At 43.2% G+C, this 59,355-nt stretch overlaps 2 protein-coding genes across 8 annotated transcripts; one reads left to right on the top strand and one right to left on the bottom strand.

The window, feature by feature from the left end:
* Positions 1-4,800: 4,800 nt before the first annotated feature.
* Positions 4,801-40,498, bottom strand: LOC124879135 (MAP7 domain-containing protein 1-like). Of its 6 annotated transcripts, none has more exons than XM_047383475.1 (18): positions 40,147-40,498; positions 27,899-28,111; positions 24,493-24,561; positions 24,321-24,341; positions 22,176-22,339; positions 20,816-20,924; positions 20,008-20,112; positions 12,652-12,771; positions 12,242-12,387; positions 11,434-11,579; positions 11,005-11,249; positions 10,341-10,626; positions 9,782-9,962; positions 7,002-7,106; positions 6,875-6,925; positions 6,734-6,782; positions 5,352-5,600; positions 4,801-5,265 (listed from the first exon to the last, which is right to left on the bottom strand). In XM_047383475.1, the coding sequence occupies exons 1-18, from the start codon at positions 40,202-40,204 to the stop codon at positions 5,255-5,257; spliced, it is 2,328 nt and encodes a 775-aa protein (XP_047239431.1). In that variant the 5' UTR covers positions 40,205-40,498; the 3' UTR covers positions 4,801-5,254. The 6 variants fall into 6 exon arrangements, with proteins under 6 accessions (XP_047239431.1, XP_047239433.1, XP_047239434.1 ...); XM_047383477.1 differs by having other exon boundaries at positions 12,242-12,363; positions 40,147-40,497; XM_047383478.1 differs by lacking the exon at positions 20,008-20,112.
* A 10,093-nt stretch (positions 40,499-50,591) lies between these two features.
* On the top strand, positions 50,592-56,127 carry meaf6 (MYST/Esa1-associated factor 6). 2 transcript variants are annotated; one of them, XM_047382750.1, is made up of 8 exons: positions 50,592-50,781; positions 52,235-52,350; positions 52,573-52,660; positions 52,746-52,791; positions 52,875-53,067; positions 55,319-55,348; positions 55,693-55,726; positions 55,812-56,127. In XM_047382750.1, the coding sequence occupies exons 1-8, from the start codon at positions 50,692-50,694 to the stop codon at positions 55,824-55,826; spliced, it is 612 nt and encodes a 203-aa protein (XP_047238706.1). In that variant the 5' UTR covers positions 50,592-50,691; the 3' UTR covers positions 55,827-56,127. The 2 variants fall into 2 exon arrangements, with proteins under 2 accessions (XP_047238706.1, XP_047238707.1); XM_047382751.1 differs by lacking the exon at positions 55,319-55,348 and having other exon boundaries at positions 50,596-50,781.
* Positions 56,128-59,355: the final 3,228 nt, after the last annotated feature.

Here is a 59,355-nt window from a genome sequence, read left to right as displayed (position 1 = left end):
AGGAATTTAAGGTTATTATTTAGTCAGACAAATAATAAAATTATTTAATTTGTTTTAGAATTCAGAGATTCTGAAGCCTTCGTTTTGGGAACCATCAGCTGCTGCCAATACCTTCATGTTCTGTTTCTTTGGACCAGGGTTCTGCAGCTCCGAACTAAACAAAGAGCCATCCCTTCCTTCAGACCAGCTAAATAAAATTTGTTTGAGCTGTTAATGTTACTTGACCTTTTAAAATAAGACAACATAATGTTTTTAATAAATATCTACTGTATGAAATTTGTTCTTTTATTTCTAGTTTTAGGTATTAAAATAAAGAAAACCATAAAACGTCTTACTTCTATGGGATGTTGAAATGATGTAAAAATAAGTAAAGCACATCATTTCCAACCTATTGAAAAAAACAGATCTAAAAGAATATTACTGATACTTTTATGCAATTATTCCATGAACATCTGCTAGAACAAGCATTTATTATATCTAGATTTAAAAACATTAGTTGGTTCTTTATCATTTTTAGCCAAAGTTAGTCAGAGCCACTGTGGAAGGTCCAAAGAGACGTGGCTCCAGAGCCGCAGGTTACAGAACCTTGCTGTGGATGATCCACGTGTCTCTCTGCTGGACAGAGCAATTAAAGGAGCTACCTCTGCCACTAACTGTGTGTGCTCCATCCCATACAGGTCCTTCTCAAAATATTAGCATATTGTGATAAAGTTCATTATTTTCCATAATGTCATGATGAAAATTTAACATTCATATATTTTAGATTCATTGCACACTAACTGAAATATTTCAGGTCTTTTATTGTCTTAATATGGATGATTTTGGCATACAGCTCATGAAAACCCAAAATTCCTATCTCACAAAATTAGCATATCATTAAAAGGGTCTCTAAACGAGCTATGAACCTAATCATCTGAATCAACGAGTTAACTCTAAACACCTGCAAAAGATTCCTGAGGCCTTTAAAACTCCCAGCCTGGTTTCAAATAATCTCCCTAAATTTCCATTGTCTTAGGCTCTCTATTATGTCAACAAACAACACGTTTTTATTTTACAGGATTTAGGCCTTGAGGCCACATGGCCACAAAAGATTTTTGTATTTATGTCTGGTGATCTATTTCAGAGTTAATTTGGCTATTTATGTCAGGATATAGCTGGCCCGTTTTCCATTCACTGGTAGAAGCAACCAGATTTCAGTTCAAAATCTCCGGGCCCTGGCCCATTGCATCACAGATCATCTACCATAGATTAGGGGAGGAGCTTTTCCATTTCTTCATCCTCATTTTTTAGCCCTGGTCCATCTAGATTATTGACAAAATGCAAAAACTTACTCCAAGGACGCCGTTTCAGTTAAAGTGCCATTCATTTTAAGCAAAGTTCATATGTTTAGGTTTCTGTGGAAGTAAAACAAAATCAAAATAGTCATGAATTTTTTTAAAAATTGTTTCTCATAGCTCTCTGAAATCTGAGCTTTATTTCTAGAAAATATGAAATTTACTAATGTTTTGTCCAGGTTCCATGAACTAATGTCAGCAAGTAAAGACCGCATAACTGGTGTTTTTAAAAAACAATAAAAATCTGATCAGTAGTATTAAAAACATTGTCTCTTTTTGAAAAAAAAAAGTTTTGTGTGCTCAGATAAAAGGATCCAAAAGAATCTAGACCTCAAATTAAGTAAGATTTCACTCTGTATCAATATCTGAGTCATAGCACTTTTTACTAAGCAAAACAATGTGAATGAGAATATTCAATTAGGGATAAAAAACACAAGTTAATACTAGCCCAAAGGAAATCCAATTCAGAAAATGTAAAAACTGCAGATTAGAATAAAGTTAGTAGGGGGATAGAACCTTTTGCTGTATTACTGAAAAGCAATACTGAATAAAGATGCACTGATCAGTATTTGTTGCCGATTTTGGATCTTCTGCCTGATGTCAGTCTGTCTTCAACATTCTCTCACCTCTAAGAGGCGCTGGAGCTGCAGATCGGAGGTTTTGACAGGTGCACATCATTGCCTCATCAGCTGGAGGACTACAGGTCCTTCTCAAAAAATTAGCATATTGTGATAAAGTTGATGAAAATTTAACATTCATATATTTTAGATTCATTGCACACTAACTGAAATATTTCAGGTCTTTTATTGTCTTAATACAGATGATTTTGGCATACAGCTCATAAAAACCCAAAATTCCTATCTCACAAAATTAGCATATCATTAAAAGGGTCTCTAAACGAGCTATGAACCTCATCATCTGAATCAACGAGTTAACTCTAAACACCTGCAAAAGATTCCTGAGGCCTTTAAAACTCCCAGCCTGGTTCATCACTCAAAACCCCAATCATGGGTAAGACTGCTGACCTGACTGCTGTCCAGAAGGCCACTATTGACACCCTCAAGCAAGAGGGTAAGACACAGAAAGAAATTTCTGAACGAATAGGCTGTTCCCAGAGTGCTGTATCAAGGCACCTCAGTGGGAAGTCTGTGGGAAGGAAAAAGTGTGGCAGAAAACGCTGCACAACGAGAAGAGGTGACCGGACCCTGAGGAAGATTGTGGAGAAGGGCCGATTCCAGACCTTGGGGGACCTGCGGAAGCAGTGGACTGAGTCTGGAGTAGAAACATCCAGAGCCACCGTGCACAGGCGTGTGCAGGAAATGGGCTACAGGTGCCGCATTCCCCAGACCTGGGCTACAGAGAAGCAGCACTGGACTGTTGCTCAGTGGTCCAAAGTACTTTTTTCGGATGAAAGCAAATTCTGCATGTCATTCGGAAATCAAGGTGCCAGAGTCTGGAGGAAGACTGGGGAGAAGGAAATGCCAGAAGTCCAGTGTCAAGTACCCACAGTCAGTGATGGTCTGGGGTGCCGTGTCAGCTGCTGGTGTTGGTCCACTGTGTTTTATCAAGGGCAGGGTCAATGCAGCTAGCTATCAGGAGATTTTGGAGCACTTCATGCTTCCATCTGCTGAAAAGCTTTATGGAGATGAAGATTTCATTTTTCAGCACGACCTGGCACCTGCTCACAGTGCCAAAACCACTGGTAGATGGTTTACTGACCATGGTATCACTGTGCTCAATTGGCCTGCCAACTCTCCTGACCTGAACCCCATAGAGAATCTGTGGGATATTGTGAAGAGAACGTTGAGAGACTCAAGACCCAACACTCTGGATGAGCTAAAGGCCGCTATCGAAGCATCCTGGGCCTCCATAAGACCTCAGCAGTGCCACAGGCTGATTGCCTCCATGCCACGCCGCATTGAAGCAGTCATTTCTGCCAAAGGATTCCCGACCAAGTATTGAGTGCATAACTGTACATGATTATTTGAAGGTTGACGTTTTTTGTATTAAAAACACTTTTCTTTTATTGGTCGGATGAAATATGCTAATTTTGTGAGATAGGAATTTTGGGTTTTCATGAGCTGTATGCCACAATCATCCGTATTAAGACAATAAAAGACCTGAAATATTTCAGTTAGTGTGCAATGAATCTAAAATATATGAATGTTAAATTTTCATCATGACATTATGGAAAATAATGAACTTTATCACAATATGCTAATATTTTGAGAAGGACCTGTAGATGTTCCTCTTGGCTCAGTTCAATTTATTCATAAAGCAAATTTTAAAATGAACAACGGTTGACCAAAGTGCTGTACGTAGAAGAATAAGTGAAAGATATAACAGATATACCATGTTAGACAACACAACATCTTACACAAAATAACTAACAGCTCATGCTGTGTTGAACACAAGGTCCTCAAATAGGATTTAATGAAGACAGTGAAGGAGCCAGCCTCGTCTATAGAACAGCTGGTCAGCTGACCTTAGAGACCATGAATGAGAGATAGGGTGGAGCAAGGCCATCATTTAAAAACAAATAAAATAATTTAAAAATAAATTTTGTAGCACACAGGGAGCCAATGAAGAGCAATGTTTCCTCGGCCGAGCGATGTAGTGAGAAGACGAACAGCTGAAGGTGAGAGAGGGCATCCTGTCTGACCTCCAAATACATCTTTTCCAAATCCTCCCTGGACAAAACTGTCTTGATTTTACAACAGAGCTGACTCGTTTGTCCAGTCTAAGCTCATCATTTAATTTCCTCTCCAGAATGGTGGCAGTGGAGTTCACACATGGACTCAAAGAGCCAAGATTCACTCAGAGCTCATTTGTTTAGCTGCGTTTCTCTCCCAGATGAAGCCCCTAATGGACCTACTGCTGCTATTAACTCTATCGTCCCTCTAATATAGAAAGTACTCCTGGATCAGTGCTTCTGTTTGCTCGGTCTTCTAAAAGCCCCAGCAGGTTGGGCAGATGACCGCTCATACTGAGCCAGGTTCTAGGTGTGGTTCTGCTCAAGGTTTCTTCCTGTTAAAGGAGAGTTGTTCTTCCCACTGTCGCCACATGCATGCTCAGTATGTGGGATTGCTGGAAATTTGGCTACACATGCAACTAGCTGGGTTTCCTTAGAAAGAAAACTTTTAACCAATCAGAATAATAAACGGAACTTCGCTGCATTGTTTTAGAACTGGGATAGAGCCGGTATGGGTGTAACTGGATCTGTCTGTATCATTTAATTATTAATGTTGAAGTGACTGTGAATATAAACTGGATGTTCTTAGTAAACTGCCTCGAGATATTTGTTGTGAATCGGCGCCACATAAATAAAATGAGATGAGCCCTTGCTTGAAGAAAAAAAAAAGGAGCTTTTATATCCGGATCCATAAAGCTTTAGGATAAAATCAGAGTGGGCCTCAGGTCGAGACCAACTGTGAGCTTCAGCTGAACACAAACACGCAGCGACCTGTCCCTTTTCCTCAAAGCTTTATTTATTCACAGGTTTCCTGTAACAGGAAGCAGCCGCCCATTTTTACATTTACACCTGCGGCCGGCCCATACGGCGATGCTGACGTTAAATAACTCAACAATTCAGGACAAAAAACAGCAAACACACACACAAAGTTCAACTGAAGGTCACAGGAACAACACCATAACAACGGTCAGAATAATAGGAGCCACTGTCAGCTGTTCTAAGCTCAGTTACAGTCAGTCGGTCATCTCCAAGGTGCACCATCCACTCAGCTGTGACAGGTCAGTAAAACTCTACAGATGCTGCACTGGAACACGCAGTGACGACAGAGAAAACTTTAGGTTTAATGTTTCAGCTCCTTGTTTGGCACTCTGTTGCAGAAGCCGCCGTGGTCTGTGAGGCGTGCATCTCCAAGCTCCAGCAGAGAGACGGGGCGTGTCTCCATAACGGCTTACAGCACCTCTGCAGAAAGAGAATAGAGAGAGGAACATGAAGCAGAACCCCGAAGGTGTTCTTTGTGATGTCTCTCAGCCTGGATGGAGCTGTACCTGCGACATGCTGAGGCTTCATGGCGCCCGTCTTCATCAGGTAAGGCTCCGCCCCCTCAAAGGCCAGCAGCGGCTCGGCGACCAGCGGCCCCTGCTGCTGTTGTGGGCCGCTGGTCATCATCTTCTCCAGCTCACCGTTGGCTGAGACGCCGTTCTGATGCGTGCTGGGCTGGACTCCGTTTACAACCAGGGGGCCAGTCTGAAGAGGGCCAGGGGCCACTGGGGAGGGGCCCTGCAGGTTACCAGGAGCTGCAGAGACATCAGGGGATGTGCATCAGTTTCCTGCTTGGTTCCTCATGTTTACTGTAGAGTTTTTAAATAAGCTTTGCTTGTATTCGTGCCCCAAAAATCTAATTTGTATTCTTTGCTAATGATCTTAGTTCTGTTTGGTTAATTTTGTCTTGCTTTTATTAATTCAGAATATTTTTATGATTATGTTTTGCTCTTGTAATTTTTAGGAAATGAACATAGCTGAAAGTAAACAGCTTTATCAATATTTACTTGTTCCAAAATAAAACAAAATCTTTAAAGAACAATCAACTTAATTTGCTTAAAAAAACCCAACAGATTTGTAAAAACTTAATATTTTACAACACGTAGACAACCTTCATTGAAGGTATTTTTAAACCATTTCAAGACTAAAGGAAGAAAGCTTTACATAGTTCTGTAGCAGAAACATATTGAGCCGCTTTTCTATTGACAAACGAGTTTAAATGAGGTTTAATATTTTTTAACTTGGGTTTTTATGCGGTTTATTTCTAACTGTAAGTCCTACAGCAGGTGTCACTCCTCACATCCTCTGTTCATCTCTTCTTGGACCTTCGTTTACATTTCACTATTATTCTCTTGCTAAACTATACAATTATTCTTTTAATGTGATTTTCTCTATCTTCTGTATAGGGTTTTGAACGGTGCTATAAAAATAAACTTGTCTTGCAATAGCTCACATGCAGAGCATGTAATATAGACAAATGCTAGAGACACGGTGGCCCCCAGGGGGGGCCACACACTCAGGACAAAATTCTCCATTTTTAATTATATTAAAACTAGTTATTACTTTTAGGAACGTTTGTTTCTGTATGATAATATTATTTAAGAGTTTTTATACATACATATATATTTTTTGTTTTGAGTTATTTATCTTTTTCTGAATTTGTGCCTTTTTAGGGATTATTTAATTTCGTGCAGTTTGAAAACATTTATTTCGTTTCACTTCAACTATATTGTTGTATGACAAACTCCAGACATGGTCCATCTGCTGATCACAGCCACTCTTTCACATGTTAAAGGTGATAAATCTGAAACTTTGATTTGCTGTGTTCAGAGGAATCCTGAAGGGGTGTCTCTGTTTCCTAAAATCCAACATCATGAAGTGACCTTACCCTGACTGAGCTGGGAGCCGTTGACCTGCTGGGGCGCTCTGACGTCCTTCTGAGAATCGAACAACAAACATGACTGTGTTACGGCTCAACAACAAGCAGAGACTTCATGTCTTCAGGCCAGTTTCCTCAGATCACACCAACCTTCTCTCCTGCATCGCTCTTCCGAGTCCTCTTCATGATCTCCTCGAGGCGCTGAGCAAATTAGATCAGATCAGTTTATCTGATGAGAGCTCCACTCTGTGACTCTGAACTTTTGAACTGTCCTTACCTTCTTCCTCTCCAGCCGCTCTTGCTCCTCTTTCTGGAAGTGTTTCTCCCTCTCAATGCGCTGACGCTCTGCCTCCTCTCGGGTTTTGGCCTCCGCTTCCTCCCTCTGAAGGGAGAAGACACAAATGAGACCAGAAGATCAATCATCCGCAGGTCGCAGAATCAGCAGAAAATGAGCCGTAACTCCACAGTTTGTAGTGCATCAAAGTACCAGCAGGGGGCAACAGATGGTCGGTGTGTCTGCAGTGTTTTTACGCTCAGACCATTCCACACTTCCCACTCTGCAGGTCTGTGCACACGGTTTAAGGTGAGAAAATAAAACCCAGAATCCAACTGGAGGAGTTCTGCTTCTAGCAGAGATCTGAAGCCCTCAGTGTCTGGGTGGGTACAGGTCAATATGATCTGCTGCATCTCTCAGGTTCTGCAGCTTTACAGATGTTTGAAGGCTTTAAAGCCTCTCATTGGTTCAAACTCTTATAGAAAACCTTTAACTAAACTTTCAAGCTGAAACTAGGCGTTTTAACGTTTCATGCTGTTGGTAGACAATAGTTGTCTTAGGGACAGCAGCATTAAGCTTACAGTTCACCATATCTGACCCAGTCCTGGTCCACATCTGGAAATGAGAGCTCAGAAACTGAAAAGTAATGGACTCTAGAATGTCTCCATGAAAACGAGACTCATTAATGGGAATATGGGGACAATTAGAAACATCTGCTGAATCAATGAAAATGATTTAACAGTAATCCTCAGGAATACGTGGAAGAAATGGTTGTCTGGGCCTGAAGGTTTTCTGAATTGGTTCAAGTAAATGTTGCTTGGAAAACATGAAACAATAGAAATGACCCTTAAGGTCAAAGGTCAATGTCTGCTTTAGGTGCAACAGTTCCAGTATCCTGGACCTTAGAGATTGGTTGAGAAGTTCTATCATCCAAGGGAAGCTTGGAATAAAGCTGCTGCTTTTTCACATCTAAAGGAGTCAGATGAGATGGTTCATCTGATCTAGATGACCCTTTCACAGTTTTCCACACTGTCCTACTGGGTGAAGACCAAAAATAGAGCCAGAACTCCCAGGAGTTGCTATATATCCTTATGGCAAGTTAACAGGAATGGATTGATGGATGGACGGACGGACAAACCATTGGTTTATAGCACCGTAAACCCACTCCCGACTCTTAAAACCATCAAACGGTTTTTCTCCAACATCAGACATGTCCAGACAGAAATATGGAGGTTTGAGTTTGGAGATGTGAAGGAAGCTGAGGGGTTTGTTGTGACTCTGAAACTGAATGCTGACTCTCCACAGCAGAGAAAGAGAAGTGAGGGAACCCCTCAGAGACACATTAATTTAAAAGCATCAGAAATAAGCCGGAATAATCCTTTAACAGCGTTCCAGTAATCTAGTGGGAATCAAACCAACAACCCTGAAGCCCTGCTGGTTAATTGTAAGTAATCTGTGGAGAGCCCTCAGTTTTCATGAGCTACATCAGTCGCTGTGAAGCAGTAAGCTCATTAAGCATCTGTGCAGATCCAAGAGGAGGGAGATGCTCTGGTACAGAAGAACCCTGACTCCCTCTGAGTCAAATACCCCAACAGATTAAACCAGGAGACCCTGGTCTGTCTGCCCATGGGCCAGCTGGTGACCTCCATAGGAGGAGGAGGGGAGTGGCAGGGTTGGGCTTCAGTGTGTGAACATTTGACAAACTGTTCAAAGCTCAAATTTATGGTCATTTTTGTCTAAAGTACTTCATGAAACAGCAGGTCCAAATTAACACAAAAACAATCAGAACTAAAACAACAGAAATCCTCCTCATAATCAATTTGTTTCAGGTCATCCACCTGTCCGGACGTCTGTTTGTCTTCCATTTAATGGACTTCAGCTCATAGCGGTACCAGGACCAGGATGGAAACCCGGACATCTCGCTCCTTAGCAACACTCTCCAAACTCCTCCCGGAGGATCCGGGATGGCTTTACTAGGCAAGAAGGGAGGCGTCCAGGATCATCCAGATCAGATAAACCTCCTTAGCTGACTCCTTTAGATGTGGATGAGCAGCAGCTCCACTCTAAACTCCTCCTGGATGATGGAGCTCCTCTCCTTATCTCCACCATACAGAGGAAGCTCCTTTCAGCTGCTTGGATCCAGGATCTGGTTCTTTCAGCCATGATCCATATCTCAGGACCACAGGTGAGGGTTGGAGTGTAGACCAAGCAGTAGATCCAGAGCTTCATCGTTCAGCTCAGCTGAAACTGGAGCAACGTCCTCATTACTGCAGACAAAGCTCTGATCCATCTATCCATGACCCACAGCCTACTGGAACTCCTCCACTCTAAGCAGAGAATTTCAACCTTTTCCAGTTAAGAAACATGATCTCAGACTGAGGGCATCTGACTTTCATCTCATCCACAAACCACTTCAGCTGGTCCTGATGGTCAAGGATTGCAACAGAACCATATCTTCTGCAAAAAACAAGATGAGACCCAAAGCAGGAACCCTCCTTTCTATGACTGCGACTTAAGGTCCCGCTCATAAACACCATAAACAGGAACAGAGACCAGGAGCAACCCTGCAGGGCCAACAGGAACTGGGAGCTAACAGAGGATGAAGACACAGGTCTTGGTTAGACAGAGGTCAGCAGTTAAAGTCATCAACATGGACGAATAAAACCAGAGAAACGGGACCGAAGCGCCTCAAACATGTCAGGTCTCTGCTACTCCATTTCTTCTTCTCTCCTTCAGGTTCACGTCTAGCTCCTCCAGCTCCATGAGGAGTGTGACTGACTCACCTGCCTCTGCAGCCTCTCGTTCTCCTCTTGCTCTTCTTTGGCCCTCCTCTGCGCCTCCATCTCCTCCTCGGCCCGCTGGGCTTCATCTCTCAGACGCTGCTGCTCCGCCATAAAACGGGCCTCCTCCTTCCTGTGCTTCCTCTCCTCGGCCTCGCGGGCCATCGCCTCCTCCCGCAGGACCCTGAGGGAGGATTTAGAGAGCAGCTCAAGCTACAGATTCATCCTGCAGGGTCATACTGACTAAGACCTGCAGGTTTAAGGCTGGGATGCTGTTTTCCAAATGAAAGTGGGAATAAAACCAAATTTCAAATGTGTGACGTGTTTAAATGTGCTCTGATACGTTGGATTTTAAGTCAAATCAACACATAAACAACCTGTAAAAACAGGTTTATCAGGTAAGTTAGGTTTTCTTCTTCTACATCACAGATTCCAGAGTCCCAAATAAAACCAGCTGGCACCATAAAGACATGAAACATGAAGGAAGTTGTGTCTTCATCGATCATTGTTCATACCTCAGTCCAGCTACTTATCACTTTCCATCAGTTGATTTCATTCCCACCTGTTCCGTTGTTCCTGCTCCAGACGTTCCTGCTCCTCCCTCTCCCGCTGTTCTCTGGCCTGTCTTCGTTTCTCTGCCAGGACGCGAGCCGCCTCCTCTGGGTCGTTGGTGCCGGCCGACGGTTTGTTGGCTGGTGTGGATGTGGCGCTGACGGAGGCAACTGCAGGAGCTGCAGCGGGCTGAGCGCTCGGCGCAGATGGAGGTGCTGATGCTACGATCGGAGCACTGAGAGATGGAGGTGTGAGCGGAGCTGTGGAGACCACTATGGCAGGAACGTTGCTGCAGGCTGTCAGACAGACAGAGACAATCCTCTGTGAACACAGACCCAAAAGCTTTCCTGTTCATGTCCTACTAAGGAAAGTACCTCATTCAGCTCTCATTCCTTTAGATTTGTTTTCTCTGTGATCCAGATTTTCCTATAACCTCTCCATCTAGTCTGGATCACCAGCTTTATGGTCTTTCTGAGTTGCTTTCTGGGAATCATCTAGCTGAAGCTAAATCCTACTTTCTGTCATCCTGTGTTAATTTAAAACCTGTAGCCTCAAAGTGAAAAATAACAGTTCTCTGATTGGTTAATTCAGCACACCTTCTGGTCTCAGGTACATCACTGAGCATGCTCACACTGAACTGTACCTTCATTTTTATTGTCACCATGGTAACTTACTCTTTTTCTCCTCTGAAACATCGGCCTGCTGCGTCTCATCTCTGGTTTCCACGGTTACTGCAGAGATGGTCTGGGCCTGCACTCTGGCAGGTGTCTGGGCCCGTTTGGGTCGGCTCTTGGTGACAGCTGAAGGTGGAGCTGTCTTTTTGCCTGTGGGGGTCTTGGAGGTTGGTGCTGGCACCAGAGGGGACAGTGGCCGGCATTTGGGAGCAGGTGAAGGAGGTCTGTTCCTGGGCCTCGGAGCACTGAGGAGCACAGAGGAGCACAGAGGAGGACAACCATGAGGAGGCTCCAGGTGCTTCACATAACCAACTCATCCATGACAAGGAAGCAGAGGAGATGTTAGCTCTGGTGGAGTTACATCTTCCTCCTCCTCACTTCAGGATGAAGTGAATTATGTTCTAGCTTGTACAAGGGTCATTTCAGTACCTGCCCTGAGGTCTGGATCTGGAGATGGTGGCGTTCGGTGATGATGTCGTCTGTCTCTTCTTCTGCACTCTCTCTTTGGTGAGAGCATTTTTCTCTTTCTCGTTCTCTCTCTCCTTGTCCTTTTTCTCCTTCTTCTTCTTGTCCATCTGGAGGTGATACCAACAACAGGATGTCAGCATCTGAATTGGAACGTGAAGCCGATGACTTTGGCAACATTTTAAACTGCATCGAAAACACACCAACAACTAAATCCAAACATCTGAAAAAATCTAAACCATTTTTTCAACAATCACAGTTACAATTTAAGGATTTTCCTCAGATTTTCACACAGAATATTCAACTTAGAATGTAAAGTTGGTTCTGACCCAGTGAAATATTCTGAGCGTTTTGGATTTAACCTCCTTTCATGACCACAGCTTCATCTCCACATGTTCACCAGAAGGTTCTGACTCGTTTTACCCCGACTAGTGGTTTCCACAGAGTGACTGTGTTTCTGTCTGCCTGTCTGAGAAGAAGAGTGATGCTGTGGGCTCCACCTGCTCCTCAGAAAATGAGGGAATTGCCATAGTAACAGCTGACTTAACATTTTCTGAATCTCTGATTCTTACACCCTTAGAAAGTTTCAGCTGCTTATTTTTCTAGCTGTATCAACGTCTTTGAAAACTTCAGAAATGTTCTAACTGCTTTTACAGATTCATCCTGTTTCAAATACAGTCAGTGATACTGAAGGAACTTAGGAATCCAAACTCTGCATCATCTGATGGCTTTGGGAATAAACCCCCCATTGGATCATCGTGTTGCTGCTCACCGGTGTGGAGTTGCGTCGGCGCTGCCTCTGCGTGATGTCTGGCGTGCTGGCAGAGGAAACTCTCCAGCGCTCGGCTGTGCTCTTGTGCTGATGCGAGCAGGTGTTGAAGGGGCTGGCCGAGGCTGAACGGGAGCAACGGTGAGAGTCTGAGTAACACACACACACACACACACATGCAGAAACACACTCACACCATGCAGCTTGACAACAACACAACTGAGCTCCCAGCAAATATTGATTAGAGCCATTGTTCTAAGCAAATCAAACACAAACAGAAGGTTTTGTGTAAGGGTCGATAGAAAGAAATAAAACGGGACAGTGGAAACACAGTGAATGTGGACAGAGACTGAAACGCTCTGGTGTCCCACTGTGACAGCGAACCAGCTTTTCACTTGGAGCGTCACACTCACGGGAGTCGCTGCTGTTCAGGAGCGTGGCGGCACTGCGGCTTCGGGCGAGGAAGGACAGCGTCGGCGTCATGAGCCGCTCTACGATGCGGCTCTCCCATGGGCTGAGGCGCAAGCTGCGGGCTGACACAAGAGGACGCCGTCAGTGACTGGTTACTGTTACATCACACACACACTCACACACACTCACACTGCCTCTAATGCGTTTTCTGAGACCTTCATGTGTTATAAATGAAACAACAGAGAGCAGGATGATGAGGCTGGATGATGAATCTCTGCCGTCAGTCTGCAGCTTCCACACAGAGACGAGTCAAACAGATAGACTCACATCCATTTACACACCCTCCAACAATTCAGTTCAGGAAAACTTGTTTCTTCAGTATAATCCCAGATTTCTGTTCCATCATTCCTAATCGTTTCCATATTCTCTTTGATCAGATCTTTAACGTCTGAGGAAGACCTCACTGAGCCTAAAAGAGCCTCAATGCGGTGTCTGACCCAGTTCTATGGCTCCTTTAGGAAACGTTCAGAAAAACCTTCAGTTTCTGTTATTCTTAGCATAGAACCAGAATTGGGTCAGATATCAGGCTGTGGCTTGACTGGGTCCAGTCTTCTACAGACATCTGTTTCCAGAAACCATTTATGGTGTTGAAACATCTAGAACCCATTCCCCAGAACAGTCATTCTGACTACTTGATGAAAACTTTGAGAATTAGCTTTCAGAAGAGACCAGAACCACAACATTTCAGTTGGTTCTGGGACAAATCTGGAGTGCACACACACATTAAGTTTGACCTTTTACCTCCAAGAACTGCCTTTCTCGAGTTTCCTTGAACATATCCTCATTGAACCATGGATCCAGTCAAAACAAACTTATTAGCGGCTCAGGATCTCCAGTTTTGTGTAACTGTGTTAGTGCATGTTGATGTCCTTGTTATGAATTATCTTAAGCTATAAAATACTCCCCGATCACTTATGACTTTAAATACTGATCATTGGTGTCTTGTGGTGTTTTGTTATTGAATTGATTAGACAAACTGAATGTGAAAATAACTACTATAGCTACAGTGAGACTGCAGCCATTTCTAGAACTTGAAGAGGTCTCTTCTAGCCCAGAGAAGGTGATTTAGAAAAAACTAGCAGAATCAATTATTCATTGGCTGTCTAACGCAAAGCTGTTCTAAGTCCACTTCTGATTGGCCAAACAGTCCTGCATGATGTCTCCTCCTCTGGAAGTATAGGCTCTCAAACAGCTAAATTCAGACTCAAGAGAGAATCCTGGACTTTATGAAGAATGTTTGACCAGCCAAATCAGACCTCATAAACTTCTTGAGATGTGATCTAAAGAGTCTTTATGTTTGTGGCTCTGTTTGGATCGTACTCCACATTACAATTGTTGTCACCCTAACCCAGTAGTGTCAAACCTTTTGTCTTGAGGGCCAAAAATAATTTCAGCAAAATTTCACCACCCAAGCTGGCTTTAAGTAAAAGTTGCTGGATGTTTGTGGTTAACATTAAGGGTGCACCGATAGCAGTTTTCTGACCGATCATCGATCTTTAAAAAAACCTGACTTGCTGATTCTGATGCTGGTCAATACCGATTTTCTTTATGATGGACACTGTCAGGTGTCATAAAATCCTGTGATAGGCATTACATTTTTCAATAACGAGCTAACAACTACAACGCCGTTTCCATTACCGACAATTAAATGGGGCGCGTTATAAAATAAAGCTACTCGTTGAAGCTCTTGTCATCTGTCGAGGCTCAAAGCCACCAGAGCTTAGCTTTTCATCTTTGGTGAAGGGAGGAGTGAGGGGCGAGACAAGTGATGATGATTGGCTAAGGCAGAGTAAGCTTTCATACAGGCACTGTTCAGTTTACACACAAACCACATACACACACATCAGCCCTGCTCAGGCAAACTAGCAGATGTAAGCTGGAACAATGGCACGTCTGAAATTAAAGGTTGCGTTATCAAAGTGGAAGTACAGACACTACTTTATTCTCCTTGAGGTAAAAGGCAAGAATGTACATGTGAAGTAAATATTAAAAGTTCGTTGTAAGTAGGCTATTTGTCTATGTAATTCCACTTTATTCAACTGGTAACGCAATAGTTACTTTCCCTGTTAACTAGTTACTTTTATAGTGGAGTAGCTCAGTTACTAACTCAGTTACTTTTGGGGAGAGGTAACTATAACTAATAACTTTTTTAAAGTAACATGCCCAACACTGATAAAATCACAACACACCTTCAGTGTTCCAATTGCATGTCAACAGTTGTGAACAGCACACGTGCAGATGTGACTTATTGGGTGGGTCTATCAGTTAGCCCTCTCTCACGGCAGAGCAAAGGGGGATAGTGGGTGATTTTCAGACCTTTGCGGAGGTACATAAGATCGTTGGATAAGATTAGTTTCAGGTGCAAGTATTGGCCGAACACCAACCACCCAAAATTAAGTAATTAAATCGGGGGCAGATTGATTGTCCGGCCGACCAATCAGTGGACCCCTAGTTATCATTATTTCCAGTTTTTCCTCTACACACCTCTGACATGGTTAAACATCATTCAGTAATTTTCTTTATACCCATTTCCCTTCATATTCAAAGTGGGGAACCTTCAAACATTAAAAGGATGACATTTAAATTGGACTTTGGTATACTGAACCACTGTTGGAACAGAAGTCAGACTATCTCTCAAACCGAGAGAAATGGAGATGGGAACCACATGAGCAGAGACTGGTTCAGTGTGGGTTAAAGTGCTCATATGTGATCCCAGTAAGGTACTCTTTTCAGTTCTATTGTGGTGGTTCTGGTGCCTAAAGCTGATGAACCAAGGCTGGTCCCGTGTCTTTGTTCCATCTGTTTTTCTTTAGGCTTCTGAACAACTGACAAACTATTGGCTTTAGAATGGAGGAACTTCATAAGCTCCTGGTAATTATTAGATTTTACGCAGTTTAATTAGTATTTTGAACATTTATTCCCAAATCATAAAAGTTCCTTTATTGGTTAGGATGTTTTTTGTTTGTCTTTACTTGTCAGTATTTATACTTGCTGCAGCTGAGGTAATCATTACTGAGCAGATATTAGACTGATTAACATACATTTATTATTAGCTCTTCTGATTTTAGTTGAAGTTGAAGTTTTAGTTTTCATTCTAAATAAACTTTACATTTTAAGAAATATACAGAAATCTTATGAATCTTCTTCCAATGTGTAATCAAGATAACACAGGTGAGATGGGTTTTTGGGTAGCTTTTGATTGATTATGAGACTGACTAATTTTTTAACATTAATATAATTTAGTTAAATATGCTACAGGTCTGAGAGTATTTTGAACACAACATAACCAGGACTCAGAGATTACCCTAAGGAACTAGTTATGGTGTCTTCCTTCAGCTTCAGCTGATAACTGTATATATTTTACCAGCATCTCACAAACATCATCTAGTTTTTATTCTGTTAATGTTTCTTCAGAGTCCAGTGAAGCAGCAGAAAAGCCACGACACCACAGGAGACAGAACAACGCTGATGGACACACCGTGAACATTCAAGGAGAAGAAGGGCAACAGCTGATTTAATCTCTGTGGTGTTCCTGTCTCTGAAAACAGAAACATGTACAGGTTTTTTCATAGTGAGATGATTTTCTTCATTGCTCTGTTGTAGCCTCTGTACGCCGACACACCGGCTCGGCACCTTTAAACTGACAACTCACACTCAACCGGACAGTATGACCCAGGATCAAGAGACAGCTTCAACATGATGACAGTCAGCTCCTCTCAACATGTTTTATAACTGATAACCTCACTTCCTCCTGTTGCTAGGCTACAGTGGTTTCTCTCCTACTCTTCCTTTCACGATGCAGCAGAATGAGGATGAGCTGCTGATCAACTGTTTACCTATTATCCATCTATCTATCCACATCCACCTTCATCCATCTATCCACATCCACCTTCATCCATCTATCCACATCCTCCTTCATCCACCCATCTGTCCACATCCTCTTTCATCCATCCATCTATCCACATCCTCCTTCATCCATCCATATATCTACATCCTCCTTCATCCATTAATCTACATCCTCCTTCATCCATTAATCTACATCCTCCTTCATCCATTAATCTACATCCTCCTTCATCCATCTATCTACATCCTCCTTCATCCATCAATCTATCCGCATCCTCCTGCATCCATCCATCTATCTACATCTTCCTTCATCCATCTATCCACATCCTCCATCTATCTACATCCTCCATCATCCATCTATCCGCATCCTCCTTCATCCATTTATCTATCTACATCCTTCTTCATCCATCTATCTACATCCTCCATCATCCATCTATCCGTATCCTCCTTCATCCATCCATCTAACTACATCCACCTTCATTCATCTATCCACATCCTCCTTCATCCACCCATCTGTCCACATCCTCTTTCATCCACCCATCTGTCCACATCCTCTTTCATCCATCCATCTATCCACATCCTCCTTCATCCTTCTATCTATCCACATCCTCCTTCATCCTTCCATCTATCCACATCCACCTTCATCCATCTATCCACATCCTCCGTCATCCATCCATCTATCCACGTCCTTCATCCATTCATTTATCCACATCCTCATGTCTGGAATGAACAAAATGCTGCTAGTGTATAAATGTAACAACTCAGGTGTTGAATTAAATTAACCTAATGGACAGTTTAACAGCTTTCAGACACAGAGCAGTTGGTGACAAGAAATAGTTGCATCCATGTAGACGTACGGTTTAAATGGCTCTCAATTCTCAAACTATGCATGGATCAATTGTCTTCACTGAAACAGAACCAGAACTGTCAGGACAATTTCACATCTCCAGATGGTTTTACTAACAGTCCAAATGTGTCTAAATGAGACAAATCTGAGTCTAAACCGGTAATAACGCGCAGCTATTGCTGAACTGGAGCAGGCTCATTAAAACTGACACAGCTAAGTGACTGATTATTACTGAGGCTACTTAAGGTACATACCAGGTTTGGTTTGGGTCATTCAGTAGATGGGACTTTTTACCTTTAGCAATAATATTTCACACTGTTTAACCATAATTCAGGGGTTATTACTTATTATATTTTTCATTCTTGCATTGTAAAGTACATGTTTTAAATAAATCTCATAAAGTTTTGAGTTGAATTAAAATCAGATCAAAAACAAACCTGCAGAAGCCCAAACTAAAGCTTTAATGGTAAATTCACAGGCTTTTATAAGATGACAAATGATAAAGTAAGTTTTTATTCTGAACACTTTTGCAGACAATATTATTTTCCAGAATTGCTAAAGCCAAGCTACAGCTCAAGTTTCGTATTTTGGGCATTTCGAATCTGTTTAAATATGTAATTGATAAAGTGTCAAGTATCTACCTTTAACAGTTGTTGAACTAATAACTCAAAACGAGTGATGGGTCCTTCTGTGTCAGGAAAGTTTTTGTGAAGCGCGTATTGAGGCTTGTGTTGATGACACATGTGGTAATGTTCGAAGCATCGCGAGCCGGACATACCATGTGACTGATTCTACTGGGTACCTGGGTTTGTTTTGAATCTGCGTTAGCAATCTAAGCATCTTTTCTGTGATGGACCCCTAACCCTGCCCTGGGAAAGCAGGCAAAATCATCTCAAAAGGAAGAGAAACTGCCTGAGGATCTGCAGAGTGGAAAGGTTATTTTAAAATAAAAATAAATAAAATGTTACCCCTAGTAACATAAATATAGTTACGAGGTAACAAGCACATTCACATCACAACCCTCTCCCCTGTTTGTTTCCACTTTGCCTTTTTATCCAGTTATTGTATCATAGAGGCAGATTAATATCATTTTCAGTCCATATTCAGAATTCAGGTATTGGCACAAATACCATTTAATTATTTATTCAATTTAAAGCTTCACACACCGGCCATGTTATTATAGTGAGGCGGTCTGGTTTACATATATTGTCCTCTTGATGGCACTGTAGAGCAAATGAAGCGTCATAAAGCTTCAGCAAATGGAAAGCTTCAGTGCCTCACAAAGCTTCATCTTGCCATCCCTCCTTTAAAATATAAAAATTAAACTGCAATAACATATAGATATTTTTTTAAGAGTAACTGCAGATTACCCAGTCAGCTTGCTACAGCTCCACTACAACTGAACATTTATTACTACATAGATATTTACCTTAAATTTTGTTGTACTTAGTTGTAAGCTCAGCTCAGGGAAATAAAATCATGTTAACATCTAAAGCTAAGATGAAGCGCATGCTTTACTTTAACATGTTAGCTTTTTTTTAAACTAGCCTGCTAGCATGCTAAAGTAGCACAAAGAATTGTTCCTTCTAGTTAACAGAACTAGCAGGAACTTACAAAAGGCAGGTTTAGTGTTTTAATCCCAAATTATATCATGTTTGTGTTATAAAAATAGCAACTTAAATGAGAAACATTTCCTATATTAGCTATTTTTTACTTTGTTCCACACAACAGGGGTTTGCGTTAAAGGATAACATGTTCCCATGCCCAAGATAACTTTTGGTTTAAAGCACTCCAGTGTGTAACACAACCATAAAAAACAACAAAAACAGGAAACAACAAGTTTCTTATTTTTAAAGTCATTCACAAACTGTTTCAAGCTCTTCAAAGTTCAAAACTTTGCTATGAGCTAAAGGCTAAATGATATATCTACATTGGCACTGCTAGCCTGTTAGCATGATAGTTAGCCTTTAGCTCAAAGCAATATTGTAAGTATATGTGTTATTAACATTAATATAAAAGAAAGGTTTCTTGTTTCAAACACATAATATTTTGTTTTGAAACATGTGATGCCCTGTTATATCATCTTAAACAGAAAATCAACACAGGTGTGAACTTAACAGGCTAGCTGCTTAAATACAAAACATAAATACAGTAGATGTGACTATAATAGTTACACTATGCTTGATTCTCTACAAACATTCACTGTATAATATCCACCACCATCACCACAGACCACTCACAGTGAAGTGGAGGGGGACAACCAAAAAGCAGGTGGTGAGACGGGATGTAAGCCCATGAAACATATGCACCAAAAAAGATGTTGAGGTGAGGCTGATCAAAAATGCAAAGGACTCAAATCAAAGACAAACCACCAACTAAAATTAAAACCCATGATGCAAACGAGACCGAGAGCGTGACAGTAGGAGGGAGCAGGTGGTAAATGACCAATAACCAAGCACAGGCAGGCAGGCAGGCCACCACAGACGACAGTTATAAGAATAACCAAAGACAACCAGATTAGGGTGAGGGGAGGGGGGGATGAAGAGGAGGGGAGAGGGAGGAAGAGGAGGAGGAGGCCTGGTGGACACTGACATCGGCTCGTCCTTACTTCTGTTGGGGGAGTTCCAGAGCGTAGCAGAGGACTTGGACAGCCTGTTGTTAATGACAGGGTCCACCTGTCTGGGCAAGTTGACCGTGGAGGCCGAGCATCTGCCTGCACCAGAGAGAACGCAACAGACAACTGTTCACATGGGGCCGAGGTGTGGGTGGTGGGCCCGCTGAGGGCCGGACTGTGGGTGGCGGCCCCCACTGAGGGGCCAGGGTGCGGCTGGCGTCCCCAGCTGAGGGCTGTGAGGAGACGGGAATGCCCAGTCCACCCCCAGTCCAGATCACACAGCTGTCATCAGGTACTCAATAACTCCCTAAGCTCAAGCTCTGTTTCAGCTAGTCTTGACTCAGACTCTGGGAGGCAGGGAAGGAAGTTTGAGGAACGTTTGGGAACAAGGTGGGGTTAGAAAGCACATTTCTGTTGCAACAGCTGATAATAAAAACCAAATTTCACACAAATTCAGGATCTCTCTTGTTTGCCGCACATCTGACTCTAATAACAGGACAGTTGGAGAAGGAAAATTACTCTTTACTCCTTGGCAATAATGGCTACCTGGCAGTAAAAGAAACAATCACAACCAGCTGATGACCAAAACACTAAGAGATTTTAAGTGTTAGCAGGAGAAACAATTGTGTAGCTCATCAGTCCCTGGTACCCCGCCCTCATGACGAGCTATTTCCTGGCATTGCATCAGCTGCAGCAGCGAGCCACAGTCTGTGCAACACAAAGTATCAAGTTACAGACAGGATGTCGTATATTTGACCGTGTTTCACAGTTTGCACCTCTGACCAGTTCATCTGAAACTCACTTTCTCTGCGGGAAGTCTGGTTGAGTCCGCCAGCCCAGGACCACCTCTGCTGGCGGATCTCAGCCCACGTCTTCTTCGTTGACCTCTTGATGGCCGCTTCGTATCGTTCCTGTGGAAACAAACAGCCGAGTTTAAAAGTGTCTGACAATTTTTATGAATTAAAGATAAATCATGTGATTTGTTTCCTTCCAAAATGCAGGTTTGGATCAGTTTTATTACAAGTTCCCAAATATTAAGTTCCGAATATAAATGTATCCTTTTTTTTCAAATCTCATAATTTTAAGTTTGGACATTGTATTTTTTTTTTTAAGTAAAAATGTAATAAAGTAAACCTTAACAAAATGAAGTAAAATAAAACAAATCCAATCGAAGAATATAAAACACAATACAATTCAGGATAAAAATGCCTGAAAATAAATAAATGGAAAATAAAAGTGGAAAATACTATAAAAATTTTTAAATAAATTATAAAATGTGAAATAAAGGCCAATAATAAAACTTGAATTAATCAAATACATTTAACAAAATTAAAATAAAAAAATTAAATAAAGTTGAATTAAATAAACAGCTGGAAGAAGAAATCCTCGCTGTTATGTTTCTGTTTTATCATCATATTGAGTTTCAGTAGACCGCTTTATGATAAGTGCATAAAAAGAAAATATAATTATTACTTACAGTTTCTGTGCTGAAAGGTTTAGATTTTACTGCCCAAAGTGACTTTTTTACACATTTCACTTTGAGAATTAACCGGCAAATTAAGGTACACATGCACCCAGTCTGGTTGAACTGGACCAGTCCACAGTCCACTCCTGATCCAGCTCCTATTTTAGACTTTCCTCTAATGTGGACTGGATCAGCAGCTCTCCTGGTGGCTTTTCCCCCAGTCTAAGTCCAGTTTAAGAGTTAAAGCAGATAACACAATGTAAAGACACACCATTTGTTCCCATTTTTCTTTCTGAATGTACAAACATACCAAAGACTAGCGGCAGAGTAAAGAATTGTTGCATTTGGTGCGTTTTGTGGTTAAAGATCTGAGGACAAAAGAGGCTTCAGGCCTGAAAACTCTCTCCAGCTAGATGATCAGTCTCTGAAAGTCACCTCCATCAAAGATCTGACCCAACATCTCAGAGATGCTACATCCTTCAGCTGATCATCAACCTCAGGCTACGTTTTCAGCTGAAATCACTTTGTTGGAGCTAAAATCACATTTTGTCTGTTGTGGAATGAATAAAGGTTTTAAAATGCATAAACCATTAGAAGAAAGGATTTATAAGATGAAAATAAATTTATATTCTGTATCGAGACTTGTTGTTCATCCAAGTGTTGATAAAGAAGATCTGTGTAAAACTGAGCTTCTCACCTTGTTCTTCTCCAGTTTCTGTCTCTGCTTCTCTTCCAGAATCGCTCTGCGTTTCTCCGCCTTCAGCCTCTGCTCCTCCAGTTTCCTCCTGCGGTCCTCCAGCTGGCTCTCCCTCAGCTGCCGGGCCTTCTCCTCCTTCTCCAGCCACTGGGCCTTCTTCACGGCTGCAGCGGCGGCACAAAAACACAGAAGCTTATGAGAAACAGGAAGCAGGGTCTGGCTGAAAGCGTCACTTAGCTGCTGTTTGTCAGCCTTACTGGAAAAGCTCTGCTTCGAGACAGAAACTCCCAGTAGGTTAGAACTTTCTTTAACCATCTGGGAGTTTCCATAAGGCTAGATTAGAAGTCACCTGTTGGGTTGGATCTTAACTAACGTTACCAGAGTAATTCAGGTTAAGTCTAAGATCAACTTATTCTAGTTTGTTTTCTCAATTTTTTCTCAGTAGGAGTTCTATTTCTCAGACTTCAACTGGAGTTTGACCTGAAAAAGAACCATAATTCCCCCTGTGACGACCATCAGCCTAAAAACACAAAGTAGCCAGTGTGTGCAGCAGGAAGTACCTTTTAAATGTGCATTTTTTTAGAATAAAGCAATGATTAATCATCCAGAGCTCCAAACACCATCAGCAGCAACAAACAGAGAACCAGATGGAAGACTCTGTGTTCATTTCACTATAATCCTGCAGACAGTAAATATGCTGCAGCTTCCTGCTGCGTCTTACGTCTGTTTGTCTTCACACACTCTGCTGCTGACAATTAAACTGCAATAAATCCTTTTCAATTTAAGCTGCTGCGAGATGCTCCTTCTTTTGGAGACACTTCTGGACCATTCAACTCCACATCCACAAAAACAATCTTCTTCCATTTCCTCTCAGTGTGAGGTTAAGATGGTTTCTGTTTTCTCTTATCAGCTTCACACTCCTAAAATCTAAGAATCCATCCATTCCTAAACTTCAAGCCAAAACACCAAAAACAATATTCCCATTCCTTCTCACAACATTTAAACTTGTTGGTGCAGGTGTCCCGTTCTCCCTGCAAACATGTCTGAAGCTGTCCAACAGTACGGGGTTGTCACCAGCAGCTGTACCCTCCTCTTCCTCAGCCAAGCCTTTGGAATATGGTTAACATTGTCATTTTGCAAAATGATGGACATCCGTCGAGAAGATGTGGTCCTGAAAGCAGCTGTGAATGTAACTCCGTTGTAGAGCTGGACAAAGGTTCTTGAAAGTAATCCCTGCCCTATGAGGTTCTATCAGCTGGTGATGAAGAACCATCTAAGGATTATCATCATTACTATCCCAGAGTTGTCATGTTTTCTGGAATGTGTTGCAGGCTGAACTGAACGGATGGAAACAAAGCTGAACAGACAGATCAAGCTCCATTCTGTCCAAAACGTTCCTGTTATGGATAATTAAAGATGTTAATATTACATCTGAACGCTGTGAGATGGACAGATTAATTAACATTTATACATTAATAAATACATTAATAAACATTATTAAACAGCTTCTGTTCTGTTACAGCGATGTTAGGGGTTCGGGGTTTAATTTCATTTTCTGCAGCTTCAGCTAAAAGAGCAGAAACAACAAACATCTGAGCTTCACCAGTGAAAGGGCCTCCTCCTTCTCCATCAATCACCTTAACGCCCCACACTGATCTTTGCAAACACTATTCAACATAAACTATTCAGAGCACAGCAACAAGGTGTGATAATTCTCCACAGTCTGTAAGACATCATGTGTGCATTTGCACAAAATTTAAACTGCACAGTCAGACTGTGCCTGCTGTCTGATCCCAGAGCAGCTGCAGATTTCTTCTTTATCTGCTGCAGTTGGACCACAGCTCTGCAGCTAATGACTGAATAATTCAATCTAATCTCTCTGTGACGCCTTTTCTGACTTCACGGTAATGATGCCTCATTTTTCACGCACAGCTCCGTAAGCTTGGATCTGATTGGCTGCTAATATTCAGACCTCCAGTAGAATCAGAACCAAGGGGGGAACATTCAGAAACCACAAAGTCAGAATAAATCTGAAGCAGAAACATGTAAAACAGGTAGTTAAAGGAGTTTATGTTTCCATGAGAGGATGAGGAAAGAAAATTAACTCGATGGATGGATGGATGGATGGTTAGTGAAGCAACGTACCTTGCAGCTGAGTTTGTTGTTCTGACAGCCGTGCAGCAAGACACAATAGGAGACATCAGAGCAGAAACATACAGGGAACATCCTCACACTGAGCGGGTTTTAAGAATCCTTCTCCATGCATTCGGACAGTCGGAAGTTACAGGAGTGTTCAGACGGGAGTGGGGGTTCTTACCGATATAACGAGCACGCTCCTCTCTGCGTTCCTTCGCGAGTTTCTGTCGCTGCTCTGAGCTCATCGAGTCTGAAAGAAAAAGCATAAACATTTCAATTAAAGTTGTATTTATTGTCAGATAATTCAACTGCTGAATGAGTGACCCCTTTGATGGGTGGAGCACACCCTCTGGTCCAGTCTCCTCTCACACAGGCAGAACCCTAAGGTTAAATATTGCTGCAAAGTCAATGCCAGTGACTGTCCACTGTCTCTACATGCTCATCCAGGAGGAGGGAATGCTGCAAGTCACTGACTGGATGCAATCTGCTGGGTTTCCTTAGATAGAAAAACTTTTTATCCAATTTGAATAAATAACTGAATCTGACTGCACTGTTCAATGGTTAGGATTAATTGGAATGTATGTACCTGACTTTTGTGAAGTACCTTGAGACAACATGTGTTGTGAATTTCGCTATATAAATAAACTGAATTGAAACTGAAATTGAATTAAATAATCTGCATGTTTCCTCCACTAATCACAGTAGAAAATGAGTTAAAAACTAGTGAAAAAACTTAATGTGTTCACATGTCTCTGCATCCTGCACTGCATCTAAATAAAAACTGATGAAACTGAACATGTGGAGGACAACAGAAGCAGAGTCATCTCCAGCAGAGGAACAATGTCTGATACAAACACATCATCCCTCAGATGATCATCTGCTCTATGCTGCTCAAACTAAAAGACCTGAAAAAAGAAAAGTCTGGATCCTTGGATGGGAAACATGAAGAAAATTGATCAGGAGTTTCTCTTCAAGACATCAACCAACAGGTCTGCAGTAGTTCAGGTCAGACATGTTTGTTTCAGTCACTGTGTGGGTCGCCTGGGGGTTCTGATGGATCAACAGAAGCAGTGACGTGTCAGAAACCTTCACCTCTCTTTTCTCCTTCTTGTCCTGAAAATGTGTGCTAACATTATCGACCAATCAGAGCTTCCCCTGCAGCACTTTTCTGCTCCGTCTCCATAGCAACCTGCATCCCTCCCTCCTTCCACCTTGCAGAGAGCTTCCCACACAGTTGATCTGCAGATCACTTCACCTCCTCCTCTCCACATCCATACATCTGGCCTTAAAGGAACGACTCCCATCAGGACCCCGAGGAGAAAAACTGGTGTCTAAGTGGTTCGCTGAGAAAACCAGTGACCCCCACAGCCTGATGCAGGCACAAAAAACCAACAGGCACTGGGAGGGAGTGCTGAGTCCAGGAATCCATCCTTATCTGCAACAATAAAAACCCAGATAGATCTGCAGAGGGTTGCTGCAGCAATGAAGAGGTTAGAGAACACTCCAACTGCCGGTTCAGGTTCAACCCAATAAAGCAGGCTTGGCCTTGCAGGGTTACTGAAGTCATCGTAATCTACTGCTTTTGCAGTACTTTTGCACGTAGCTCGTTTTAACCCAGATGTTGGCTGAACGATCCGTGTTTAATCCAGTGTCCGCAGTGTAACGTCTTCGTGAACTGGGACAAAAACGTCTCATAACTCTGCATCAGCAGATGAACACGTTTCCATGGTAACACACCCACGCCGCATGGCTGAGGAGCTTCTCAACAAACAGCTCAGCGGGTTTGGATTTTTAAACGCTTTTGTGAGTCAAAGATTCAGCACAGAGTTCTGGTTCTGCTCCACAGAGTCCATGTTGGAGGGATGTCAGTAAATCCAGTTTTTATTCCGGTCAAATCTGGTAAAATATCAACATCAGCGATCACTGTCATGTCTAGCACAATGAGAAGAAATATGTTTAAAAGGCTTTTGGACCTAACAACACTGTACCAACTACAGCATCATGCTGTGGCGCTGTTTCACTCTCAGTGGTACCGGTGCACAAAGTGGATAAAATAATGAAGGAGGAGGACTACCTCCAAATTCTTCAACTCCATCTCAACCCAACAGTTAGATGGTTGAGAACTGGACCTAGTTTTGTGTTTCAACGAGACAAACCTTTTCTGGAATGGATAAAGCGGGATAACATTAGGCTTCTGGAAAAGACCTCCCAAAACTCTGACCTCAACTCTGCTAAGTAATTAAGGGTCTATTTCAGGAAACCGGTTCTGGTCAACATCACCCAGAATGATGACAGAAAGAGTTGATGGCTGCATAGAGTCTTAATGGTGAGTAGATCCATTTGAGCCTGCCTGTATGTATAAATTTGACCCTGAGGGGAAAAAATACATGTCAGCTTGTTAGTTGTGTTTCTAATGATTCCACTGCTGTAGAAGTTCTAATGAACAGGTTCTGTGAAGGATTCATGTCATCTGGTCGGTTCTGTGGCAGTAAGATGTTCAGTGAGGCTCTGTGCGTCAGACAGCAGCCTGGTGGAGCTTCTCAGGGTTTCAGCCCGTAAGCATGCAGGCTTTGATGAGTAAAGTGTGTGGAGTTCCTCTCTGTGAGGCACGCAACGTCTTATATTCAACTCTGTGTCCAATGGGAACAAAGCAGCGCTCTGTTTGCACCTGAACAACCACCGGATCGCTGGTCTCTTTTACTCCACCTTCAGCAGCTTCAGTCAGTCATTCGGCCCACTTCGTGCTCTGGCATCCTGGATTCTGTTGCTCCGGTCCAGATGAAACAGATCTGCACCTCAGGCTTGATTCAAGTGTTCAACATGTCTGCCAACAGTCAGAGTTTTATTGAACATCCTTAACTCTATAATTAACCCCAGTGACCTTCATCCTACGGGGGTTTCTGTTGTGCTCTTTGAGGATGTTTTAAAAATCCCCTGATGAAGTTTCTGATTTAAAGTCTTCACACATTCCTTCTGCTATTCATCCGCCTCCATCCTTTAACTCCTGGGCTGTTTTTCAGCCGTTTCAGTCATCCTAGATCCCCTCCCCTCTCGTCTCTTAAAGGAAACCGTCACATTTTTGGACCCACCATTTTACATCAGCTGATAGCTTCCTTGTCACCTGTACCAGCTGCAGTTTTACAGCCTGTTATCAACCAGAGAAATCCTAATCGGAATATTCTCCCTAACTAAAAGGCTCGTATTCAAACTGCCTTCATGATCTTCTTTTACCTGTAAACTCTGGATGTTCTGTTGTTGTAGATCTGCCTGCAGCCTTTGACACAGTTGATCACAGCATTCTTTTGTCCAGACTTGAACATGTTGACCTAGAAGTCTCAGTCCTGGCTGGGTTTCAGTCTTTTACTGTTTGAAATGTGCTATATAAACAAAGCTTTGAACCCAAAGTTGGACAGGCATCTCAAGGTTTAAACCTCTACATATTCCCCCATTCATTCACTAAAACACCTGGTTGACAGTTCTTCTCCTATAGCTTTAGCAGATCAACTTAAAATGGTTTGACTGTGCTTCAAACTGATCTGCGTCTGTCTCGTTTCAAAGAACCCAGAACCCTGCACACCTCAGCGTACCTTTCTTGGGTTGGGGACTGCTGCTGCTGGAGCCAGGGGTCGACGGTCTGGCTTCGGTCTTTAAGGAGGCATCTGTCTTGGTGAGGGTCTCTGATTTGGAGTCTGTTTTAGGAGAGAGATCCGAGACAGCCGAGTCATCCGGTGTCAGAAGTTCATTCCCTGGCTTCTTGTCACCGTTCTGGAGGGATGGAGATTCTGACGGCAGAGGCAGAGCTGCAGGAAAAAGACAAATCAGATTTTATACCGGATACACGGTGTGCTGGAGCATAAAAGCAGTGAAGGACAATATGGACCTTAAAGATTGTAAGAGTTCTGAGAACCCTTTATTCTACATTTTACTTTTGACTCAACTACAATCAGTTTCTGCAGCAGATAATAGAGAAATCAGAATCCAAACATGATCCTGACTGTGTGCAGACATTAGGTTCTGGTCCGTCGCTGTTCATTCATGCTTAACGCATGAAGTCTTGTTGTGGTGTCAGCCTCAGTTAAACCCGTTTCTCCTCACCTTCACCATGAACCTGACTCCGTTAACGCTCCAACTTCGTTAGGAATCATAAACATGCTGGATTCTTCCCGTCCCCTCAATAAAACACACATGTTGCAAACACACAGCATTCATTCACATACAGCCCAGACTGACTGAGTTTAAATTATAAGGAACATAATTACTGCTCCTAATTAACCCCCAGAGGAACTAAAACACATAGAAACCCCCAGAGGTTACAGCTGAGGGGGGTCTGATGTGTATCTGGGACACATCTCAATATGGCTCACTTTAATATTAATTTAACTCTGTCATGAGGTTGTCGCTGTGAGAGCAACCTCTGCCTTAGCTGCTGGCCTTATACACAGCTCTTATTTCTGCACGTTTTAATAAGTAAGTAAAGGAAATAATTTGATGCTGCATCATAATACAGCAAAATGAGATCTAGGTGCCCGAGGCAGCTCTGCAGCAGCCCTTCCTGTCTGTTACAGTCTGAACGAGAAGACCCATTCAGGATGAATTCTGTTCATGACTGAGATGTTAGGAGAACATGACACTGAGATGATTAACCCACATTTTGCTCCCTGGTCTCTGCTCTTCACAAGATCTAAGTCACTCAGATCCACTAGCCGTGGATATGAGGTAAAGTAAAATTCCTTCCAAGTGGACAAATATACTGTTGGAGAGCAGAGTTTTAATGCATGGAGGCCTGAAATATTACAACCTACCAAAAATCATGTCCAAGCATCCTTCGTGACTGTTGCAGACACTGATGCTTTGATGATGACTGGGATTTATTGTGCATCTCTGGCCATGACCACAGGTTCATACAGGTGAGTTAGAGGTTTGTTTCCCTGACTGACTGATGAACAGCTGAGCTTCCAAACCAAAAACATTTACCCAGGATGAACCAGCCGTGATGAAGTCGTCCTTTCAGAACCTGGCATTTCAGTCGGCACGCAGCATCTTAGAGCTGCTGCTCCTGATTGACTGATAAACTGCAACAGGGCTGCAGCGATGCCTGCTGCCAGGACAGCAGACCTTCTCGGTTCTGCTAGAACAGTTACACCAAGCTGAAGGACAGGAGCTCAGACACATGAGAACCGTTGTAGTCTGGCAGTGAGGTGTAGAAACCATTAGACAGGTCTGAAGGTGAGTGAGCTGCACTGGGTTCAGCCAAGAACCAGTAGATGGAGAGGGGAGCTCTCCTCAGGCCTGTCCAGACACTCACTGAACCAAATCAAACACAAATTAACACCTGGCTGGTGTCCACTTGCACCTCCACACAGGCCTGAGAGGAGCAATTTAAAGTCCTGAATGTGTTCAGATGAGTCTTCATCAGAATCACATACCATCCTGATCCATCAGGAGTCACCAAGGATTAGCAGAACTCGGCCTTAAGGTCCCACCATGCGAGACCAGAGAATTAGAGCTCAAAAGGCAGGTTAGCTCAGGTTTCAGCAGAACAAATTACAAGGAGTCAGAGATGGGCATATAGTAGCTGCTGGAAGCTTTCTTCACCTGAAACCAGTCTGAGAGCCAAGACGTGGAGGCCGTCTGAAGAATAACTGCAGCCTGAGGAGGATTTCACCGTTCTACAGTGAAGTCCTTCTCAGGCTTCTTCTCTGCTCAATAAAGTCTATGAATGTAACTCTGTGTTGTAGAGCTGGACAAAGGTTCTCCAAGGTAATTCCTACTCCATGAGGTTCTATCAGCTGGTGATGGAAAAAGGTTCTGGATGCAGAACCGTCTGAGGGATCAGAGTGCTGTCCAGCAGAGGCAGCTCCATGAAATTCCTCCAGATTCCTTGATGGTTTCATGATGTTCTGCTCTGGACAATGAAGATCCTTCCAGCCTTTCTGTGAGGAACTTTCCCACATACTTCTCTCTAACTTGAGATCCTCAAAAACATATTTGCTCCTCAGAGACTTTCATGGAGTCTGATTGAGCAACAAATTGTCATTACCGTCCCAGATTTGTCCTGTTTTCTGGGAAACAAATATATAAAACCAAATTCCACTAAAAACAGAATTTAATGATTTGTAAATCCTGTTCAACCTGCATACAACTGAATCCACAACAAAGACAAGATATTTAATTATTTTCAAACTGATAAACTTTATTGATTTTGTTTTTTTTTTTTTTTGCAAATATTCACAAATTTGAATTTGATGCTTGCAACACTTTCCAAAAAAGCTGGGACATCTAAAAGTGTCAGTTAAACCTCTGCCATGCAAAGACAAAGCCATAAATCAACACCACCCGGAACCGCCACCGGGTTCTCTGGGCCTGAGCTCATCTGAGATGGACTAAGGCAAAATTAGAAAAGTGTGCTGTGGTCTGATGAGTCCACATTTCAAACTGTTTCTGGAAATCATGGACGCTATGTCCTCTGGGCCAAAGAGGAAAATGACTATCTGGATTGCTATCAGAGCAAAGTTCAGCAGCCAGCATCTGTGATGGTATGGGGGTGTGTTATTGCCCATGGCATTGTTAGCTGGCCCATCTGTGATGGCACCATTAATGCTGAAAGGTACATACAGGTTCTGGAGCAACATATGCTGCCATCCAAGCAACGTCTTCTTCAGGGATGTCCCTGCTTATTACAGCCATGCCAAGCCACATTCTGCTCGTGTTCCAACAGCGTGGCTTCATTGTGAGAGTTCTGGTACCAGACTGGCCTGCCTGCAGTCCAGACCGGTCTCCCATTGAGAACACTGGAGTTGCATTAAGCTTGAACAGGATTTGCAAATTATTGTTTTCTGTATTTATTGACGTTTTACACAACGTCCCAACTTCACTGGAACTGGGTTGTATTTGAGATGCTTGATGTCTACTGACTGCAGTGATGTAAATCCAAAGGAAACAACCTAAAACCATCATGCTTTCTGCTCACTGATACTGACATCACTTATTTTCTGCTGGACAATACAACGGCCTGCCTCCAGCCTGCAGCAACAAGTCAACAAGTGCATCACATGATCCACAGACATTCATGACAGGCTCCATTTAACACAGAAACCCTAATTCAGCCTGATGTTCCCGTCACCTCCTCCCTCCATGTTGTCTCAGACTCACTGAGGGGTTTATTATTAGCTGTAAGCAGAGAGAATGCGGCCCCATAAAAGGGGCAGGCTGCTGTCGAGGCACCTCAGGGCGGTGACCTGACCACAAACTGCAAAATGCGCTGCAACAGGAACGGCAGGAACCTGCACTCAGTTTAGAGGAAAACTACCTAAAATATGAGGTTTCTGTACTGGAGAACACAATGAGATCATGTAAAGTTGAAACTGGGTCATTTTGGTGCTAAAACTGTATTTTCTGTCCTACAGATAATTGATTGCGATAGAAATCAAGCCTGTTTAGCATTTTCTGTGCTGATAAAGCAGAGATCAATTGCATGGAGGAAACCTTCTAATTAGTTGCATTTTGATTAAAAACTAAAACTATTCCGTGTCTCAGTGAAGCGGGTCAGTCTATTGTTCAGTTTTGTGCATGAACCTGTGCGTGCATGCTGCATGGTTTTGTGACGAGCAGAACATGTTGGATCTGGGTCAGGCCAAACTCAGGAATCTCTGGCATGATTCTGTGCAGCAAACGACTTACAAAGATTAAAGCTGCGCAGTGCAACAGGATGACACAACAAACAGACAAAAACTCCTCCTGGAATCTCAGGATTTCTCCTGAAAACAGAACCCACATGTTCTTGACAGATGTCTGCACCCCTTCCTCCTTCAGGGATAAAAACAAGTCCGGAAACACTGTTGGACAACAGGGCTCCACGCCCGAGGGAAAGCAGAGGAAACACATTCCTGGGAGCAAAACAAGCCTTCAGTCTGTTTGTTAGGAAGATCTGGACATCCACAGCTCCTCCTTACAATGAGCAGAACCCAAAATCCAACATACACCCTGCTACAACCCAGGGACCTAGGACCAGTTCTGCTTGGAGCTGAGACTCTGCCTCACAATGAAGGATCATTGAGAACCATGACCTCAAAGTAGGAAGAGGTTATTGCAGATGCTTCACACTCAGCTGCAAACCAGCCCTCCGCAAGCTGAAAGCACTGCCCTAAAGATGCCAATGGAACCACATCATCTGCAGAAGGTCCTGACCTGAACATGCCAAAAGAACCACATCATCTGCACTAAAATTACAGCCTCCATGACCACACCCCGAGATCTTCTCCATGAAGACCGCAAACAGGACCAGAAGTTAACACCACCATCTCTGTAATGGAAACAACCGTAGCACCGATTCTTCTGTGGAGGTACTAATGATCTGCTGATAAACAAAATCGAAAAATGACACTCAGTCTTTCCCAGTAAACCTCCATGAAGCAGAGAATTAGGTCTGGACATCTGATTCATGAATGAATCAGATGTTACACTCCTCCTCCTGCTTCTCCGGTCACCATGGCAACGATCAAATGAATAATAAGGTCAAAGGGAAATGAGGAAATCAAGACAATATGTTGATGCTTATTTTAGAGTCCGGGGCTTCCATCATGAGTTTCATTTCCTGTCTTCCATGACCTCATCATTACATCACTTCCTCAGCTCTTCAGGGACAAGCAGAGATGGAGCACAATTGTTCAGACACACTCAGGATGTGTGGAGAAGCAACTATGACTCATTTAAAAACCAGTCCCAGTCCAGCAGAGACCATCTGGGCTGGCTTCAGAGACCACACACATCCCTCTACCAACTGTAACAAACTTCATTCATGGCTGTCTGCTCTGCAGTGGTACCAGTCTGGTTCACTAACGGGCCCCCAGGACCTAGAACACCTGGGTTTTCCAGAATTGTGTGACCTCATGACAAATTACAAAGGAGCTGAGCTGAAAGGTGAAGATCATGATCTACTGCTAAGATCCAACCCTCACCTGGTCCTCACATGGTCCAGAGATATGGATCAGGACCAAAAGAACCATATCCTGGATACATGCAGCTGATATGAGCTTCCTCTGTAAGGTGCCCAGACTCTGGCTTAGAATTAAGGAGAGGAGCTCAATCATCCAGGAGGAGCTCAGAGTACAGCAGCTGCTCCAACCTCCACATTGAAATGGTCAGCCTCACATTGGAGGTTCTTCAGGCATGTCCCACAGGACGAAGACCCGTGGAGGGTCCAAATATATCCCCCCAGGTCCAGGACACCATGGGAACCTCTAGGAGTCGATGGAGAGCGTTATTAAAGAAAGTAATGGATGGATGGATGGATATTATATTATATTAAGATGAACTTAATAAAACTGACTGAATGTTGGAGCTGAGAGTGAAAAATGTCTCTAGAGCACCAACATGAGGTTCTGGTTCTGGTTGCCTCATTTTTCTGTCAGATTTTGCTTGAATCCAAGAACACATAAAACCAGTTCATGTTGGACCCATTCCTTAAACAGCTGACTGTATGATCCTGTTAGATGGAAGCTTTATGAGTCAGGAATGTGGGAAAACAGTTGCAGTCGGATCAGAACTTAATGAAGTTTGCTAAAAGGTCTGAGCAGAGAACTGTGAGACCCGGAGAGCTGTGTGATGGATCAGAAGACCAGAATTTATCCAAACCAAAGCAACCAGCACCTTCAAGCAGGCTCTTTGTTTTTCTCTGCTTCAGATCCTGGAAGAAGAAACACCACAAAAAGACGCAGGATCAACGGTCCTGATTCTGTTCTGGTCCGATTGTGATGGAAACCATCTCTGACCCCACACACTGTTTATGTTTACAGGCAGCAGAAGTGGGACATAACTCCGTCTGGCAGCACCCTGAGGTGTGACTAAGGACTAAATTTAATCTCAGCTGATAGGTCATCATCCAGCCTTGGACGGGTTGGAAGAGAAACTTTATCTGCCTAAAAACAGAACATGGGACAGTGGACCGGTTAAGAGGCTGAAGGAATCATCAGTATTCCCATAAGGACTATAGTGAGCCTTGGAAAACCATCATGATCAACCCCAGAAATAATCCTGGGACTGTTTTCTACAAGCAGGAAGCCACGTCTGAATTCAAGGCTGAGTTCTCCAGAGACGAGCTCCTCTCAGAATGACAGAGACAGGGGACCTGTCTTCTCAAGACCGACAAGTCCATGCTTCAGCTGGACATCTGAGAAAACCCGTCCAGGCGGGAAAAAGCATGGGCTGTGATGGGATGGGGAACCATCAGTATCAGGAACTCTGTGGTTCTTTCAGGGCTGGATCCAGATGTGTCTCCTGTTGGAAATGTTCAGAGCTTCATAAGAAGGACAATCAGACGACAACAACAACCACGGGCGGCTGAGCTTCTGGGATTCAGCAGGAACGGGCCAAGAATCCTCTGGAACCCTGCAGCGGTTAGTTTCTGAGTTCCTGAATGATTAGTAACCTTCCAGGAACATCTCAATAACTGAGAATTTCAATGAAAAATCCATCCATCCAACCCCCATGGCTATTTACACCCAGGATCTCAAACTCCAGTCCTCAGGGGCTGGTGTCCTGCAGCTTTAGATGCATCTTTGCTTCAACACACTGGAGTCATATAATCGGGTCATTAGCAGGACTCTGTAGAACTTCATAAGATGCTGAGGAGGTCTTTTAGCCATCTGATTCAGGTGTTTTGGACCAGGGAAACATCTAAAAGTACCTGGACAATGGCTCAGAGAAGTAAAACAATAAAAAACCCAAATTCAGTTTCTCAGAAATTATATTATTACATTAGACCAATGAAAAATGTTTTAAATACAGGAATGTGGGCCATGAACAGTATGTTCATGTACTGCACAACATCTGACTTGGTTGGGGCTCCATTTGCATGAATTACTGCATCAATGCAACGTGGCATGAAGTTGTCTGACGTTGGACAACTTCATGTTGGACAGCATATTAAACGGCTCCACAAACCATCACTGACTAGAGAAACTTCTGATTAACTGGATGTTTGGGTTTAACTGACATTCAGAATAATCAGAAATAAAGACTGAAAATAACCCTCTGTGGAATGAATGAAGGAAGAAATCATCCAATGAAAGATGAGTTTTTGTTGTATTTTAGAAATATTTGCTCAAAATGCAGTGTGTATAATAAAAGGTTAGTCGTTTCTTTCTTTAATGGAAGGATATTTAGCCCTTAAACAGGGTTAGATAATGCTGCAGTGTCTCTTTGTAAAAAACATCAGCTGTTCAATGAATCAGAGGAAAACACCGTGCTGGAGGACACAGATGATGCATCGCTGAGGTCAAACTGCCTCTGTGTGATTTTCAGCTCATCAGAGTCAAACGGGGAACTAAAAAGAATCCTGTCTGCTATTTTCCTGCAGATTTTCTGCAGCTTTTATCTTTAACAAATAACAGAACAAAGAGGCAGAGCGAGCAGCGAGCTGATAACGGTGCAGCAGCAGGACAGACTGCAGAGGGAATCCATCTGACAGGCCGTATGCTGACGGCATATCATGAACCAACATTTTCTGTGTGCAGAGCCAAGATGGCTGCTGCAGTGACCCAACAGGAGCCGTGCTCTAATATTAGATCCTGAGACGGGAATGTGAATGTGGAGGTGAACTCTTCAAAGCTGGGCTGCTTCTGTTAGAGAGGTCGGAGGTCTGAATATCACACCAACACAAACATCTCCCAAAACCAGGTCAGGAGACAGCTGAAGGCCTCTGATGCTCCAACAACAGGGGGCTTTCCTGGAATAAACACAGCAGATCCAACGCAGGACAACGTTCCTGGTTTCAACCTGCAGGAAGAATCATCTCTTCCTCTTCAATACAGGGACAACAAACTGGGTGAGCTGCATACAGGGCCCCGGGGGGACTGTGAAGGCCCTGTGGGGGACTGTGAAGGCCCCGGGGGAAACTGTGAAGGGTCTGAGGTGAACTGTGAAGGACAAGGGGGAAACAGTGAAAGGCCCGGGGGGACTATGAAGGCCCTTAGGACAGTTCTGCAGGACAGTCCCAGGCTGTGGAAGACCGAGGAGCCGGGTTGACCCAGGACATTTCTATAGAACCAGCCAGAAGACGTTCATCCCTGTCTCAGGCATTTAATCTATATAGATGATGTTGGTGAAGTAAATCAGATTTTTTGACTGGTTATTTTCATTTTTATTATCATTTTCTAAGAAAGACTTTAAAGTACCTTAAACCTTAATTTCTGTTTATTTTGAACATTGACTATTGTTGACAATAATTCACAGAAGCAAACATACTAATAAAACTAACAAGATTTTACTTATTTCTTTTACATTTTTTTAGTGTGGTTTAACCCCCTCCCCAAAACAAAACACGCCAATAAATTCTTTTATTCGTTATTCAAAAAAACACTGGCTCTAAGACCCAAATCAAACTCATTAAAATACAATGTTTTCCTTTCCTAACAGTAATAAAGACTACAGTCCCTAAAATACTTTAAAATCACAAAGAGATATTTTGTCGTATTTTAGAGGTTACAGATAACATTTAATGGACTGGGAGTTTAAATTATTATTTTCTAAAGGGTAATCATGCAGGTGATGGACTAAAGTTTATCCTGTTCTATAAAAAAGCCTGAAATATGCAAAGAAAACTATGAGCAGCTCCGAAATGACGGCTTCTTTTACAGCTAATCTGCACGTCACACTAACAAGATTAGGCTGAAAGGATTATTAATATCAACGACCCATTCATAGATTCAGCTTTCCTTAAATCCAACTACGAAGGAAAACATGACTAATCTGTGTGTGTGTATAAGCTCTGAGGAAGCTGAATCCGTCCTCATCCCCGGCAGCAGGATGGAGCGTTTCCGGTTATTTCCTGATCCACACTACACCAAACTAACCCAGGTGACACATCAGCCACCTTCTTAGAGCCAGAGGTGGATAAGATTTGGACTTTCCAGCAGATCCTCCACAAGTTCAGACCATCTGAAGTCCAGCTTGGACTGTGTAGCCTCAGTCAGCAGGTTAAAGGTGAAAGGTCATGACACTGAAACAATATGGCTGTTTGAAAGGGTTGAAGGAGAAAGCATCTTCTCTCTAAAACCAAGGTAGCAACAGGATTTAGGTTGAAAAGCTGCATCTGAGACTTCTGGGACAAAGTCCTCTGAACAGTTGAGACCAAAGTAGAGATGTTTGACTATAAAGGACAGAACCATGTTTGAAGAAAACCAAACACAGCAGATCAGCACAAACAGCTCATACCAACTGTCAAGCACGGTGGTGGAGGGATGATGATGTCAGCTGGTTATTCAGCAACTAGATCTGTGCCCCTTGCAGAGGACCATGATCTCCTCTGTATACCAAAGTATTTAAAATCAAATGTGGCTCTATCTGTCTGACAGCTGAAGCTTGGTCCAATCTGGGTCATCAACAGAACCATGAACCTAAACAGTCTGCCTTGAATAACTCCTCATGTTACTGGACACAGTTTGTGGAAAGTTTTCTCATCTCCATGCTGGCTGGAATCTTGAAAGTGTTCCAGAAACATTACAGCAGCAGGGCTGTGGGCACTCACGGGGCCAAAGCGGGTCCAGGTCTCATGATTGCTTCCACAGAGAAGCATTGAGGTCCAAACGAAGCTCTGACTGCAGAGCAGCCCAGCTGAAAAACTCTGCCTGATGGGACTGAACATATGAGGACAGGGTGGGTCGAATCCAAGTGGGAGGGAGTCCTGATGTGCAGTTTTACCATGAAAAAAGATCTTTGAATGTCTCACATCTTGGAGAGCATCAGTTTACCTCCTCAGTGGAGCTGAAGAGACGCTGCAGCTGCATTTTCCTCCAAAACATCAAACCATCAGCTTCTGCACACATGAAGCACCACAGCATCATTGACCAAGGGCTTCAAATTCAACCTCTGCTGACTCCAGATCTGATTTTACCACTCAGACATGGGATAATAATCCCTGCTCATGGTCCTGCAGGCACATCGGGCCGTCACAGAGTCCGTTTGGAAAGTTTTCTCTGCAGCAGAAAGAGACTGCGGCTCTCAGCAAGGAGTCAGACAGAAAGAATGTCCCTGTTTATCTAACGCTTCTGTCTTCTCCACCGTCTAACATTCCTGATAACGTCACATGGTGGCCAGGCCTGCAGCCTGCAGCAGTTCTCAGAGGAACCAAAACAGTCTTTGTTTTCCAGCTGATCGCCCATTCTCCTCCAGGACAATACAGGCCTGTTCACCAGTTGCACAAAACCCACTTGTGATTACAGCTGATCCCAACCCGACACATGATGACTGTCAGCAAAATTATGTGCAAAATACAGCAGAAGTGCGTGCAAACCCATCCAACACCCTCCAAATTCTTAGATCTTCCCACACAGCGTGCAGAGCTATTTCTATGTCTGCAGAGCCTCATATCAGAACTTTAACCCACATGTTGCAGCTATAAGACTGAAAGTCTGACCTAAAATGTCCTCAAAACTCCCGCTGTAGTTAATGATGCTTCAATCAAAGAAACTTGAGACTGCAGCCTGGTTTCTGCTGAGCTGCACTCCAAGCTGCTTTCAGCTCAACATATAACACAAAAGCAATCATCAGAACCCGGCCTCAGCTGTGCAGAACCATACATGGAATAAACCCGTCACAGTATGCTGCACAGAACCAGAATGAGATTTCTGCACCCAACCCAGTTCACAGCTCTATACCACCAGGAGGACTGAGTCTACCCACGGTTTAAATCCACTCACATCAGCAAAACATCTCCTCCACCTCTAATCCCAAACAAATGTCCAGAAAACAAGTGCTGACACCATTTCTCAGCTCCTTTTTCACCACCACAGACCAGAGCAACATCCTCATTACCGCAGATGAAGCTCTGGTCCGTCTCCTGCTCCGTCCTGCCATCACTCAGGAACATCAGTAACCTGGAGCTACTCTAACTGAAGAGGACACTTGCCCCTGACCCAGAGGGAGCACTCCGTCTTTTTCCAGTTAAGAACCTTAGAGGAGCAGTGTTGCGTCCACCCAAACCAGAGAACCTAAAGAACCTGGAAGATCTTAATGCAGACGTCTCATTAAACCCAAACAAGTGTCAGAAAAAGACCTCCTCTCTTCAACAGATGTCCTGTCTTTGGGAAACAGGAACCCAGAAGATGAACCTAAGAGATGCATCATTCTTCATCCTTCAGCTGATCATCTGCTGAATGCCCAGTTTTCAGCTGACAGCGCTTTGGAGATCTCCTTGATGCAGCTGAAATTTGTCTGTCAGACTGTGTTATCTTTGGATCGAGCTGATTCAAGTGTTGGTAACTCCATCAGCAGAACCATGTGGCACAAGCATCTGACCCAGATTATGACTGTTCCAGCCTCTGATGCAGTGAACCAGGCGTTCCTCTGCTGTGATGAGAAGCTGCAGCAGACATCCCTTCCTCTAGCGATCAGTAGGCGCTGTACACATCCAGAAGAAAGAGGAGGGATGGCTGACCGACAGAGAGTGTGCTTCAACCAGAGAACATAGGAGAAACATCTGGAGGTTCTCCACCAGACCTCTGTGTGCACAAACATCATCATTTATCTCTGCTTCTCAGAAACAAACCTGAAACCATCTTCATTTTCAGGTGTACACCATTCATTAACTCAGTATCCCCCCAAGTTGGGCCAACAGCATCGGAACACCAAAGATTTAACGGAAACTTTGCTTTCTGGACCACAGAACCACCCTGAGCAGGTGGAAGAACCTTTAGAAGCTTTGGAGCAGCTGGACGTGAACTTCATCCCATCGAGGCTGGAAGGACTGATCTGATTGGCTGAATCACTACAGGTGATGGATGTGATAGACTTACGGTCCTATGGATCAGAACGGGTCAGAATGTGTTCTGGTACTCACTCTTCTCTGTCAGGGTCAGCTTCTCCTCCAAACGGACCCCCAGCTCTTTATAATCCATGGTGTCGGTCCAGGCGGAGTCCAGATGGGTTCATTCCTCAGAACCACCGCGGTACAGCAGCCGAACTCTGGTTCAGCTGTCCCAAACACACCCAGCTGCAGAGGAAGGAGTCGAGACGGTAAACGATGCGGGAAAAAAACGGAATCCAAACAGAACCAACGCCGGGAATTTAAAAAGTGTTCAAATCTGATTTAGGAACCAGATCCGCTCGGTGAGTTCTGAAAACCAGAGGTTCGGCTCAGCCCTGCGGGTGTGAAGGTCTTCACTGAGGAATCTACAGGGAGAGACTGAAAACCGGGAGGTCAAGCTTTAGAAACAAAGGTCAGACTTCCGCTGATACACTTCAAAATAAAATAAAATAATTTATTTTATTTTTAACATCAAGTTAGATTTATTACCATTTAAAATAAATGTAAATGTGTTAAAATAAAATGTCAGTCAGTCAGTCATTTTCTACCGCTTATTCCATAGTGGGTCGCGGGGAAGCTGGTGTCTATCTCCAGCAGTCTATGGGCGAGAGGCAGGGTACACCCTGGACAGGTTGCCAGTCCATCGCAGGGCAGCACACATACAACCATACACAAACTCATTCATAAACCTAAGGGCAATTTAGAGTGACCAATTAACCTAACTGGCATGTCTTTGGACTGTGGGAGGAAGCCGGAGTACCCGGTGAGAACCCACACATGCACAGGGAGAACATGCAAACTCCATGCAGAAAGAATAAGTTTAATCATTTAAATAACATTTTAAGATGACGTGGAACAAAAAAGGTGCTTTAAATTAATTTACTGGCCTGATAATAAAAATGGTCTGGTCAACTGCAGACCCTAAAATGAGGCCTGACCTCAAACAACGTGTGACATCTTCCTCCGTGTCACTATTTATCAAACTGCTTGGAGAACCACCAGGCCAACATAAATCTATTGACTGGTACCAGTCTCTCCAGTCATTAGGAATTTGGACCCAGTTTTTTTCCAGTGTAGAGGTTAGGGTCCGTTTATTAGCTGAAAATCACACCGTAGCTTAAAACTTGCATTGGTGTTCTGTATCTGAAGCTCTGGTGCAAAGAAGATCTTTGCTGGACCGTCAGGCTGCTGGTAAGGGCTGGTTTTAAAGCCTGGTTTACTGAGAGAAAAATGTGAAGAAGAAAATTTTATTTTTGCGTTACATATTATTTTCTTTTGAAGGGTTTGGTACTTGATTTCCGCTTTCTCTCTCTCTATCGCTACCTTGATTTATTTCTGATCGCAGCGAAAACCTTCAATGCCGGACAAATGGACGGAACCAACTGAGAACGGAGCGCAGAAACTGATTTACTGACTGAAGCTGGCCTGAGATATTTTTCTGTGAAACACTGAGGAACAGATCAGATCCTCCACACGGAGTTTACTCACGAACCGAGCCTCAGAATCAGGACGTTTCGGGTTCGGACCCTGAATGGTTTAGTCCGTCAGATGATTCAGAGCAGCTGAAACTAGCGAGGAGAGCTGATCCAACAACTGGAAGGTCTGGGAGGCCGGACTTCAGACTGCAGGAATCCTGGGAGCTGGAACCTCAAGAAATAATCAACATAATTATCATAAAATCAGCCTTCAGATTAGATTTGTTTTAACCCTAATTCAGTTGTAACTCTTGGGCATAAACACATTAAAATAAAAAAATAAATGAATTATGATAACACAAACAAAAAATATGTAGAAGAAAATGAAATGGCAAAATGAAATATATAAAAATACGACAATAAGCTAAATAAGAAAAAAACTGCAAAAATAAAAATTCAACTTAAATGCAATCAAATAAAATATCATAAATCAAATCAAATAATTAATTTAAAAAGAAAAAAATAACATAAATTCCCACATCTGATGCATAATTCAGTTGTTGTACTGATATATATATATATATATATATATATATATAAATATATACAGTACAGACCAAACGTTTGGACACACCTTCTCATTCAAAGAGTTGTCTTTATTTTCATGACTATGAATATTGTAGCTTCACACTGAAGGCATCAAAACTATGAATTAACACATGTGGAATTATATACTGAACAAAAAAGTGTGAAACAACTGAAAATATGTCTTATATTCTAGGTTCTTCAAAGTAGCCACCTTTTGCTTTGATTACTGCTTCACACACTCTTGGCATTCTGTTGATGAGCTTCAAGAGGTAGTCACCTGAAATAGTTTACAATTCACAGGTGTGCCCTGTCAGGTTTAATACGTGGGATTTCAAGCCTTATAAATGGGGTTGGGACCATCAGTTGTGTTGTGCAGGAGGTGGATACAGTACACAGCTGATAGTCCTACTGAATAGACTGTTAGAATTTGTATTATGGCAAGAAAAAAGCAGCTCAGTAAAGAAAAACGAGTGGCCGTCATTACTTTAAGAAATGAAGGTCAGTCAGTCCGAACAATTGGGAAAACTTTGAAAGTGTCCCCAAGTGCAGTCGCAAAAACCATCAAGCGCTACAAAGAAACTGGCTCACATGAGGACCGCCCCAGGAAAGGAAGACCAAGAGTCACCTCTGCTGCGGACGATAAGTTCATCCGAGTCACCAGCCTCAGAAATCGCAGGTTAACAGCAGCTCAGATTAGAGAACAGGTCAATGCCACACAGAGTTCTAGCAGCAGACACATCTCTAGAACAACTGTTAAGAGGAGACTGTGTGAATCAGGCCTTCATGGTAAAATAGCTGCTAGGAAACCACTGCTGAGGACAGGCAACAAGCAGAAGAGACTTGTTTGGGCTAAAGAACACAAGGAATGGACATTAGACCAGTGGAAATCTGTGCTTTGGTCTGATGAGTCCAAGCTTGAGATCTTTGGTTCCAACCACCGTGTCTTTGTGCGGCGCAGAAGAGGTGAACGGATGGACTCTACATGCCTGGTTCCCACCGTGAAGCATGGAGGAGGAGGTGTCATGGTATGGGGGTGTTTTGCTGGTGACACTGTTGGGGATTTATTCAAAATTGAAGGCATAGTGAACCAGCATGGCTACCACAGCATCTTGCAGCGGCATGCTATTCCATCCGGTTTGCGTTTAGTTGGACCATCATTTATTTTTCAACAGATCCCAAACACACCTCCAGGCTGTGTAAGGACTATTTGACCAAGAAGGAGAGTGATGGGGTGCTGCGCCAGATGACCTGGCCTCCACAGTGACCGGACCTGAACCCAATCGAGATGGTTTGAGGTGAGCTGGACCGCAGAGTGAAGGCAAAAGGGCCAACAAGTGCTGAGCATCTCTGGGAACTCCTTCAAGACTGTTGGAAAACCATTTCAGTGTGAAGCTACAATATTCATAGTCATGAAAATAAAGAAAACTCTTTGAATGTGAAGGTGTGTCCAAACTTTTGGTCTGTACTGTATACATATTAAACTCTGTAAAGAAGTTCATTTAATGCAGAGTGTGAAGAAACATGATGGCTGTTTCTAGCAATTAGATCTAAAGGGAAACATGCAGGCTGTGGAAGCCACTCAAACGCCTGCACAAAAAGCTGGAAGCTTCATCTTTCCTCAGCAGAGCAAACCTGTAGCTGCTGGAGGCCAGATGCAACGTCTCATCTCTTCTAACCACAAAACATTTTTGGATTAATTATAGATGATGTTCTCCTGTTCCTCCTCAAGCCTTATGATGTGACCAGTTTGTTAAAAACAGGATAAACGACCACATTCTGAACAGTTAACGCTGCTCTCAGAGATAACCGGAGACCCAGAGTCAAAGTCCTGAAGTCCAGGTGGAGCAGAGGTAAAACCACGTCTGATGCCCTGAAATGACTGCTTTCTGTTGCAGCTTTCATCTGAAATCTGGGAGGCGGAACTCAGAGAACTGTGGCTCTTTCAATTTATCGAAAAACATTTTCAGTTGGCATATGTCGATTTTCTTCTGCTTTTTTTACAACTGAAATAACTCTGGGGCTGTTATAGTTCTAATCAGAGTTCATCACTTTAAAAGCATAAATAGATGTACAGGGGTTGGACCATGAAACTGAAACACCTGTCATTTTAGTGTGGGAGGTTTCATGGCTAAATTGGACCAGCCTGGTAGCCAGTCTTCATTGATTGCACATTGCACCAGTAAGAGCAGAGTGTGAAGGTTCAATTAGCAGGGTAAGAGCACAGTTTTGCTCAAAATATTGAAATGCACACAACATTATGGGTGACATACCAGAGTTCAAAAGAGGACAAATTGTTGGTGCACGTCTTGCTGGTGCATCTGTGACCAAGACAGCAAGTCTTTGTGATGTATTAAGAGCCACGGTATCCAGGGTAATGTCAGCATACCACCAAGAAGGACGAACCACATCCAACAGGATTAACTGTGGACGCAAGAGGAAGCTGTCTGAAAGGGATGTTCGGGTGCTAACCCGGATTGTATCCAAAAAACACAAAACCACGGCTGCCCAAATCAGGGCAGAATTAAATGTGCCCTCAACTCTCCTGTTTCCACCAGAACTGTCCGTCAGGAGCTCCACAGGGTCAATATACACAGCCGGGCTGCTATAGCCAAACCTTTGGTCACTCATGCCAATGCCAAACGTCGGTTTCAATGGTGCAAGGAGCGCCAATCTTGGGCTGTGGACAATATGAAACATGTATTGTTCTCTGATGAGTCCACCTTTACTGTTTTCCCCACATCCAGGAGAGTTACGGTGTGGAGAAGCCCCAGAGAAGCGTACTACCCAGACTGTTGCATGCCCAGAGTTGTATCCTGAAGATGCTGCCGTGTATCAGGATGACAATGCACCAATACACACAGCAAGACTGGTGAAAGATTGGTTTGATGAACATGAAAGTGAAGTTGAACATCTCTCATGGCCTGCACAGTCACCAGATCTAAATATTATTGAGCCACTTTGGGGTGTTTTGGAGGAGCGAGTCAGGAAACGTTTTCCTCCACCAGCATCACGTAGTGACCTGGCCACTATCCTGCAAGAAGAATGGCTTAAAATCCCTCTGACCACTGTGCAGGACTTGTATATGTCATTCCCAAGACAAATTGACGCTGTATTGGCCGCAAAAGGAGGCCCTACACCATACTAATAAATTATTGTGGTCTAAAACCAGGTGTTTCAGTTTCATTGTCCAACCCCTGTAGGTCTCTATATATTTATGAGGCTCTGCTATCAGGCTTCAGTGTATGTATGAGGCAGGATTTTAATCAATTGTTAGTTGAACTGTGCTGCAGCAGCGATGCAAGTCCACACTCCCCTTCAGCGGCTCCATGAGTCTACAGATGCCCCTGCATTCCCCTTCCCTCCTGCAGGAAAACATCTCTCCAACCAGAAGGGAGCAGTTCCCAGTCAGTGAATTCTCCCTGCATGTTCGACTGAAGGGAGCGGCTCTCTCTCTCCCTGTTATAGTCTATTTTCCAGCCTGCACTGTGTTGTGGTTTCACGTGTTTGAAGGAGCAAGGATCTGAAGTCAGAGCCTGGATATAACCACAGCTGCTGCAGGATGGAAGTGCAACACGTCTGCAGTTGGTGATTTAATTAGACAAAGACTCACAAAAAGTATCTACTCACACCCTGTGTGTGCTAGGAAAGAAATGTTTCCATGCTGTTGTTTTCAGAACAAGGTTTTCTGTCCATGCATCTATTTTGTGTCTTAGTAGCTGGTGAAGAGAAAATGCCACGTCAGTGTGAGGAGGAGCCATCCGAGCAAAGACTCTGGAAAACATTCACATAAGATGAATCATCTCAGCCAGCATGCAGGGAAAAACACAGGAAACGGCAAGGCAGAATATCTGACCCTGCAGGTGGGATTGGATGAATTCGCCAAGGTCACATTTTTGGTATTCTTCAGTTCCTGGATTTATGTCTCAAAACAATCAGTTCTTTGGTTGCGGCAGCAATAATCTTGTCCCAATTTCATGCAAAACCTTTATTCTCTACCTTCTTAATCCACAGTTCTCCGGGCTTTCTGGCGGCCTTTCAGACAAACTTGTGCTTTCAGACAAAATCTTCAGAGATATGCTGTTTATTACCAGGAGCCTGTCACAATGAAACTATTGGTTCCTATTGCTTGGGTTGAATCTGTGGAAAAAAAATAGGATAATGCACTGTGACAGGCAGGACATTTTTCCAAGGCTAGGCTCAGGCTGGTTAACGTTAAACATCGCTGCTATGTTTCACTGTGACCACTAGGCGTCAGTAGTTGTTACACTTTGAGCCTTTAATTTAAAACTGAAGCAAGTCTGGCTGATAAAATAAGGCCAGCCTTATTGTGTGGTTTTGTTGCCCGGCTTTTTCTCGGTCACATGGCTCCCTCCCACCATCCCGTCCCGCCCTGCAGCAGTTAGAAGTGTTTCTCCTCTCGGCTGTTCCTGGACCAGCAGCTGCTGCAACATATCCAGCCACCAGTTGACTAGTGTCAGGGAACAAATGGCCTTCCAAAGGTCCTGGCATTTAGTCGCATAGCAGTTTACTCATGCTCATTCAAGTAGACAATAAAAAAAATAGAATAAGTAATTTATAACTAATTTTTTAAATCTCTTTATAAACTCACTTTTGTAACCTGACTTTTAATGCCGGAGAGCACGACCTTTCAGGCCAGTCCTTGTTTCTTGTATGACTTTTATTGCTGACTTTATTTCTTACATTGTAAATCTTGTATTTTATTGCTTTAATTATCCTATTTTTATCTTCAAATTTTTTATTCACCTGTACAACATTACAGCATTATCTAATCCACCTCATCCCATCCTACAGACAGAGACTAAGAGCTTCCAAACCCAAGGTTCACACTGTTAAGAAGTGGACTGAGGAATCAAAGCAGACGCTACAGGCGTGCTTTGAATGCACAGACTGGACTGTTTTTGAAACCTCAGCCACTGACTTAAACCAACTAACTGATGTGGTGACATCATACATCAGTTTCTGTGAGGACATGTGTGTGCAGACCAAGACCTTCTGCACCTTTGGTAACAATAAGCCATGGTTTACTCCACACCTCAGGAATCTGCGCAGGGAAAAGGAAGAAGCTCACAGCAGTGGAGATTGGTCGCGGTACAGGCAGGCCAGGAACAGACTAACAAAAGAGATCAAAGCAGCTAAGAGAAGCTACATTGAGAAGCTTAAGAACAGCCTTTCTACTGGAGACGCTTCAGCTGTATGGACTGGTCTGAGAAACCTGACTGCCTACAAGAGCCCCTCCACCCATCCTGAACAGAATCGTCTCCTGGCCAACCGTCTGAATGGCTTCTACTGCAGACATAACAAGAAGCCATTCACACCTCAAATCATCCCCTCTACATCCCATTCAGGAACAAATTTCTCCCATAAAGCAACCAACCCCCTACCATCAGATCCTCTGCCGGCACTAAAGATCTCCGAGGAAGAGGTAAACAGGCTCTTTCAGCGCATGAAAACAAAGAAAGCAGGAGGACCTGATAACGTCTCCCCATCATGCCTGAAAGCCTGCGCACATCAACTCGCTCTGATCTTCACAAGGATCTTCAACAAGTAACTGGAGAAATGTGAGGTCCCCTCCTGCCTCAAACGATCCACCATCATCCCGGTGCCCAAGAAACCCACCATCCTAGGATTAAATGACTACAGGCCTGTAGCCTGACGTCTGTGGTCATGAAATCCTTTTAGCGGCTGGTGTTGAAGCGCCTGAAAGACATCACAGGCCCCCTGCTGGACCCCCACTTCATCCTGCAACACCTCGACCACCCAGGGACGTACGCCAGGATCCTGTTTGTAGACTTCAGCTCGGCCTTCAACACCATCATACCAGACATCCTCCACCAGAAGCTCACACAGCTCAACGTCCCAGCCTCCACCTGTCAGTGGATCAACAGCTTCCTGACGGATCGACAGCAGCAGGTGAGACTGGGGAGCATCTTCTCCCGATCCAGATCAATAAGTACTGGTGCCTCCCAGGGGTATGTTCTATCCCCACTCCTCTTCTCCCTGTACACAAATGACTGCACCTCATCGGACTCGTCCGTGAAACTCCCTAAGTTTGCAGATGACACCACTGTCATTGGACTGATCCAGGACGGTGATGAGTCTGCATACAGACAGCAGGTGGATCGGCTGGTACACTGGTGCGGTCAGAACTACCTTGAACTGAACCCACTCAAGACTGTTGAAATGGTGGTGGACTTTCGGAGAACACCACCCCCATACATCCCCCTCATCATCCTCAACAACACTGTATCGGCCGTGGACCACTTCAGGTTCTTAGGAACCACCATCTCTGAAGACCTGAGATGGTCTTCACACATAGACACTGTTTGAAAGAAGGCCCAGCAGAGACTGTACTTCCTGAGGCAACTCAAGAAGTTCAACCTTCCACAGGAGCTGCTGGTCATCTTCTACACTGCTATCATTCAGTCTGTCCTGTCTTCATCCATCTCAGTGTGGTTTGGCTCATCCACAAAACAGGACAGGTCCAGACTGCAACGAATAATCAGGACGGCAGAGAGAATAATCAGGGCTGACCTTCCCTCCATTCAGGACTTATACAGGTCTAGGGTCAGGAAAAGAGCTGCTAAAATCTCTGCAGACCCCACACACCCTGCACATAAACTGTTCAGAGTTTTACCTTTAGGCCGCCGCTACAGAGCACTGTTCACTAAAACCAGCCGCCACAGAGACAGTTTCTTCCCCCAGGCTGTTTCTCTGTTGAACAGAACAAAACAACAGCATACAGATGTTGCAAATGCGCCTTTTTTATTAGATATGTGTATATTGTAAATTGTAAATTTGTATATTCTGTAATGCAAAAACAGAACAAAAGAGCAAAGTGTACCGGAGGCAAATTCCTTGTTTGTATGCACGAACTTGGCAATAAAGCTGATTCTGATTCTGATTCTGAACACTTTGGTTGCCTTTTGATTTGTAAAGCGCTTTATGAACAAATAAACAAGAATAGTAGAAATTTTAACCAAAAGGAATTGTTGAAGTAAGAATGTTTGAGGCTTCAGATGAGATACAAACCGTAGAAATGCTTCAATGAAAAAAAAAATGCTTTGCCACAATATGATTACAATAACCTGGAACAAATTTTATTTAAAAAAGGCATGAATAATTAATCTGAATGTTTTGGTCAAACTAAGATTTAATCCTGATTATGAGAAGCAAGGATCAAGATGTTCCTGAATGTGTGAATGAAGGAGGACATCCCATGAACCTCCAGCTGTGGGAGTATTTCCTCTATGTTTATCTGATGAAGAAGGAAGAAGTGATCTCTTAAAGATGGGTCAGGTTTCACCTTGACTCAGGGTTTTCCCTCTTCTAAATAATTCCTGGTTTTGGTTTCATGTCAGCTTGGAGGTTTGGAATATTCCCCAGTTCTGGGTGTGAATGCAGCAGAAGGCATCACCTGTTTGGACAGCTGGTTGTTTACTCCATATGTCATGGTCCCCACGTCATCACAAGTAACCAGAGCAGTTGGAGCTATCACTAAATCATCAGCATCCTCTCAACACAGAGGAATACAGGAAGCATTTTAGAAAACTTTGCACATTTAACAGAAATTAGTGGTTTAGAGTCTTTGTTCAGTTTTACAGGGTTGTTTTTCAGAGGAACGGGGATATTCCACCCACTAGCATGATTCCCTACAATCTCCGCTGACCTCTACAGGTGGGATAAATAACTAAGGGCTCTGGAAATAAAATTGGATTGATCTACAGATGTTGTAGTGTCTCAGCTGGACTTAAGGGTTTGGAACCATCCAGCCGCAAACCCAAAGGTGGTCTGAACTCTTTGGAGGACTGTAATGCAGTGATTGTTGCTGAAGGAAACTTTCTGCTGGTCTGATCACAGGGTTGGATCCTCAGCCAACTCTGTCCTCACAGGTTTTATTTGTTTCTGTCTTAAGTTAAAGTGTGTTGCCTAAATAAGTGAGCAGGAATATATGGACCAGAAAGGTACACTGTTAGCTTTGCTGCAGGGTTCACCAGACAAACATGACTCCAAGGTTGATTTAAACTGCAGCTATAATTTAATCCTGAATATCTGAACCCAAGCAGCGTATTTCTAAACAGGTTGGTCAAGAAAACCCTGATAATATGTGACATAAATACCTAGAGTCTAAAAGTCATGAGAAAATGTTTTCAGTTGTTGGATGATGGATGTATGGATGGATGAAAACTCTTGCTCTCATGTGTTTTACATATATTTAGAAGAGTATAACTATAAATTTGTAAGTAATTATACGGATGATAAAACTTCGAACACAGAGTAAATTAAAAATTAAACAAACAAAGAAACTTTATCTGTGACTCTGCTATTTCATCTGCACTATTCGCTGCTCAGATTTCATGAAAAGTTTTACAAAATTAATCAGAAGCCGCTTGAGCTGCAGAGAAGATGGAGATGTTGTCATGGTAACAGTTTGAGTCCAGCTGTAGTCCTGCTGTGGTCTGGAGCGCCCCCTCCCGGATGTATCGATACCCTGTGATCACTGCAGCCAGCTGCTTCGACCTCTTCCTCTGCTGGTTTCCAGAGAGCTCCCTCCGTCATGGCGATGCACGCTAAAGCAACTCCACCACAGATCCCGGACACCAGGAGAGATCTGGCGGAGCTGGTGAAGAGGAAACAGGAGCTGGCTGTGAGTAGATGTGGATTTTGGGGTTTTTTCAGCGGAATTAATCGCTCCGCCACCAAATGCGGCCTGCACGCTAAGCTAACGGAGGCTAACAGAGACGTGCTAACTGAACAAGCGAGCAGTTCTGTTTAACTGTTACTTTATATTTAAAACGCCTTAAAGACAGCATAAGGAAATTATAAGCATAATAAAGATAATCAGGAATGTTATTTAAAGGTTTATATGTGTTTTTTGTTGTAATATTCCGAATAAATGTGGTAAAAAACAAAATGCTTGATAGCATGGCAACATACAGCCGCCAACGGTTTAATTGAAGTCTCGCGATACTTTAGTAAAATATCCCCTGATGGTAAATAAAGAAACGGACCATTATTGAGCACATGTAATCAACTGATTAAATAAATATATTAAGGTGAATGACTTTCAGAAGCAAAAAAAAACAAAAAACATTTGCAACCTTATAGCATTTATTTTACTTTTACTCATTAATTTTTTTATTTATGTATTTATATATTAATTTATCTTATTAAAAGGTTTTAATGCCTGGGATGCTGCACTATGAGATATTTGCTGTTAAAACCTACCTTGCATGTAACACCCGTCATTAATTTATATCAAGTGAAATACAAAAATCCTTTACACAATTTTGACATGTAAAACGGCTGGTCTGTCAGTCACAAAAAAACCCCCACAGATTTCATGCAATTCGTATTTATGTACACAGCTGAAAATTAACCGCCTATAAGGTGACCTCAGCCACACGACTCGCTGGCTCGTTGAGGATCACAGTGACTTAAACTGCAGAAAAGATGCAAATAATAGTTTTCCTTCCAATCTCAAAGCCCTGGAGCTCATCACCAAAGATAAATTAACAAAATAACAGTGGAAACATGAAAAAGCTGCTCAGTGATTATAAGAAGGGCTTGTTTGCTGTGGTACAAATAAAGATTTTTCAGTTGATTATTGAGAAGAACATAACTAGGTTTTTGGGATACTATTTTTTTGAAAGAAAATGTGAATTAAGTTGATGCTACTTTTGTATTTTTATATTTTGAGAGATGGAAATTTACTGTATGTATAGTCTAAACAGCCAAATCAAAAGCAACTGACTGAGAATCTGATGACATCTTGGCCAGGAATGAGCTTTATCATTTACTGCCTATGAATAGTTTTGCACAGTCATTAAAATCTAGAACAAAGTTCCTCATTGGATAAAAACTGTTTTACATTTCAGAGATGAGAGGATTTTAAAGCAACTGAAGGAAGAAAAGTGTTGTTCCTCATAAAAGACCAAATAATGATAAAATTAAATCACGTGTTCCTTAGTTTGACTTTTCTTAATGGAGTAAAATTAGACTTTCAATTCTTTAGCCAATCATATTGATTTTTTTTTTTTTTTTTCACTCATGTCCTAAAACAATAACTGAATAATAATCTGGTTCCTTCAACCTGACAGGAGACACTGGTGAACCTGGAAAGACAGATTTATGCCTTTGAGGGCAGCTACCTGGAAGACACTCAGATGTACGGCAACATCATCCGAGGATGGGACAGATACCTCACCAACCAAAAGTAAGAGCTTCCACCCGGGTCTTGGTTGGAAGTGCAACAGGGGGAGTTTTACAGGGATCCTGGTTGGGTTATCACATCTGATGGTTTATTTCTGATGAGGAGACATGTTATTTTGAACTATCAGATGTGTTTTACTTATTGTCTTTGTTTTGGGTTATTGGAACTCTGAGGAAGTTTCAAATTGGATGATGGGAAAACCTCAAGCTTTTCTGTTTCCATCAGGAACTCCAACAGTAAAACTGACAGAAGGAACCGTAAATTTAAGGAAGCAGAACGTCTGTTCAGCAAGTCATCTGTGACGTCTGTTGCAGTAAGTCATTATCCTGTTGTCATCTGGGTTTCTGGTCTCCATTGAGACGGTCTGCTCATGCACATGGCTGTGTTGTGGTTGGCAGGCGGTCTGCGCGCTCGGAGGGATCCCGGATCACATGAATGAAAAGCGTGAGTTTCTTTTTTAATGTAATGACAGACAGCATGGGAGGAGCTCCTCCTGCATGTTCTGAGGTTCTGCTGCATCCTTTCAGGTGAAGCTGGAAGTGGCACAGAAAGTGACACGTCTCCAGATCTTCAGAACCAGGAAAACGAGCCGAGCCAGGAGGACACGGAGGACGTAGACTCAGCACTGCAGGACCTGAAGCCTCAGAAAGCTGCTTCCTCCTCATCATCAAGCAGTCACCACGGGAGCCACAAGAAGAGGAAGAACAAAAACAGACACAGGTACAGAACCCACATAAAGTCCTGACGGGCCTGCTGGATCAGGGTATTGTTAATGGGAAACATTAGGGTTTAAACTTGGTTTCTGCTGAAGTGTCTGGGGTTTATCTAATAAGAAGGTCCGAACGTTTAGAGTCCCAAGGTCTGTGTTGTATTTAGAACTGATCAGAACCATATTTACCTCCTGAGTTTTAATGCCTGAACAGTGAAACGGGAGCTTGACCACGGTTAAGCTGGTTGATTTAAAATCATTACATGAGCTCCAGACAGAGGTCGGATGCACCTGCAACAATCACTAACACTTGATTCCTTTAAGCTCCGCCCTGTTCCAGCTGCAGCTCAGGTGTAAGTGCAGAAAATCAGGAGGTGAGCATAATAGATGTTAATGTCTGCTGAGCAGAGGTTTGGATTTATGCTCCTAACCAGAAACATTAAACCTGTTCTGTTTGCCTATAAGATGAAACATTTCAAGGTCTCCTTATAAAATCATAAGGTATAAAACCAGCTGCATATGATGGTGTCGGGTTGCATCCACAGCTGCCTGACCTTTTCCCCTCTAGAGCCTTGTATATAGTGAACACAATTCTGGCCCACTCTGTGGTTCTGAACTGTGCCATGAAGTCCAAAGCCTGCTATTAATCCACTCGGCAGCCATGGTGACTTAAGGCTTCGTTTAAAGAAAGACATTTAAGGCTCAGCACTGATGCTAGTGGGTTAAATGGGACAAAACCCGAGGGATTCCAGTTGGGTCAGAGAACAGAGAGGATCAAGCCATTCCAGGTGTTTGTTCTGGAATCTCTGGTCCAATTGAACAGGGACACAGGGTGGTGCTGTAGCTGAACTCAGCAGTGAGGCATGCTGGCCGTGTGATTTTCTTTTAACATAGCTGATTAGAGCAGGGCTTAAATCCAGTCCTTTAGGCCCAGTTCTTCAACACACCTGGATCAGATAAGTGGGTCATTAGCAGAACTCTGTAGAACTTGGTGAAATGCTCAGAAGTAGGGCTGAAACGATTCCTCGGATGATTGGAAGACGTCAGTTATTAAAATTGGTTCAATTCTGTTTTCAGCGCACTGCTTTCAGCAGTGAGCTGGAAGCATCCGCTGCAGCAGTGGAGGCAGCTAGCACTGTATTGATGTTTTGTCCACCAGAAAGAGCTGATGTTCTGACATGTCGATGTTAGATCATTGTTTTAGCTGCAGATGAATCCTTTCCTACTAATACTCAAGAAAGGTATTTAATTATTTAACTCATTTCCTGTGTCATGTATTTCGATTACTCATAAAATCAGCTTAAGTAGTTAAATGAAAAATCAGGAGATTGTCCCAGTTTATTATCAGATTAATCCATTAATTGTCAGAATAATCGATAGAAACCTCGATTACTAATAATGATCAGCTGCAGTCCTGCTCAGGAGCTAGTTTCAGCTGTGTCATTCAGATGTGTTGGACCAGGTATGCTTATAACACAGATGTCAAACTCCAGGCATGAAGGCCCAAAGTCCTGCGACGTTTAGATGGGTCACCGGGTCAACAGGGCTGAGCATGTCATTAGCAGGACTCTGTAGGACTCTACATGAGGAAATAATTCAGTCATGAAGTAGCTGTGATGAAATTTGGACCAATCCAAACGTTGGAGGAGACCGGCCCTCCAGAACTGGAGTTTGACACCCCGAATCTAACAGTTGTAGAACACCCGGGATCAGAAAGGTCCACCTCAACTGTGTTTGAGATGGTTTTGCGTCGGAGTTTTTCTGTGCCTCCTCATCCTCAGATCAGATTTACGTCTCGTTAAAGAAAACCATGGTTGTGGGTGTAAACAGTTAAGATTGCTGTCCAGTCGCAAACAGCTGGAGCTGGAATGACTCAGAGTTCCTGTCCAGTCTTTAATAATTACAGACAAATGTCCAGTTCCTGTAGTGGCTCCAGGTCTCAGGATAAGAAAAGGGAAACATGGAAATATTTGTGTTTCCAGTCTCCCCAGGATTGTGTTTAAATAGAAGTCTAAATTAAGCAGATGTTTTATTTACCTTGTTTCATGATGTTTGGAGCGTACAGATAAACCAGTTCAGGTATGTTACCAGCCAGTATCTCCACTAACTACACTGGGAGACTGTGGTAATGTGTGTGATCCCTGTATGAAGCCTCCTGGCTGCTGTATGACGACGTGATGCTCTGTCTGGTCTACAGTGTCTGTCATGATGTGATGAACTAACAGCTGTTGCTTTCTTCTTCCCATAATGCTGCTCCCTCAGCCCTTCTGCCATGTTTGATTATGACTTTGAGTAAGTCTGAATTTTACTTCCACTTCCTGCCTGTTGCTGGCTCATGGTATGACTGGACGCTGCTTGCTGTGCGCTCTGCATGTCACAGTTTCAGCCTTTGGTTTCCGATGCATGTCCGCGTTCCATCATTTTCTTTTATTCCATGTTTTTCTGCCTCAGAATCAGTTCAGGTCCAGAAACAAACATATTGCTGGTTTTACCTGGAAGGTTCTGCTCGAGCAGTTTGTGTTAGGGTTTCACATTTCTTCATGGTTCTGTAGTTGGCCCACCTTCAACATTCCCATCAGGAATCAGCAGCTTGTTGTGTGGAAACATCTAATTGGATCACTTTGTGTTCTTTGCAGGTTTGACATGAAGGTCAACAAGAAGCCCAGAGCTGTGAGTAGATGTGATGACCTTTAAGAGGGTACAAGCAGCAGAAGTTCTTGTTCCCTTACTGGGTTTTATTTCTGTCATCCTGCAGGATTATTCCACCTGAAGGACCAGGATCATCCAGGAACCGTGTCGCCGAACATGTTTCTGGACTTTTTTTGCCTTTTTGTTGTTTCAGCCTGTACAGTGTCCATATTGTTGAAACATTCCCACCTTGTGTCCTGGTTCTCTCTGGACCAGTCGGGTCAGAACCACCGTGTTTCATCACACCTCCCTGTGTGTCATTTAAAAGGATTGTATTTATTGTGTAGCTGATTTTCATGTTTCCCAGGAACATTTTCCTTTAGCATCACATTTCTTTTATGAGCTGTTTGTTTTACAGAAAATCAATAAAATTGTGCAAACGTTGATGTTTGGGTGGATTTTTGAAACTTCTGCTGTTTCTGCTGTCAGTCACTGAGTAGCTGGATGTTCTCACACTTCCGCTCAATAAGGAGTTTGGATATTTCCAGATATCAGTGTTTTGGTTCCTGACTTGGGGCAGATTTTTGTCTGGCAGCTCTCTGCTGCCGTCAGGGAAATGTTGAAGTTAACAGGAACACAAATAAATGTCAGACAAATACGATTTCCAATGTTCCTTCACAGTCTGGGTCAGAACCAGGCTCTCCTACATGCATTTCCCAAGTCTGAATAAGTATGAAAAAATATAAAACATTATACACTGCTCAAAAAAAAAAAAGGGGAAGACTCAAACAACACAATATAACTCCAAGTAAATCAAACTTCTGTGAAATCAAACTGTCTTAGGAAGCAACACTGATTGACAATCAATTTCACATGATGTTCAAATGGAAAAGACAACAGGGGGAAATCTTTGGTGATTAGCAAGACTCACTCAATAAAGGAGTGGTTCTGCAGGTGGGGACCACAGACCACTTCTCAGTACCTATGCTTTCTGGCTGATGTTTTGGTCACTTTTGAATGTTGGTGGTGCTTTCACACTCGTGGTAGCAGGAGACGGACTCTACAACCCACACAAGTGGCTCAGGTAGTGCAGCTCATCCAGGATGGAACATCAATGCGAGCTGTGGCAAGAAGGTTTGCTGTGTTTGTCAGCGTAGTGTCCCGAGCCGGGAGGCGCTACCAGGAGACGTGGAGGAGGCCGTAGGAGGGCAACAACCCAACAGCAGGATCGCCACCTCCGCCTTTGTGCAAGAAGGAACAGGAGGAGAACTGCCAGAGCCCTGCAAAATGACCTCCAGCAGGCCACAAATGTGCATGTGTCTGCACAAACGGTTAGAAACCGACTCCATGAGGATGGTATGAGGGCCCGACATCCACAAATGGGGGTTGTGCTCACAGTCCAACACCGTGCAGGACGCTTGGCATTTGCCAAAGAACACCAGGATTGGCAAATTCATCACTGGCGTCCTGTGCTCTTCACAGATGAAAGCAGGTTCACACTGAGCACATGTGACAGACGTGACAGAGTCTGGAGACACCGTGGAGAGCGATCTGCTGCCTGCAACATCCTTCAGCATGACCGGTTTGGCAGTGGGTCAGTAATGGTGTGGGGTGGCATTTCTTTGGAGGACTGCATGACCCTCCATGTGCTCGCCAGAAGTAGCCTGACTGTCATTAGGTACTGAGATGAGATCCTCAGACCCCTTGTGAGACCATATGCTGGTGCGGTTGGACCTGGGTTCCTCCTAATGCAGGACAATGCTAGACCTCATGTGGCTGGAGTGTGTCAGCAGTTCCTGCAAGATGAAGACATTGAAGCTATGGACTGGCCCGCCCGTTCCCCAGACCTGAATCCGATTGAGCACATCTGGGACATCATGTCTCGCTCCATCCACCAATGTCACGTTGCACCACAGACTGTCCAGGAGTTGGCGGATGCTTTAGTCCAGGTCTGGGAGGAGATCCCTCAGGAGACCATCCACCGTCTCATCAGGAGCATGTCCAGGCGTTGTAGGGAGGTCATACAGGTACGTGGAGGTCACACACAATACTGAGCCTCATTTTGACTTGTTTTAAAGACATTACATCAAAGTTGGATCAGCCTGTTGTGTGTTTTTCCACTTTAATTTTGTGTGACTCCAAATCCAGGCCTCCATTGGTTAATACATTTTATTTCCATTCATGATTTTTGTGTGATTTTGTTGTCAGCACATTCAACTTTGTACAGAACAAAGAATTCAATGAGAATATTTCATTCATTCAGATCTAGGATGTGTTATTTGAGTCTTCCCTTTATTTTTTTGAGCAGTGTATATTTTTTTCCCTATCCCGTTATTGTAAAAGTTGGATCCATCCATCAGTTCTTCCTCCCTCCGTCCTCCACTTCCTAACAGTCTGAATATTTGAATAATCAATATCTACCATAGTCATATAAGGAACTTTTCTCTTTATACCTAAAAGCTGTGAAAAATGGACTGACGACTCAGGAAATTTGGAAAAAGTCTGGAATTAAGACATGAAAAATGTGCTGGATTTCTGGAATGAACGGGTTGGAACCTGACCTCTGGCTTCCAGCAGGTGGAGCCACACCAAACCTGTTCACCGGCAAGATGAGAGTCGGCTCCACAGTCTGTGGCCAAACATCTTGACTGGATCCAGATGGGACCCTCCCTCCAAGTAAGGGGGAGCATCTGCATCAGACCAGTTCCAGTATCCTGATGGTCCTGAATGATGGAAGGATGGAGCAAGAGCCAGAGAGCTGGATCAGAGCTTCAACTGCAGTAATGAAGGCTTGCTCCAGTGGTGAAGAAGGAGCTGAGCTGAAAGGGGAAGCTCTGGATTTTCTGCTCCATCTATTTTCCAGCCCTCACCTATGTGTACACCTGAATACATTTAAATACGAAGTTATTTTGTTTCGTGGATTTCAAGCATTACTGTTCAGTTCAATATCTACATTCAGTGCTTGGTTGAGGCTCCTTTTGCATGAATTACTGCATCGGTGCGGCATGGCATGGAGACAATCTGCCTGTGGTCCACCATCCAGGAGGAGCTCGGAGGAGAGCTGCTTCACCCTCACATCAGAAGGATGAGGAGGTTCATCTGATCAGGGTGGCGTCCCTAGAAGATCCTTGGAGCAACCCATTGGAAGAGAATCATTGGGACTATTTATCCCTTCTGGAAACAGCATAGCTGGAGAGGTTTGGTTTCTCTCCAGAACATTTTAGCTCTGAGCTCCAGTGACTGTCTGATTTCTGTGGTCCAAAGTAAAAACAACTTTGTATGTTTTTATGAAACTGATGCTAACGTGATCTCTTTGGTTTATATAATCATTAGCAAAGCTTGTTATAATAAACTGGATCTTTAACTTAAACAACGTTTCCATTAAAACAGTGTTTGCTCTGTTTCCAGTTCTTCTGTTTTGTTCTTCTCATGTTACTAAAGACGGACTGTGGTTCCGCTGAGCTCTGACGTTCTAACGTCTGTGCCTGTTCTCACATTAGAACCCGTTGGATTCATCTCTGCTCAGCTGGTACCGAACTATGGTCTCGCTGTGGAAATTACAGAACCAAAGCTCTGAAACTGGACTCAGGTGCCACCACACGGAACACTGCCTGTTCATGATGGGATAGATGGACAGAAGAAACATCTTGACTGGTTCTGCTCAGGTTCTA

This window comes from Girardinichthys multiradiatus, chromosome 13, assembly GCF_021462225.1.
Source record: "Girardinichthys multiradiatus isolate DD_20200921_A chromosome 13, DD_fGirMul_XY1, whole genome shotgun sequence".
Lineage (NCBI taxonomy): Eukaryota > Metazoa > Chordata > Actinopteri > Cyprinodontiformes > Goodeidae > Girardinichthys > Girardinichthys multiradiatus.
The sequence above is the reverse complement of the archived record's forward strand: the minus strand, read 5'-3'. Positions and strand labels throughout refer to the sequence as shown.

Excerpts from the sequence above, each read along its gene's own strand:
- LOC124879135 (XM_047383475.1), bottom strand. The coding sequence starts at position 40,204 with ATGGATTATAAAGAGCTGGGGGTCCGTTTGGAGGAGAAGCTGACCCTG. Across the intron at positions 20,925-22,175 it reads AGAAACTGGAGAAGAACAAG|GAACGATACGAAGCGGCCAT; the intron begins GTGAGAAGCTCA and ends TTGTTTCCACAG. Across the intron at positions 10,627-11,004 it reads TGTTTCAGAGGAGAAAAAGA|CCTGCAGCAACGTTCCTGCC; the intron begins GTAAGTTACCAT and ends TCTGTCTGACAG.
- meaf6 (XM_047382750.1), top strand. The coding sequence starts at position 50,692 with ATGGCGATGCACGCTAAAGCAACTCCACCACAGATCCCGGACACCAGG. Across the intron at positions 52,661-52,745 it reads CATCTGTGACGTCTGTTGCA|GCGGTCTGCGCGCTCGGAGG; the intron begins GTAAGTCATTAT and ends TGTGGTTGGCAG. Across the intron at positions 55,349-55,692 it reads ATGTTTGATTATGACTTTGA|GTTTGACATGAAGGTCAACA; the intron begins GTAAGTCTGAAT and ends TGTTCTTTGCAG.